We start from the raw sequence: 72,089 nt of genomic DNA on the forward strand, positions 1-72,089 counted from the left end.
TACCTGAATTTTTCCAGCATGCTGGGAATTACCACTGAAGGCCCAAGGATGTTGTTCATGAGCCTAAGGTATTTCTTCCAAGTAGCAGATAAACAGATGTCAATTTTTGTAAACACAAGGGCCATCTACTATGCCTTGCTTAAATATTTGAGTTTTCTTTATTCCTCAAAGATCTCTCCTGTTGGTATTGACAGTCTGGTTTTGTTGCTTTATTTAATATATAGTATCTCCTTTATTCCACTTGTCTCAATGCCCCATGCCTATTTTAGGCTGGGACCCGCTGCTAATTCCAGCTAGAAGCAGTAGTCACTAGGACATAAACTCTAGCTTCAAAGTGTAGAAATGTAACCACCCTTTCCCTAAGTGATTATAGAATTTACAAGTTACTCAGCAAGCTGTTCAAAGACTGTCCAAGAGGCACTTCAAGCATTACATCACCCAAGGGCTGACTTTCATGTGGACAGGTCCACACACCATGATTCTGAAAACTCCCACTGCTGCTAAAGTAGAAAAACGGCATGCCTTACTCCAACCAGAAACTGGAAGCTGGTTGGTCTACATATGGTGAATATATGAAGAAACTAAGAACTCTTTTCATCAGACTTTGGGAAAAGGGAAACTAGTAAAATAAAAGTCTACTTAATTGTCACTGAAGGTTAAAAATGTTTAAATCAAGAGTTCTAACTAGAAAGTAATTGTATGGTTTTGATAATAGAAGGTATAAGGTATGGAAATAGTTTTGAAAGAAAAAGCAAACTGTCATGAAAGCCAGTTATTTCTGAATAAGAAATTTTATGAAAGTTGAAAGTTTATATAAGTTGTTGAAGATTTGTGCAGATTGTAGGAGGTTTGTAACTAAAAAAAAAGAATTTGAACAGTCAGAAAACTGGTTTTCAAAGAATGTTTAATTAGTCACCCTAGTTAATAATCCTGTAATCTCCCCACTTATTGGGGTAGCTCTTTCCTCCATCCTGACCATCTGGAGCTCAGAAACAGAGAAACAAAACCGACCCCTTGTCCATCTATTCTCTATTTACCTCTCAGCCTGCCTCACACAATCAGGGACTTTCTACTTGAGTGTACCAACACTTATATATGTCTCCCCACTAGTTGGACAGAAACCTGTACTCTAATCTCTCTCCCTCCAATTATCAACCTAATCCCATTTGAAGAGCCTCTTCCAATTCCTAGTACACTACCCATCAATCTGAGGACCAAACGAGCTATACAGATGTTTCCTCCTCTTGTTGCTTTAACAATTTCTATAAAAATAGTTCCAGGGGCAGGGGGACTGGTCACTACCATGTCTTATTCCCACTTTCTGTCTCTCTCTCTCTTTCTGAAGCCCAGCAAATTCATAAAAGACAAACCAAGTCATGGAATCAGTGGTTTCACAAAAACTGGGTGTCTTGCCTGACCTGTGGTGGCGCAGTGGATAAAGCGTAGACCTGGAAATGCTGAGGTCGCTTGTTCAAAACCCTGGGCTTGCCTGGTCAAGGCACATATGGGAGTTGATGCTTCCAGCTCCTCCCCCCTTCTCTCTCTCTGTCTCTCTCTCCTCTCTCTCTCCCTCTCTCTCTCTTTCTCTCCCTCTCTCTCTCCTCTCTAAAAATGAATAAATAAAAAAAAAGAAAAAAAGAAAACAGTAATTTTCATAACTTAGTTGCGGTAAAAATTCGCACAAAAACTGGGTGTCTTGACTGTTGCCTTTTATTGGTCCATTCATTCTCCTTTTTATTTTTTTAACTTTTGGACCCTGCCTTTTATGTTTATTCACTACTTTCTTTTTTTTTCCTGTATTTTTCTGAAGCCGGAAACGGGGAGAGACAGTCAGACAGCCTCCCGCATGCGCCCGACCGGGATCCACCTGGGATGCCCACCAGGGGGCGATGCTCTGCCCACCAGGGGGCAATTCTCTGCCCCTCTGGGGTGTCGCTCTGTTGCGACCAGAGCCACTCTAGCACCTGGGGCAGAGGCCGAGGAGCCATCCCCAGTGCCCGGGCCATCTTTGCTACAGTGGAGCCTCAGCTGCAGGAGGGGAAGAAAGAGACAGAGAGGAAGGAGAGGGGGAGGGGTGGAGAAGCAGATGGGCGCTTCTCCTGTGTGCCCTGGCTGGGAATCATACCCGGGACTTCTGCATGCCAGGCCGACGCTCTACCACTGAGCCAACCGGCCAGGGCCTGTTCACTACTTTCTTATAGAACTGCATGCAGACCTTCTCCAATCAGAAAATTGAAAAAACTTACCTAACCCTACACACCAACCCTGAAACCTGCCTTCACGAAACAGAAATATATGAAACCCTGTATCAGCAAAACTACAAATAATCCCCTACTTTGAACAATGGTAGAAAAACACCTTGTTCTCAATGCTAGCACCAATTACAGGACCAATCCTAATTTTGTGCCTAATTTTACTGCTTTCCCCTTTCTAATAATTTTATTTTTTTAATGGGGCAACATAAAAAATCAGGATACATATATTCAAAGATAACAAGTCCAGGTTATCTTGTCTTTCAATTATGTTGCATACCCATCACCCAAAGTCAGATTGTCCTCTGTCATCTTCTATCTAGTTTTCTTTGTGCCCCTCCCCCTCCCCCTTTCCCTCTCCCTTTCCCCCCTCCCCCCCCATAACCACCACACTCTTATCAATGTCTCTTAGTTTCACTTTTATGTCCCACCTACGTATGGAATAATGCAGTTCCTGTTTTTTCTGATTTACTTATTTCACTTCGTATAATGTTATCAAGATCCCACCATTTTGCTGTAAATGATCCGATGTCATCATTTCCTATGGCTGAGTAGTATTCCATAGTGTATATGTGCCACATCTTCTTTATCCAGTCATCTATTGATGGGCTTTTTGGTTGTTTCCATGTCTTGGCCACTGTGAACAATGCTGCAATGAACATGGGGCTGCATGTGTCTTTACGTATTAATGTTTCTGAGTTTTTGGGGTATATACCCAGTAGAGGGATTGCTGGGTCATAAGGTAATTCTATTTTCAGTTTTTTGAGGAACCACCATACTTTCTTCCATAATGGTTGTACTACTTTACATTCCCACCAACAGTGTATGAGGGTTCCTTTTTCTCCACAGCCTCTCCAACATTTGCTATTACCTGTCTTGTTAATAATAGCTAATCTAACAGGTGTGAGGTGGTATCTCATTGCAGGTTTGATTTGCATTTATTTAATAACTAAAGAAGATGAGCTTCTTTTCATATATCTGTTGGCCATTTGTACTTCCTCCTGGGAGAAGTGTCTGTTCATGTCCTCTTCCCATTTTTTTATTGGATTGTTTGTTTGATTGTTGTTGAGTTTTATGAGTTCTTTGTATATTTTGGATATTAGGACCTTATCTGAGCTGTTGTTTGAAAATATCATTTCCCATTTAGTTGGCTTTCTGTTTATTTTGTTATCAGTTTCTCTTGCTGAGCAAAATCTTCTTAGTCTGATGTAGTCCCATTCATTAATTTTTGCCTTCACTTCTCTTGCCATTGGAGTCAAATTTATAAAATGCTCTTTAAAACCGAGGTCCATGAGTTTAGTATCTATGTCTTCTTCTATGTACTTTATAGTTTCAGGTCTTATGTTTAGATCTTTGATCCATTTTGAGTTAATTTTAGTACAGGGGGACAAACTGTAGTCCAGTTTCATTCTTTTGCATGTGGCTTTCCAGTTTTTCCAGCACCATTTATTGAAGAAGCTTTCTTTTCTCCATTGTGTGTTCTTGGCCCCTTTATCAAAAAGTATTTGACTATATATATGTGGTTTTATTTCTGGACTTTCTATTCTGTTCCATTGGTCTGAGTGTCTACTTTTCTGCCAATACCATGCTGTTTTGATTGTCATGGCCCTATAATATAGTTTGAAGTCAGGTATTGTAATGCCCCCAGCTTCATTCTTTTTCTTTAGGATTGCTTTGGCTATTCGAAGTTTTTTATAGTTCCATATAAATCTGATAATTTTTTGCTCTATTTCTTTAAAAAATGTCATTGGAATTTTGATGGGGTTTGAATTAAATTTGTATATTGCTTTGGGTAATATGGCCATCTTGATTATATTTATTTTTCCTAAACAAGAACAAGGAATATTCTTCCATTTCATTATATCTTTTTCAAATTCTCTTAACAATGGTTTATAATTTTTATTATATAAGTCCTTTACATTCTTTGTTATGTTTATTCCTAAGTATTTTATTTTTTTTGTTGCAGTTGTGAAGGGGAGTATTCTTTTGAGTTCATTCTCAGTTGTTTCATTGTTGGCATATAGAAAGGCTATTGACTTCTGTATGTTAATTTTGTATCCTGCGACCTTACTGTATTGGCTTATTGTTTCTAATAGTCTTTTTGTGGATTCTTTGGGATTTTCGATGTATAGGATCATATCATCTGCAAAAAGTGATACCTTTACTTCTTCTTTTCCGATATGGATGCTTTTATTTCTTTGTCTTGTCTGATTGCTCTGGCTAGAACCTCTAGTACCACATTATATAAGAGTGGAGAGAGTGGACAACCCTGTCTTATTCCTGATTTAAGGGGGAAAGCCTTCAATTTAGTACCATTTAATATGATGTTAGCTGATGGTTTATCATATATGGCCTTTATTAGGTTGAGATATTTTCCTTCTATACCCATTTTGTTGAGAGTCTTAAACATAAAATTGTGTTGTATTTTATCGAAAGCCTTTTCTGCGTCTATTGATAAGATCATGTGGTTTTTGTTCTTTGTTTTGTTGATATGGTGTATTACGTTAATTGTTTTACGTATGTTAAACCATCCTTGAGATTCTGGGATGAATCCCACTTGATCATGATGTATTATTTTTTTAATATGTTGTTGTATTCGATTTGCTAGTATTTTGTTTAGTATTTTAGCATCTGTATTCATTAGAGATATTGGTCTGTAGTTTTCTTTTTTTGTGCCATCCTTGCCTGGTTTTGGTATGAGGGTTATGTTGGCCTCATAAAATGTGTTTGGAAGTATTGCTTCTTCTTCAATTTTTTGGAAGACTTTGAGTAGAAGAGGAACCAAGTCTTCTTTGAATGTTTGATAAAATTCGCTGGTATAGCCGTCAGGGCCTGGACTTTTACTTTTGGGGAGGATTTTAATTTTTTTTTAATTTCTTCTCTACTAATAGGTCTGCTTAGGCTTTCTGCTTCTTCTTGACTCAGTCTAGGAAGGTTGTATTGTTCTAGGAATTTATCCATTTCTTCTAGATTGTTGAATTTAGTGGCATAAAGTTTTTCATAGTATTCTACAATAATTTTTTTGTATATCTACGGTGTCCGTGGTGATTTCTCCTCCTTCATTTTGGATTTTGTTTATATGAGTTCTTTCTCTTTTTCCTTGGTAAGTCTTGCCAAGGGTTTGTCAATTTTGTTGATCTTTTCAAAGAACCAGCTCTTTGTTCTATTAATTTTTTCTAAAGTTTTACTGTTCTCTATTTCATTTATTTCTGCTCTGATTTTTATTATCTCCTTTCTTCGGCTGGTTTTGGGTTGTCTTTGTTCTTCTTTTTCTAGTTCCTTAAGGTGTTAATTTAAGTGGTTCACTTGGGCTCTCTCTTGTTTGTTCATATATGCCTGAAGTGATATGAACTTCCCTCTTATCACTGCTTTTGTTGCATCCCATAGATTCTGCTATGTCGTATTGTCATTTTCATTAGTCTGTATATATCTTTTGATCTCTGCACTTATTTCTTCTTTGACCCATTCATTTTTTAAAAGTATGTTGTTTAGTTTCCACATTTTTGTGGGATTTTTTTCTCTTTTTTGCAGTTGAATTCTAGTTTCAAGGCTTTATGATCAGAAAATATGCTTGGTACAACTTCGATTTTTCTGAATTTGCTGATGTTGTTTTTGTGGCCCAACATATGGTCAATTCTTAAGAATGATCCATGTACACTGGAGAAAAATGTATACTCAGTCACTTTGGGATGAAATGTCCTGTAGATGTCTATCATATCCAGGTGCTCTAGTGTTTTGTTTAAGGCCACTATATCTTTGTTGATTCTCTGTTTGGATGACCGATCTAGAGCCGTCAGCGGTGTATTGAGGTCTCCAAGTATGATTGTGTTTTTGTCAGTTTTTGTTTTAAGGTCAATAAGTAGCTGTCTTATATATTTTGGTGCTCCTAGGTTTGGTGCATATATATTAAGAATTGTTATGTCTTCTTGATTCAGTGTCCCCTTAGCCATTATGAAATGGCCATTTTTGTCTCTGAGTACTTTTGTTGTCTTGTAGTCAGCATTATCAGATATGAGTATTGCTACGCCTGCATTTTTTTTGTAGTTATTTGCTTGGAGTATTGTTTTCCAGCCTTTCACTTTGAATTTATTTTTATCCTTGTTACTTAGATGAGTTTCCTGTAGGCAGCATACAGTTGGATTTTCTTTTTTAATCCATTCTGCTACTCTATGCCTTTTTATTGGTGAGTTTAATCCATTTACATTTAGTGTAATTATTGACACTTGTGAGTTCCCTATTGCCATTTTAAAGATTTCTTTCTGTTAGTTTTGTGTCTTGTTTGATCCTTCTCTTTCGTTTTTCTATCTTTTGTTTTTATTTGGTTGTATTCCATGCATCTTTCCTCTGTTGCTATCTTTTTTATTTCATGTGCTTTTGTGGTGGTTTTTTTAATGGTGGTTACCTTTAAGTAATGAAAAGGGTTCCTACCCTGTTCATTGTAGATCACTATTTTGTGAGTACTTTTTGCACTCCATCGTCCTTTGCTATTATTAATCTCCATCCTCTCCCCCCTTTCTTTTTGTTGTTGTCCAGTTTAAATTTGGTTTTATTGTGTTCTTCTTGAAGCTTTTACCTGTGGCTTTGGTTTTTTTGTTGTTGTTTTACTTTGTATCTGATTGGAGAACCCCCTTTAGTAATTCCTGGAGTGGGAGTTTTCTGATGATAAATTTCCTCATCTTTTCTGTATCTGTGAATGTTTTTATTTCTCCTTCATATTTGAAGGATAGCTTTGATGGGTATAGTATTCGTGGCTGAAATTTTCTCTTTTTCAGGACTTTAAATATTGGGGTCCACTCTCTTCTAGCTTGTAGAGTTTCTGCTGAGAAATCTGATGATAATCTAATGGGCCTTCCTTTATATGTTGTATTCTTCTTTTCCCTGGCTGCCTTGAGAACTTTTTCTTTGCCATTGGTTTGTGCCAATTTCATTTTGATATGCCTTGGAGTAGGTTTGTTGGGGTTAAGAAAACTTGGAGTTCTGTTTGCTTCTTGAATTTGAGGCTTTAGTTCTTTCCACAGGCTTGCGAAGTTCTCATCTATTATTTTTTTATGTTCTCCATTCCATTTTCTCTCTCTTCTCCCTCTGATATACCTATTATTGTTATGTTATTCTTTCTGATGGAGTCAGATAATTCTTGTAGGGCTATCTCATTTTTTTTTAAATTTTTGAGTCTCTTTCTTCTTCTCTCTGTTGTGCCTCAAGTTGCTTGTCTTCTATTTCACTAATCCTCTCTTCTATCTGGCCTGTTCTATTAGCCAAGCTTGTTACCTCATTTTTCAGCTCGTGAATTGAGTTTTTCATCTCTGTTTGATATGTTTTTATAGTTTCAATTTCCTTGGAAATATATTCTTTGTGTTCGTCGAGTTGTTTTCTGAGCTCCCTAAATTGCCTTTCTGTGTTTTCTTGTATATCTTGGAGGATTTTTAGGATTTCTATCTTAAATTCTCTGTCATTTAGCTCCAAGGTTTTTAATATATTAAATTTTTTCTCCATAGATTTTTTCTCATCTCTCTGTGTTACCTCTCTTTCTTTTTTATCCATGATATTCGATTTTCTCTTTCTTAATGGCATCTGAGGTTGGTTTTGTTGATAGTATTAATGAGATTTAATAAAGAAAAAAAAGTTAAAAAAATAAAAAATCGAAAAAAGTTGTTTTTTTAAAAAAAATTAATAATAAAATAAAGAAAAATAAAATAAAATAAAAATTAAAAATAAAGGAAATTATTCCCCCCCTACTTTTTTCCTCTCCTCTCCTCTCCCCTCTTTCTTGAGAAAATCTTGTTGTGAACCGTGAATTATATTGTATTTAATAGAACAAACAATGCCTGTAATGGAGGGCCTGAATTGAGGAAAAATAATAAAGGGGCAAGAAAAAAAATAAAATAATATAAAAAATAAAAGGGGGGGTATGGACCCACAAAAAGCAAATGATGAAAAAATTTGGATCAAGAATAAAATGATTTGCATTTAGGTGTTGGTTCACTACGAGTTATGATGAGAGGAATAAGAGGGAAACAGAAAAATGGGGGGACAAATTAAAAAATTACTATTGTATTTAGTGGAACAAGAGCTTGATAAAATGGAGAGCCAGGGATGGGAGCACTGCTAGTGAGTTAAAAAGGTGAAGTAAAAAACCCCCAAAATGCCACAAACATAAGTTTGAATTCCAGATAAGATAATTTGTTCATTATTGAGGTTTGAATGAGAGGAGACATAAAGGAGAAAGGAAGAAACTAATATAGAGAGAGAAAAGAAAGAGAGAGAGAGCAAAAAAAAGAGGGAACCACTAAAAAAAAAAAAAGAAAAAAGAGGAGAGAGAGAGAGAGAGTTAAACGTTTTGGAGTGCAACCCACATAGAGAGAAAGGAAGAGGAAAGAAAAGATAATGGGAGATGAAACACTTATGGGTAGTGTAGTTCAAGGAGAGGAGAGAGTAAGACCGGTAGAGAGTTAAACGACCAAATTGGAGGAGGAAAAAAAAAATCAAGGATGAAGATAAGAGAAACAAATGAACAAATATAATAAAATGGGATAGGTTATAAAGTCTGCGGATTATTCTTGATTTTGAGAGGTTATCTTCTTGCTTTTTCTTTTCTCTCCCTCTTCCTGGTTGGTCACTCTGTACCCCGAGTTCTGCCCCTTCGGCATGCTCAGGTAGAGGTTTGCAGTTGATAAGTCTCTATGGCGATGTCATGTATTGTGCTTCAGTCTCGTTGACAGTCGAGGCTCATTAGAACTTATAGGCTCCGACAGTGAGAGAGTCCGTGTTCCTGGAGCCTCTCTCCTAGTCTTTCCTTCCTCAATTAGTAGCCTGATAATCCAGCTATGGGTTTGCTGCTGCCTCTGCCTGGATAGTAAGAGGCTCAAAGAGCTGACAACTCCCCACTCTATTCCCACTCAGTGCAGGGCTCTGGGTAAGGCTCAGTCAGTCAGAGCTGCTAGCATAATCAGGCAGGGCTTCTGCCCACTCAAAGACATCTGGCTCTGCCACTCTCTCTGGTAACATGGGCGGGCACCCACTCCCGGGGCTCTTCGAGTAAACTCTTGCTCACTATCTGCGTGCGCAGACCAGGATGTCAGGCTGGAAGTGTCGCCCTCTGAGTGAAACTGCCCGTCCGCACTGAAAAGTTCCAGCATTGGAATTGGCTCTCGCTTCGTCCCCATGTGCGGCTTTTTCAAGGCGCTGGGGCGGCCTGAGATTCTGCTTTCGGCCCACACAAAGGCCCCTGACTCTGCCCCTCTGTGGGATAACATTGGCTCCCACTCCTGAGGTGCTGGGAGTAGTCTGTTGCCCACTCTCCGTGTGCATAGACCAGGATGTCAAGCCAGAAGTCTCGCCCTGTGTGTGAAATGCCCCGCCCACACTGAAAAGTTCCAGTGTTGAAATTGGCTCTCGCTCCTGTCCCATGCGCGGCTCCCTCAGAGCGCTGGGGCAGCCCGAGATTCCGCTTTTTGGCCCACATAAAGGCCCCTGACTCTGCCCCTCTGTGGGATAACATGGGCAGGCACTGCTGAGGCACTCAGAGGAATCTCTCGCTCACTATCTGTACGCGCAGACCAGGATATCAGACCAGCGGCCTCACCCTCTGAGTGAAACCCCCTTCTGCATGAAAGAGTTGCAGCGTTCGAATTAGTTCTCGCTCCCTCCCAGTGTTCAGCTCTCCCAGGGTGCTGTGGTGGCCCGAAGGCTTTCAGCCCACACAAAGGCCTCTGACTCTGCCTCTCTGTGGGACAGGGCGGGTGCACCCTCCCGGGGTTTTGGAAGGAATCTCTCACCCACTATCTGCGTGCATCGACCAGGAGATCAGGTATAATGGCTGCCCTGCTTGTCTTTCTTTGTCTGGGTTTGGCGCGAGTGTTAGCTGTATTGCCCGGGTTGTCACAGGAACAGTTTTTCCTCGGCTTGGATCTCCGTGCCACAGCCTGGTTTGACCATTTGTGCTGTGGCCTGGATCTATTCACCCCCTTTGCCCGCCTTAGTTTCTATATTCTCAGTTTCCAGTGAAAGCCGCCCTGTTTAGGTTAGTGAGGAAGGCAGAGCATTTCTTACTCCCTATTTCCTTCGGGGTTTGGTTATATATTTAGCCAATTTTTCACTTGATCATACCTTTGGGTGTATTGCGAAACATCTGGAGGCTCCAAGGATAGGTTTTTCTGTTTCTGGTTGAAGATCTTGTTGAGTTTTGGGGGAGATTTATTGGTATCACTTCCTACTCTGCCATTACTCTGACGTCATCTCGCTTTCCCCTTTTTTATCAAGTTTCTGCAGGCCTGAATGAAAGAAATCTCCAGGATTACCTACAATCAAATGCTTTTACAACCCCTACTCTAACTGCCCCAGGGAGAGGTCCATGAAGGAGGCCCCCTGACTGGAGCAAGAAGTAGTTTTAGAAGATAGCTGGTCTGCAACATACCTCTTTCTTGAACCAGATACCCTTTTCTTCCCCCCATTTCTTTTCCTTTTTTTATCATACCACAGAGTTGAGAAATGATAAATATATGAATTTACCAAAATTTGTAATTGCCCTTTGTTTGTTCTGCCTGGCTGCCTGAACTCACCCTTACTTACTGGACAATCGCCCCTGAGGCAGGAGTGTTCCCGGATGCTGGCCAACTGCCTAAAGGAGGAGCATTCCACAAATCCTAAACTGTAAAACTGCAGAAGGGATCATACCAGAACTTCTGACTCAGTACTTGCTCAAGGCTCTCCCAAACCCAATAAAATTTGCCTCATAGTCTGGTACCAGTGCCCTTATCCCCAGAAAAGTGCCTGGAAGGATTCCTTTTTTCCCTTCAATAAAGCCTGTTACTCTGGTCTTTTATGGATTCTTACATTTTGTACATCAGAATCAAAGTTGAAAATGGGGATTATATAAAATTGATTGGTGATAGATTAGGGAGGCTGAGAACAAGAACACAAAGATTGAAAATCTGTAGCACTAATTAAAAGTAAAAATGTATATACTGAAATTTTTTTATGTGGGCAGGAATAAGATAGCTAACAATGACCATGATAATAACAACAATGGGGGTGGTTGGCTTCTGCTCTGCTGATATGCTGGCTCTGAGGAGTGCAGAAAAAATTACCCTTATATTTCAAAGACATGCTATTGTTAGATAGGGTAGACAGGCATCAGTGCAGGAAAAGGGAGGGGAGAAACGAGGTTTTGTCTCACCCACTGAAGGAGGGGGGGGGTCAGCAATCACACTGTCTGCCAGAACAAAATTACCAATTGTCCAAAACAGCCTTGAAATACTGTATGTTAGTCAGAGTATCAGTGAAAGGCAACCTTGCAAGTTATAGTGAAAAAGTATATGATCTCTAACATCCCAACAGGAAGTGGTGCTCAGACAAGCTGAGTTGCCCACTTGTGTTTGGTGCAAAGTGCACAGCTTTGCTTAAAAAACTGCTTGCTTTGCTTGAACACTGCACCCTGTCTCCTGCCTGAATTATTTCTCACCTAAGAAGCCCTCTTAGACCTGAGTTTTCTCTGGTGCCATTATCAGGTACATTATTGTAGATGCAAAAGACAAGAGACAGGCTCACATAATATAAGCCTTTGACCTTTGTTAGAGAAAAAAACCTCTCTATACATGACTACCCACCACAAACTGCTTGCTTTTAGTTAGAAAGTTTTAATTTCAGACCATCCTGTGTGGTAATTTTAGGTCTATGAGTTTGTAAAGCTACTATGCAAGCCTCCCCTGAGCTTGTCAGGTTCAGCATGTGGCCCCTTTTTTGTTCACATCCTCCTTAGAGATGCTGGCTTCCTAGAAAAGTGCTCCCCTGTCACAGTAGATCCCAAGCTTTACATAGATTAGGGATCCCTGATTTGACTACCCCATGAAGTGTGACACTCCTGCTTAACAGCAAGGCTGGGATCCTCTTTGAGACTACTCTTGAGGGGGCTATGCAGATTCTACTTATTGGTACTGAGACCAATCACAACCAGAGGAAAGACATGACTGACACAAAAGTTAATTGTAAGAATTACACAGGCAGTTCATTACTCACAGATCATATGGTGTACCTGTGTACAGCTTACTGGGGCACCATCAGCGTGCTTATCTAGCTGTTCTTGTTAAGAGTGGCCAGCATGGAGACTCCACATTCAATGTTGGAGTCTGGTCGAGTAACTGCAGCTGGGGACCCATTGGCTTTAGTACCCTTTCTGGCATACACCTTCTAACTGGTGTTAATCTCTGGATTATCACATCAAGCCACTTTTTGGGATTTCCTTGCAGAGAACTTTTTTTTGTTAATCTACAGAATTGTCACCTCAAGCCACTTTTAGGGAGTTCCTTGCAGAGAGCTCTTTTTATCTATATATAATTTCACACACACATTAACTGGGACCTGAGCTAAGGGCATGGTCTAGCCTATCGTATCCCTATACACTAGATTAGCTCCCACCCAAAGGGTGTAGCTTATTCACTTAACTTAGTAGCTTTTAATATTCTAACATTTTAATATATCTTCTATAGTTTCTATGTATTTAATTACTATAACATTATATTACTGTAACATTCTTCCCCTTGATCCTGGTGAGCTAAAAGTTTTTCTGGATTCTTATGCTTATTCAGTAATGCTTGTTGTGTTCGTGTTGGCAGGAAGGTAGATATGAATGGAATAAGAGAGAGAAGAGAGTTGGACATTATATTTTATGAAACTTGCAATGAGTGCTCTAGGGAGAAGCCTCAAGGTTCCATTTAGTCTAATCTGATAGAAGGCTCCAGTATTCATAGAATTCATGGCACATTAAAGGAAACCATTGTGTCCTGAGAAGTTCATTGTCCCCTCAGCCCACTGGCTCACGTTTGGGAAGGGTTTCCCCAAGGCACTGCCACCAGGTGTTTTGGGGAAGCATGAGGGAAATGGTTGCATTGTAGGAGAGGCACCATGGGAGACAAAAGTGGGAAAAAAACTCTGGGAGGTACAGACCTGAGATGGTTTACAGCAAGAAAGAAAGTTTCTCCCAGCCCAAAAATACAAACATGGTCCTAACAGAGATCTGGGCTTTTTGTTTATTTGTTTGTTTGTTTGCCATTTCTTCTACCTTTCTCCTGAGTGAAAAGTGTGAGGCACATTGCAGATTTATTACTCAATTTTTCCTACGATTTTAATTATTTCATTGATTTGAGAAAGAGAGAGAGAGAGAGTGAGAGAGAGAGAAGCATGCTCATTGCTCCACTTAGTTGTTCCATTTAGTTAGGTGCTCATTGGTTGTTCCTTTTAAGTGCCAACAATGGGGATCACACCTGTCACATTGGTGTTTGGTACAATGCCGTATGCACTGAGCTACATGGCCAGTGCCCCACAGGCTTTTTTAATGTAGTATTTTAATCATTCATTTGAAGTTATTTTATATTTCCAACTGTGATGTCTTTGGGGGTTATTTAGAAAATGTCATTTATTTCTTAAAGAATAAGGAGTCCATGTGTCTTTTTTATTAATATTTTTAGCCAGACCAAGCAGTGAGGCAGTGGATAGAGCATCATACTGAAATGCATAGGATGCAGGTTTTAAACTCTGAGGTCCCCAGCATGAGTGCAGGCTCATCTGGCTTGTGCAGGAGCTTAGCAGCTTGAGTGCAGGGTCATTGTCTTTAGCTTGGAATCATTGACATGACCCCATGGTTGCTGGCTTGATTCCAATGGTCACTGGCTTGAAGCCCAAGGTCTCTGGCTTGAGGAAGTGGTCACTTGCTTTGATGTAGGCCACTACACAAGGCCCATATGAAAAAACGATCAATGAAAAACTAAGGTGCTGCAATGATGAATTGATGCTTCTTATCTCTCTCCCTTTCTGCCTGCCTGTCCCTCTCTGTCTCTCTTTCAACCTATATTTTAGGTTAATAGCCCTGAAAACCAAACACAAATTTTATATTTTTTCAAACCTGAAAGCTTGTTGGATATTGCCTTCTGTTGCTTTGTGGTCCCTTTTCAATATGTTTGAAGTGTACTACTCTGTTGTCACTCTGTGCCCATGGCAGTTTTAGAAAAGAACTTAAGTACAATCACCTTTGTGTTAACATGAAGACTCCAAGGACAGCTTATTGACACCTTACCTTATTTCTTGAGTTTAATAGGTTTTGTGTTTCCCAAAAAAAGTATTCTGTCAGATTTGTCACATGTTCTCAAATTAGCTGCATGTTATCCATGTCACTTTTTTTATATAAAGTGAGAGGCAGGGGGTGGAAGACAGATGGACTTCTGTATGTGCCCAACCAGGATCCAACTGGCATGCCCACTGGGGGCCAATGCTCTGCTCATCTGTGGTGTTGCTCGGCTGCAACCAGAGCCATTCTAGTGCCTTAAGTAGAGGCCATGGAGCTGTCCTCAGAAGCCCTGCCAACTCTGCTTGAATGGAGCCTAGACTGCAAGAGGGGAAGAGACAGATAGAGAGGAAGGAGAAGGGAAAGGGTGGAGAAGCAGATGGCACTTCCCCTGTGTGTCCTGACCAGGAATTAAATCCAGGACTTCTAAATGCCTGGTCAACACTCTACTTCTGAGCCAACTGGCCAGGGCCTGTCCATGTCACCTTTAAGAATCCAAGATTCTGGCCTGACCAGGTAGTGGCACAGTGGATAGAGTGTCGAACTGGGATGCTGAGGACACAGGTTTGAGACCCTGAGGTTGCCACCTGAGCACGGGCTCATCTTGTGTGAGCAAAGCTCACTAGCTTGGACCAAAGTTTGCCAGCTCAAGCAAGGGGTCACTTCCTCTGCTGAAGGCCTACAGTCAAGGCACATATGAGAAAGCAAACAATGAATAACTAAGGTGTCATAATGAAAAAACTGATGATTGATGATTCTCATCTCTCTCCATTCCTGTCTGACTATCCCTGTCTGTCCCTCTCTCTGATGCTGTCTATAAAAAAAAAGGTACAAAAAAAAAGAATTCAAGACTCTGGCCTGACCTGTGGTGGCACAGTGAATAGAGTATAGATTTGTAACATTGAGGTTGCTGGTTTAAAACTCTATCATTGCCGGGTAAAGGCACACATGGGAGGCAACTACTCTGAGGTAATGCTTTCTTCTTTCCTCCCTTTCTGTCTGTCTCCTCCCATTTCTCTATAATCAATCTATAACATTTTTTCCAAAAATCTAAAATTCTGTTAGTAAAGGTTTTTGAAATGTCCTATATATGCAATATAGCCTCATTATCTTATATACTTGGGAATGTGAATTTCCCTTGAGCATGTATTATATGTTTAATATCTCTTGTCCATCTCATTATTTCACTTGATTATTAGTCCAGCTGCTAGAACTTTCAAAGTATGAGGATATTTTTCAATTTTATTGCCCACAGTGTCAATGAGTTTTCTTGTGACATGAATGGCTGGGGAAATAACTCCTGGAGAGTCCTGCAGCTGAGATCGTGGACATGTGTCAGCAAAGGGAAAGCATTGTTTCTGTTTCCTCTGTCAGTTACTCAGTTTATTTTTGGGGGTTTGGTAGAATGTGGTAGTGCTGTGAGTTATGTTTCTCTCTTCTACATTTACATTGGTAGTGAAATATATATTTTAGCTTCCTGGTTGGACTTAGGGAGCTATGAGGTTTCCTTTATGAAGTCTTGGCTCTGTTTGCATTGTAAGAATCAGATTGAGCTCCTGCATCTGTCATGCAGCAAGTGGGGTCAGGCACTTGGTTCCATGTCTGAAGTTTGGTTATGGGGTCTTGGTTATACATCAGGAGTCTGTCTTCAGGGTCTGTGGCCAAATCTGTATTCTCTTGTGCATCCAGGGTCTGAGATCCCTTTCCTGTAGCCTTATATTGAGTTTTAGTGTGGGGCCCACAAGGAGCTACAGTTCTAGGGCATGACGTATAAACTCTGGTGTCTAAGGCACCATGACAGTTTCTGGCATTTGTGTTTCCTACTCTCAGTTGGTTCTGTAGACCAGTGTTTGGAGTTCAGTGCCAAGTCCTCTTTTTGGTTTGGAAGTCGGTCCAGTGCTCAGCTTCAGTTGTCTAGAGTCCTTGGGGTTTTGATTCTGTCTAAGGTCTTTCTGTTCATTAATGGTTGTTATGTTCACATTGGCAGGAAAGTACATACTGATGGGGAAAGAGAGCAAAGCAAATTGGAGATTGTATTCTATAAAACAGAATATGTGGGCTCTGGCCACTTGGCTCAGTGGTAGAGCATCGGCTCTATGTATGAAAGTCCTGCATTTGATTCCCAGCCAGGGTACACAGGAGAAGTGCCCATCTGCTTCTACACACTTTCCCTTTTCCATTCTCACTATCTCTTCCCCTACAACAGAAGTGCCTCCAATGAAGCAAAATTGGCCTGAGTGCTGAGGATGGCTCCTGTTGCAATGTTGCAATGCCCCTGATGAGCAGAGCATCACCCCTTACTGGCCTTGTTAGATAGATCCTGGGGGTTTGCATATGGGAGTCTGTTTCTCTGCCTCCCCGTTTTCACATCAGAAATATACAAACAAAAACATACAAACAAAAAATGGAAATGGTGTTTCAGGGAGAAGTCTCAGGGTTCCATTTAGTCTAATCTGAAAGAAGGCTCCAGTATTCATAGGCTTGATGGTACATTAGAGAAACCCATTGTGTCCTAAAAAGTCCATTGTCCCCTCAGCCATCTGTCTCAGGTTTGGGAGGAGTTTTCTTAAGGCACTGCCAGCCAGATGAGAGGGAAAAAAAGATAAAAAAGTTTCCATTGTAGGAGAGGCACCACGTAAAAAAAATGGGTGAGAAACACTGAGGTTCAGAATCCAGAGTGCTTATGGTCAAGAAATGTTGTTTCTCCCAGCTGAAGAATAGAAACATGGTCCTAATAGAAATTTGGGCCTTTTGTTTGTCATTTTATTCTGCCCTCCTGCTGAGAGAAACACAGTGGCAACAATGTGGATTCATCACTCTATTTTTTACTGGTTTTCCAAATTTATCCTTTCATTTGAGACACACAGAGAGAAGCATTCAATCATTGCTCCACTTAGTTGTTCCATTTAGTTATGTGCTGATTGGTTGCACCCTTTAGGTGATGACAGTGGGGCTCACACCATTAACTTTAGTATTTGGGAAAATGGCATCTGCACTGAACTACATGGGCAGTGCCCCATAGGGTTATTTTTAATGTAGTATTTTAATTATCATTCAATTGAAGATATTTTAAATTTTCAATTGTGATGCATTTGATGTGTTATTTAGAAAATGTTATTCATACCTTAAATTATAAGGAGCTCATAGCTCTGTCATTAATGTTTTTTAGGTTCATGGCCATGACAGCAAGACATACACTGTATGTTCTTTCAAACTATGAAGCTTGTTTTCTGTTGCTTCGTGGTCTCTTTAAATATGTGTGAAGTGTGCTTCTTTGTCATCTTGTGCACATGCCAGTTTCAGAAGAGAACTTAAGTACAAGTACCTTAGTGTGAGACATGAAGACTGCAAGAAGCAGCTTTTTGACCCCACTTGTGTCCAATAAGTTTTGGGGGTTTCCAACAAAAAGTAATCTGTGAGATGTGTCACATGTTCTCAAATTAGCTGCATGTTATCCATGTCACCTTTGTCAATATAAGATTCTGGCCTGACCTGTGGTGGTGTGGTGGATAGAGCATCAAATTGGAATGCTGTAGTTGCCAGTTTGAAACTCGAGGCTTGCTGGGTCAATGCACTTATGAGAGGCAACTTCTCTGAGGTGATGTTTCCACTTCTTTATGTTTTCTCTCTCTCTCTCTCTCTCTCCTCTGTCTTTCTCTAAGATCAATGAATACATTTTTTTCAAAAAATATTATTCTGTTATTCAGTTTTTGAAGTGTTCTTTTTTGTTGTTTTTTACAAAAATGGAGAGTCACAGAGAGGAATATATAGGAACAGACAGACAGAAACAGAGAGAGATGAGGAGCATCAGTCATCAGTTTTTTGTTGTGATACCTTGGTTGTTCATTGATTGCTTTCTCATATGTGCCTTGACCATGGGACTTCAGCAGACTGAGTAACATCTTGCTCAAGCCAGCAACCTTTGTACCAAGCTGGTGAGCTTTGCTCAAACCTGTGAGCTTGTGCTCAAGCTTACAACATTGGGTTCTCAAACCTGGGTCCTTTGCATCCCAGTCTGATGCTCTATCCACTGCACAACCATCTGGTCAGGTATTTTGCAGTTTTCTATACACCCAGTATAAGCTCATTGTCTTATATTCTTGGGAATGTGAATTTCCCTTGAGTATGTATTATATGTTTAATATCTCTTGTCCATCTCATTATTTCACCTGATGATTAGCCCAGCTGCTAGAACTTTCAAAGTATGAGGATATTTTTAAATTACATCGCACACAGTGTCAATGAGTTGGCCTGTGACATGAATGGCTGGGGCACAAAGTCCTGGGGAGTCCTGCAGATGAGATCATGGACATGTGTCAGCTAAGGGTAAGCATTATTACTGTTCCCTCCATCTGTTACTTGGTTTAATTTTTGGAAGTTTGGTAGAATGTGGTAGGGCTGCTAGTGATGTTTCTCTATTCTACATTTACATTGGTAATGAAATACATATTGAAGCTAACTGCTTGGACTTACGAAGTCATGAGATGTCTTTTATGGAGTCCTGCCTCTGTTTGCATTGTGAGTATCAGGTTCAGTTCCTGTATCTGTCATTTTGCAGGTGAGGTTTGTTGTTTGGCTCCTTGTCTGAAGTTTGGTTATAGGGTTGTGAACAGATCAGGAGACTTTCTCCAGTGTTTGTTGTTGAATCTGTATTCTGCTGTGCACCTGGGGACCCCTTGCATGTAGCCTCATAGTCGAGTTTCAGTGTGAGGCCACAAGCAACTCCAGTTCTAGGACATGATGTATGGACTCTGGTGTTTAAGGTGCCATGTCAGCTTCTGGCATTGTTGTGTCTTAGTCTCGGTTGGTTCTGTAGAGCAGTGTTTGGTGTTCGGTGCCAAGTCTTTTTGATTAGGTGGTTGGTCCATTGCTCAGTTTGAGTTACCTATGGTCCATGGGGCCCTGATTTGTCTAAGGACTCTGGTGTCTGTTCAGTAATGATGTTGTATGGGGAAACAGAACAAAACTAATGGGAGATTCTATTCTAGAAAACTCAGGATACTGCTCCAGGGAGAAGTCTCAAGGTTCCATTTAGTCATATTTGATAGAATGCTCCAACATTTGTATGCTTGATGACACATTAGAGTACTCCATTTTTTTCTAAGATGTCCTTCATCCCATCAGCCCTCTGCTTCAGGTTTTGGAGGAGTTTTTCCAAGGCACTGCTGGTCATGTTTTGGAAAAGTAATAGAAAAAATGGTTCCAGTGTAGGAGAGGCACTATGAAAGGCAGAAATGGGCAGGAAACACTGTGAGGTGCAGAATTAGATTTTTTTTTATTATTTGTTTTAATTTTTATTTATTTATTCATTTTTAGAGAGGAGAGAGACAGAGAAGGAGACAGAGGAGAGGGAGACAGAGAGAGAGAAGGGGGAGGAGCTGGAAGCATCAACTCCCATATGTGCCTTGACCAGGCAAGCCCAGGGTTTCGAACCGGTGACTTCAGCATTTCCAGGTCAACGGTTTATCCACTGAGCCACAACAGGTCAAGCCAGAATTAGATTGTTGATGGTAAAAAAAAAAGTAGTCTATTCTAGGTGAAAAATAGAAATATGGTTTGAAGAGATATCTGCGTTTTTTAGTTTTTTCTTTGTTTTCTGCCTTTCTGTTGAGAAACGCACTAGGCATATAGCAGGTGTATCATAGATTTTTGCATTCAATTTCTATATTTTATAATTAATTTGTAAAAGAGAGAGAAGCATAAAATTATTTCTTGGTCACTTTTCTTAGCTGCTGAGACCTGTGACAAAACCCAAAACCTTGGCACACAGGGGACACTCCATGCACTGAACCATCTGGTCAGGGCACCATAGTTTTTTTAAAATTATTCTCCTTCAGTAGATAAAATTATTTTAGAATTCTAATTACCATGTATGTTACAGGTTATTTAAAATTGTATTTTATAACTGAAGTAAAAGTACTTTCTGGTTTATCTGTTAATAAGGATGTCAAGTTCAGCTGTCATGAGAGGTGGAAACAGGTTATATAATTTCAAATCTTTAAAGTTTGTTGTCACTTGCTTTATAGTGCAATATGGTCCCTTTTAAATGTGTCCTCAGTCTGTGTCTTTGCTGTTAGGTCAGTGTGCATTTTTGGAACAACACCTTGGTGGCAGTAAGGAGAACCAGGGGTGGGTACAGTGCATTATCTGTCAGTGGTTGTATTGCAGGAATCAAGGCAAGACAAAAACGCTCTGAAAAAAGATGAAGGAAGTAGAATTTATTTAGCTGGTGGAGCAGCATGATCCCCAAAGAGGAATCAAACATGTGCTCCACAAAGTTAGATTCCTTACATCTAATATACCTTTTACAGAATACAAATATTCATGCAAGGGGCTCGTGATCCCTTTCTCTACAGGGACATGTCACTCTCATGACTCCAGGATGAGAGGGTGAATTTAGGTGGAATCAGAGGATAAGTGTTGGAATTTTTAATTAAGGTATGTAAACATGGTTTCTTAAAAGCTTTGGAGAAAAGATAAATGGGTTTTCAGGTAAGTTCTATCTTCCTTGCTCTGTGTAGCAAGTGGTTCCAGGCACCTTTTCAGAGAACTATAGAAAGTAGTTAATCTAGAACTGTCTGACTCAGTTACCCATGCAGGGTCTCTTCCTTGCATTCTTCTTGTTTTTTTCTCCTCAATGAAAAGGGGGCCTGCACCTCCTTCCTCAGTTGATCCACTTACCTGCTTATGTTAACTAAGTTTTCTCTCTACTGGTTTTCTTTTTTTGTGGTAATCTACTGGTTCTGAAAAAGGTATTTTCCATCTTTAAATGAGAGAGTTGGATGAAATCCATGGTTATGCCTTGGCCAGGAAGATTAGTTAGAGTGTCATTCTAATACACCAAAGTTATAGGCTGAATCCTTAGTCTGGGACATCTAAGAATTAATGAATACATGAGAACTTTCATACTGTCATAAATTTAAACTTTAGCAGCTCTAACAGATGTGAGTGCCATAATATAGTAGTCTGAATTTTCCATTTTCTAATCATATATCAGGCAGAGCTTATTTTTACAAGGTTAGGTACTTGGTCTTGTCAAATAAGAAACATGAAAACTTAAAGTTTTTAAGGAGTTTATGAGCCAAAATGACTTCAAACATTTGGAATGAAGATCTTCAATCCTGCAGACTGATTGAGTAGCAATTTTTATTTTATTTATTTTTAACATTTATTTTAGAGAGTGGAGATAGAGAAGGGGGAAGAGCAAAAAGCATCAACTTCCATATATGCCTTGATCTGGAGTGTATATTCATTTTACTTTATTTTTTTAAGATTTTATTCATTTTAGAGAGGAGAAAGAGAGAGAGATAAGGGGGAGGAGCAGGAAGCATCAACTCCCAACTGTGCCTTGACCAGGCAAGCCCAGGGTTTTGAACCAGCAATCGCAGTAATCCAGGTCGATGCTTTATCCACTACGCCACCACAGGTCAAGCCTAGTCATTTTATTTTATTCATGTTAGAGAGTGGAGACAAAACCAAAAATTATTTTAGAGAGACAGAGAAAGGGACAGATAGTGACAAACAGGAAAAGAATGAGATAAGAAGCACCTTAGTTGTTCATTGATTGCTCTCTCATATGTGCCTTGAGCAGGAGACTAAAGCACATGTAACTCCTTGCTCAAGCCAGCAACACTGAACTTCAAGACAGTGACCATAAGTTCATATCTATGATTCCACGCTCAAGCATGCAACCCTGCACTCAAGCTGGGGAACCTGTGCTCAAGCCAGCAACCTTGGCGTTTTGAACCTGGGTCATCTCCATCCCATTCCAATGCTCTATGCACTGCACCACTGCTTGCTCAGGCACTATTTCCATTTTATAGATTAAAAAACAGCTAAAGAGGAGTTGAGAATCCTGCCTTAGGTCACAAAGATGGTGAAGGCAGAGCTGAGATTGAAACCCACTATGGAATGATCTAGAGTCCATGTGGTGTACACCATAAGATTCTCATTCTGAAGAAACAATGAGGAGAGAGTGAGGAAGACAAGCTGCCCAGTCTGAGCCAGGGACACGGACATGCACGTATTCCTTCCTGGTTTTCACCAGGGACTACAGAGGTCAGAGGAATCCATGACAGGAGCCAAGAAAAGCCAAGGGGGGAGGGTGTTGATCCTACAAGGAGAGAAGCCTCTACTTCCCGGGAGTGAAGGAAATCCCTTTTCCTGGTGAGTCTGCCTCAAATCCCTCTCCCTGGGAAGTAACCTATGTAAATTGACTCCAGATTTCCATGTTTTTAGGGGTTGAGTTTCTGTGCTTGACAGTGTGAGTTCTCTGTGGCTCTTTGGGAACTCTCTGCTTTCAGTGATGGGGAGGGGAAGAATGAGGTATGTGGGCATCATAGTTTTATGAAGATTTATTAGAACAAAAGAATATTGCTGTTGACATTCCCATATCACTTGAGGAACGTTTTGTTGAGCTCATCTTTTTTTTGATAATGAAGAAGTTTAGTTTCTTCTATACAAATTAAAATCTTATAAGAATAAGGGGTTAGTAAACTTCCTATGAAGTCCTCTCAGAGCTGGGTTATGACTTGTGTAAGAGCTATGATTGTGGAGATGCAATTTAATGCTAATGATTCACTCACACTCCTTATAAACAAAGGGCTTCTCCCTTGAGTGTGTCCTCTGGAGTGTGAGGAGAGTTGACTTCTGTGAAAATCCTCGCTCACACTCCTTGCAAACAGGGTTTCTCCACTGAGTGTGTTCTCTGCTGTGTGAGAAGATGTGACATCAGTGAAAAGACTTGTTCACACTCCTTGCAAACATTGGGCTTCTTCCCTGAGTGTGTCCTCTGGTGTCTGAGGAGGTCTGACTTTTTTGTAAAGCCTCTCTCACACACCATGCAAACATAGGGCTTCTCCCCTGAGTGTGTCCTCATGTGTCTGAGGAGGTCTGACTTTTATATAAAGCCTTGCTCACACACCATGCAAACATATGGCTTCTCTCCTGAGTGTATTCTCTGGTGTGAGAGGAGAGTTGATTTCAGTGAAAAGCTTCACTCACACTCTCGGCAAACATACAGCTTCTCTCCTGAGTGCGTTCTCTGGTGTGAGAGGAGATTTGATTTCTGTGAAAAGCCTCGTTCACATTCCCTGCAAACATAGGGCTTTTCCCCTGAGTGTGTTCTTTGGTGTGTAGAAAGATGTGACCTTTGTGTAAAGCCTCGCAAACACTCCCTGCAGACATAGGGTTTCTCCCCTGAGTGTGTTCTTTGGCGTTTTAAGAGATCTGACTTTTGCATAAAGCCTCGTTCATACTCCCTGCAAACATAAGGATTCTGCTCTGAGTGTGTACTCTAGTGTTTGAAGAGAGTTGACTTCTGTGAAAATCCTCGCTCACACTCCTTGCAAACATAGGGTTTCTCCCCATAGTGTGTTCTCTGCTGTGTGATAAGATGTGACTTCAGTGAAAAGACTTGTTCATACTCCTTGCAAACATTGGGCTTCTTCCCTGAGTGTGTCTTCTGGTGTCTGAGGGGGTCTGACTTTTTTGTAAAGCCTCGCTCACACTGCCTGCAAACATAGTTCTTCTCCCCTGAGTGTATTCTCTGCTTTTTGAGGAGATGTGACCCATCATCAAAGCCTTGCAGACACTCTCCATACTTGATAGCTTCATTTGTTGACATTACTAATCTCATAGACAGTTTTTCTGTGTCCACTAAATTCAGTTTCTGGCCTCTGCTTGGTGCTTTCTGTATCATTCTCTCTTGTTCAGTAGAGCTTCCCATGTGTCTTTTTGGAGGGTTGAAAAAAACTCTTGAAATCCTCCTTGGCCTGTTTCTTTTAATCAAATGTTTGGACTGTATTTTGATCTTTTGACCTGCAGCTTTGTCATTCTTGTTGTGTGTATCAGTATAATGCTGCTGCTGATTTTCATCCTCTGGGTAGGGATCCTTTGATTGGAGGTGTTTTCTTGTAGATGTTCTGGGGAGAATATCAGAGGGGTGATTGCATCCCACATGTTGACTGAGAAATTCCTGACTGGAGAAGGCCAGAGAGAAGAAAGAACATGGGTGTATCTCTGGCTGTGGTTCTGCTGAAAGAGAAAATTTTGGTCAGAATAGATGTTGACAGAGCTGCATGGGTCATATGTTTTGTTAAGACCTGTCCCATGAGTCATTCTTATGGGGTTGACAATATATTCTCTCTCTCCCCCACAGTTTTTTTTACAGTCTCTTCTCTCTTTTGATTTTTATGTACTATACCTTCTTTAGAAATCCAGAAAGCCCGTGCCAAGAGCTTTTTATATGCATTTCCAGATGAGGGACTGTCAAGTAGCATCAGAGGCCCTTTCACCCCTTTCAAAATATTTCCCTAACCATACTTTTTACAAATTGATTCATTTTTAAGTAGAAAAAAATGAGGAGCAAGAAGAAGAAGAGGAAGAGGAGAAGGAGAAAAAAAAGAAGAAAAAAGAGAGAGAGAGGCATTTATTCATTGTTCTATTTAGACATGCAGTCATTGGTCATTTTTCGAATGTGCCCTGCCCCAGGCACAACCTTGGTATTACAGGTAGCAGCTCTAACCAACTGAGCTAACTAGCCAGGACCCACAATCATACTTCTTGCATGCCTGACTTCTATCCCTCTCCAGCTAATCCATAATCCTCTCTCTTTTGGAGATAAAGTAATCTCTGAGAGAATTCCCACTGAACTGTATTCTCCAAAAATTAACAAAGCAAATCTTAAAGAATAAGCCACCCTATAGACAAGAACAGCATCATCATCCCACCTCACTCAGGAAAGTTTCCAGCATCTTAGCTCAAATCACAGCACTGTATTCCAGGCATCTTGGCATCTATTGAACCTCTGCACTTACCCTATATGCTATACAGAGGTGGCCCTCAGAAAACCAGCCAATGCTTGTTTTCCCAGTGGATAGAGTGTTGGCCCGGAATGTGGATGTCTCAGGTTCGAACTCCAGTCAGTGCACACACTAAGAGTGACTATTGGCTCTGGCCAGTAGGCTCAGTGGTAGAGCATCAGCCTGGCGTGCAGGAGTCCCGGGTTCCATTTCTGGCCAGTGCACACAGAAGAGGTGCCCATCTGCTTCTCCACCCCTCCTGCTCTCCTTTCTCTATGTCTCTCCCTTCCCCTCTTACAGCCAAGGCTACATTAGAGCAAAGATTTTCCAGGTGCTGAGGATGGCTCTGTGGCCACTGCCTCAGGTGCTGGACTGGCTCTGGTCACAACAGAGCAATGCCCCAGATGGGCAGTACATCACCCCCTTGTGGGCGTGCCAGGTGGATCCCAGTCGGGCACATGGGGTAGTCTCTCTGACTGCCTCCCTGCTCCCTGTTTCTGGCTTCTGAAAAAAAAAAGCAACTATCTGCTTCTCTTCCCCTCCATCTCTTTTCTCTCTCTCTTACCCTCCCACAGTCAGTGGCTTAATTGGTTTGATCATCAGCTCGATAGTTCAGTTGGTTCAAGTGTTGACCCTAGGCATTGAAAATAACTTGGCTAGTCTGAGCATGGATCTCAGACTGAGGTTGCTGGGAGGATCCTGGTTGGGGCACATTAAGGAATCTATCTTCCTTCCTCTCACTTAAAAAATTAAATTTCTTAAACTTTTTCCATCTTCATAAAAAGTTATGGTTAGTGCTGTGTTAAATGGCTATCATATTCCTTGCTTATTGGTGAATGGCAGTTTCTTATTTCACCTGGTGCCTGGGGAATGGCAGGAGCAGTGAACAAACAGTATAAAAAGGGCTTAGAAAATTGTTGGCTTGTCAAGAAATATTTGTCCTAGAGAGACCTGAAGATGGCAGCAGAGTAGGCAGATGCAAAGACTCCCAGCTCACACCACCAAACTGGATTACAAATTAATTTATGTTATGAACAATCAGTGTGAAAAACCAAATCTGGACAAGACTCAACCAGCTCTACAAACAACACACTCAAACACACAGACATAATGAGAAGACAGAAAAGTGCAATCCAAATGAAACCACAACAGAAATCTCGAGAAAAAGAACTGAGTGATATGGAAATAACCAAATTGCCAGATACAGAGTTTAGAATAATGATTGTTAGGATGCTTAGGGATCTTAGAACAACAATGGATGGTCACCTAAATAAAAGGATAGCAAGTATAAAAAAAACATTGAAATATTAAAAAAGAATCAGTCGTAGGTGACAAATACAATATCAGAGAGGAAGACCACAATAGAAGAAAGTAAAAGCAGGATGGATGAAGCTGAGGATTGAACCAGTAAATTAGAAAACATGATAAATGAAGGCACAGAAACAGAGCAGAAAAAAAAAGAGACTCAAAAAGTCTGAGGTAACTCTAAGAGAGCTCTGTGATAACATGAAGAGAAATAACATTTGCATCAGAGGGGTTCCTAAAAAAGAAGAGAAAGAACGAGGGATAGAAACTTTATTTCCATCAAGTCATAGCTGATAACCTCCCTAAATTGATGCAAGCAAGAATTTCACAAGTTCAAGAAGCACAGAGAACTGCATTAAAGAGAAACCCAAAAAGACCTACACCAAGACACATCATAATTAAAATGCCAAAGATAAGCGATAAAGAGAAAATATTAAAAGCTGCTAGAGAAAAGAAGGCTATCACCTACAAAGGAGCTCCCAAAACAATGACATCTGAATTCTCAACAGAAACATTTGAGACCAAAAGGGCATGGCAAGAAATATTCAAAGTAATGCAGAAGAAGAGCCTACAACCAAGACTACTTTATCCAGCAAGGATATCATTTAAAATTGAAGGAGAAATAAAAAGCTTCCCAGACAAAAAAAATAAAATAAAATAAAATAAATAAATAAATAAATTAGGCCCTGGCTGGATGGCTCACTTGGCTGGAACATTGTCTTGCAAAACAGAGGTGGCTTATTTGGTCCTTCACTGGGGTACATACAGAAACAGATTGATGCTTCTGTCTCCCCCTTACCCCCCCTTCCTCTCTCTGAATTCAATAAAAATAAAAGATTAAAAAATAGAAAAAAATAAAGACAAAAAAAAGGCAACAGAGAATATATATTTTTTAAATTAGGAATTCATTACAAACAAACCAATACTGCAGGAAATGTTAAGGGGTTTGTTGTAAACAGAATACATTGGGAAAAGAATATAGCAAAGAAGAAATAAAGATTTAAAGAATAAATGGCAATAAACAACTACATATCAATAATAACCTTAAATGTAAATGGTTTAGATTGGTGTTTCCCAATGTGGGGCCCACGCCCCACAGGGGGGCAATTCAATAGTTAAGGGGGGCAATTTGAAAATGGACTTGACACGACTTTAACTCTTTCGCGCCGGGCCATTTAAATGCAATGCTAGATATCGGTGCCAAATTTAACAAAAAATGCAATTCTTAAATAATTGCGGTAAATAATTATTACGTATAATTTCGTTTGATGATACCAAAATATCAACTGGGTGATTGGCGTCGTCAAGTAAACTTCATCCTGGGTTCACCGCGGAGCGTGCTGTCTGGAGCGTGCTGTCTGCCGCGGGAAACCCCGGACGGTTTAAAAACTCGCTAAACAACGCAGTTATTCTCACCTAATTGGCCCATCGCAAGATCTGTAGTGTTTCACATCATTCAGTTGGTGTTAATTTGATATAAGTGTCAGTCAAAACTGTTGTAAAAGCTCATTGATTTAATAAATATACACATATATATTGTATAGATATAATTGGTAAGTATTTGATTTTATTTTTATCAATATTAAACTCTTTATTAAGTACTTCTTGCATCGGGGCTAGAAAGCACTAATATTTTATAAATATTATTGGAGCTATAATAGTGCATGCATGACAATTTTAATTTTAGAAGCATAACTTTCCAGAAAATTTTGTCAAGTGGAAAAAATATAGATACCTTTTGATTTGCGGTGGTAGTGTAGTAAATGTGTTATATACATTTAAATAAATATGAATTTTTAGTATATGTTTACTCTATGTCACATTGAATATATTTTAACACATATTTTAATATTAGTTTTTAATTGATCTTATTTTTATTTCTTATAGCCATAGTAAAATGAGTGGTGCAAGCAAGAAAAAAACTCGTCAATATTTGGAGGAATATTTAAAATTTGGGTTCATACCCACTGTTCATGATGAGTGGATTCCTTTTTGTCTTTTATGCCAGCAATGCTTGACCAACGAATCAATAAAATGAGGTTGTCTTGAGGCACATTTGAAGGCGAAACATAGTGCTCATATTAATTCAGATTTGAGTTACTTTAAAACTTTAAAGAAAATTTTTGAAAAAAGAACAACATTAAAGTCTCTATTTACTGCTCATACTTCAACTAATAATCGTGTTCTTGGGGCTAGTTATCAAATTTCTTTATTCATCACTAAAACTGGAGAAAATCACACTATAGGAGAGAATTTAATAAAACCATCAATATCAGGATTTCTTAAAACGGTTCTTGAAAAAGATGGCAAAGATGTAAAAGCTATGCCACTCAGTGACAATACTGTTAGCATAAGAATAGACGAAATGAGTGAGTATATTGAAAAACAACTTCTTGAAAAGCTGAAAACAAGAAAATTCTCCTTGCAAATGGATGAATCAACTTTGAGAGACAGTGAGGCAGTATTGATAACTTATGTAAGATATATTGATAAAGGATATTTTGCTGAAGAAATGTTGTTCTGTAAAAGATTAGAAAGCACCACTACCTCCAAAGATATATATAATAAGCTAAAACACTACTTAGATGTCAATGACATACCAATGAAAAATATAACATCTTGTGCTACATGTGGTGCTCCCAATATGATGGGCAAGAAAAATGGCTGCTTAAAATTGATGAAAGATGCGAATCCAGAAATGATTATTGTGCATTGTGTTATTTATAGGGAAAATTTGGTAGCTAAAAACATCTCGCCTATTCTGAATGAAGTATTACATACAGTAATAAAGTGTGTTAATGCTATTAAAGCTAGTGCCAAATGTGAGCGTCTTTTCAAGCTATTTTGTAAAGAACAAAATGAAGACCATGTGAGACTTTTACTTCATACTGAAGTCAGATGGCTATCTAAAGGAAACTGTTTGAAAAGATTTATGGAACTGTTTGATACTCTTAGTGATTTTTTAAGCGACAAACCTGAAATGAAGTATCTGTTAACAATAGATGGTAAAGCATTTGTGAGTTATTTAGCTGATATCTTTGAAAAACTAAATATATTAAATAAGCAACTTCAAGGAACAAATAAAACTCTTGTCGATGCAAAAGCAAAGATATTTGGTTTCATTACCAATATTGAGTTATGTCAGAAACATATTAACAACAAAAACTTTAAACAGTTTCATTGGCTCCAAAAATGTGAAGTAACTGATACCACTTTACTTGTTATTGTCAATCATTTGAATATTCTATCAACTGATTTAAAAGAAAAATTTTCTGATTTAAAACAAATTGATTTCCCAACATGGATGATGCAGCCAATGTTAGTGGATTTGTCTGATATATCAAATATGCAGTATCAAGAAGAACTCACAGAATTGCAAAATGATGAGTCAGTTAAAGCTTTATTTAATATCAAAGGAGCAATGGCATGGCTTTGTGAGGAAACAGAAATCAAATACCCAAATTCAACCAAATGTGCAAGAAAACTATTGCTACCGTTTCCATCTTCATTTTTAGCTGAATGTGGATTTAGTGCTGTAAATGATTTACTGGTAAAAAAAGAAATCGGCTGGATATAACACAACGTGGAGACTTGAGACTAAAGCTAACCAAATTGGAACCTAATATAAAATCTCTGTGCAGCAAGCATCAAGCACAAGGATCACACTAAATTAAAATAATAAATTAATATAGAGAAATCTGTATTAAAATTATTTGGAATTTAAATTTCTGTTTTTCATTATATGTTTTGAAATTTTACTTACTGTGTTTTGTTAACAATTTCATAGTGATTTCTTCCTAGAACCTATCATTTATGTTTATTAAGTGAACAAATCAATTTTTTAATGTTAAAAATTATGTATGTTACATAGGGGGGGACATAAAAATTTTAGAAAGGTAAAGGTGGGGCATGGCACAAAAAAGGTTGGGAAACACTGGTTTAGATGATCCAATCAAAAGACATAAGATAGCTGTATAGAAAAGAAAACAGGAACTGTACATATGCTGTCTACAAGAGACACACCTTAGCCCCCTGGTGGGAATGCCATGTGGATCCTGGTTGGGCCCATGCAGGAGTCTGTCTGACTGCCTCCCAGTTTCCAACTACAGAAAAATACAAGAAAAACATACAAACAAAAAACAACAAAGAGACACACCTTAAAACAAAAGATGCACATAGACTGAAGGTAAAACGATGGAAAAAATATTTCATGCAAAGGAAAATGAAAAAAAAAAAACTGGGGTAGCAATAGTAGTATCAGACAAAATGACCTTTAAAACAAAGACTATAGTAAGAGATAAAGAAAGTCACTACATAATAATAAAAGGAGCAATCAAACAGGAAGATATAACCATCATAAATATCTACGTACCTAATATAGGAGCACCTAAATATATCAAGCAGACTTTGATGAATATAAAGGGTGAGATTAACAGCAATGCTATAATATTAGAAGATTTCAATACTCCAATAACATCACTAGATAGATCCTCAAGAAAAAAATTAACAAAAAAACCACAGACTTAAAGGACACACTAGATCAACTTGATTTAATGTTTTTAGAGCCATTCACCCTATGGCAGCAGAATATACACTCTTTCAAGTGTTCATGGTACTTTCGCTAAGATAGACCACATGTTAATAAACAAAAGCAGTCTCAACAAATTTAAAAAGATTAAAATAATATCAAGCATTTTCTCTGATCACAATGGCATAAAACTAGAAATCAACCACAACAGAAAAACTGAAAAATACTCAAACACATGGAAACTAAATAGCATGTTATTAAATAATGAATAGGTTAACAATAAAATCAAAGAAGAAATTAAAAAATTCCTAGAAACAAATGATAATGAGCAAACAACAATTCAAAATTTATGGGACAGGCCCTGGCCGGTTGGCTCGGTGGTAAAGCGTCGGCCTGGCGTGCAGAAGTCCCAGGTTCGATTCCCAGCCAGGGCACACAGGAGAGGCACACTTCTGCTTCTCCACCCCTCCCCCTCTCCTTCCTCTCTCTCTCTCTTGCCCTCCCACAGACAAGGTTCCTTTGGAGCAAAGATGGCCCGGGCACTGAGGATGGCTCCTTGGCCTCTGCCCCAGGCACTAGATTGGCTCTGGTCCCAACAGATCAATGCCCCAGAGGGGCAGAGCATTGCCCCCTGGTGGGCAGAGTGTCGCCCCCGGTGGGCCTGCCGGGTGGATCCCGGTTGGACGCATGCAGGAGTCTGTCTGACTGTCTCGCCCCGTTTCAAGCTTCAGAAAAATACAAAAAAAAAATGTATGGGACACAGCAAAAGCAGTCCTGAGAGGGAAGTTCATAGCACTACTGGCATTCCTTAAGAAGCTTGCAAAAGCTTAAATAAACAACCTAACCCTTCATCTAAAAAAACTAAAAAAAGAACAGCATGTAAGGCCCAGAAGTAGAAGAAGGAAGAAAATAATAAAGATCAGAGCAGAAATAAATGACATAGAAGCTAAAGAAACAATATGGAGGATGAATGAAAGCAAGATCTGGTTCTCTGAAAGGGTAAACAAGATCGATGAGCCGTTAACAAGACTCAACAAAAAAAGAAGAGAGAAAACTCAAATAAATAAAATTAGAAATGAGAGCATAGAAATAACAACTGACACAACAGAAATACAAAATAATGTAAGAAAACACTATGAAGAACTGTATGCCAAAATATTAAACAATGTAGGTGAAATGGACAAATTCCTTGATACATAATTTTTCAAAAATCAATCTGGAAGAATCAGAAAACCTAAAAAGACCGATTACAACAAAAGAGATCAAAATACTTATCACAAAGCTCCCAAAAAACAACACTCCTGGGCCCGATGGCTTCACTAGTAAATTCTATCAAATATTCAAAGAAGAACTAACTCCTATCCTTCTCAAGCTATTTCAAAAAATTCAGGAGGAAGAAACACTTCCAAGTTTCTTTTATGAGGCGAGCATAATTCTGATTCCAAAACTAGACAAAGACAACACAAAGAAAGAAAATTATAGGCCAATAACCCTGATGAATTTAGATGTTAAAATCCTCAACAAAATATTAGCGAACCAGATCCAGCAATACTGAAAAAAATCATACATCATGATCAAGTGGGATTTATTCTGGGGAGGCAAGGACTGTACAACATTCTTAAATCAATTAATGTGATTCACCACAAAAAAAAAGAAGGAAAAAAACTACATGATAATTTCAATCAATGCAGAAATAGAATTTGATAAAATTCAGCACCCATTTATGATCAAAACACTTAGCAAAGTGGGAATACAGGAAACATACCTCAACATGATAAAGGCCATCTGTGACAAAACCACAGTAAACATTGTAATTAATGGACAAAAATTAAAAGCAATTCCCCTAAAATAAGAAACAAGGCAGGGGTGCCCCCTTTCACCACTCTTATTCAACATAGTACTGATATTCCTAGCTACAGCAATCAGACAAGAAGAAAAAATCAAAGGCATCAAAATTGGAAAAGAAGAAGTAACACTATCATTATTTGCAGATGATATGAAACTGTATATAGAAAACCCTATAGTCTCAGTCAAAAAACAACTGGACCTAATAAATTCAGCAAGGTGGCAGGATATAAAATTAATACACAAAAATCAGAGGTTTTTTTATACATGAAAAATAAATTGTCACAAAGAGAAATTAAGGAAACAATCTCCTTCACTATCATAACCAAAAAACTAAAAACCTAGGAGTAAATTTAACCAAGGAGGTTAAAGACTTGTACACAGAAAATTATAAAACATTGATAAAAGAAATCAAGAAAGACACAAACAAGTGGAAGCATATACTGCGCTCATGGTTCGGAAGAATAAACATAATTAAAATGTCTCTATTACCCTAAGCAATTTGTAAATTCAATGCAATACCAATTATAATATAAATAACATACTTCAAATATATAAAACACATATTCCAAAAATTTATATGGAACCAAAAAAGAACACGAATAGTTTCAGCAATCTTGAAAAAGAAGTATAAACTGGGAGGTATCACACTTCCTGATATCAAGTTATACTACAAGTCCATTGTATTCAAAACAGCTTGGTACTGGCAAAAGAACAGCCATATAGACCAATGGAAGAGAACAGAGAACCCAAAAATAAACCCACATTTTTATGGCCAATTAATATTTGAAAAAGGAGGTAAGAGCATACAGTGGAGTAAAGACAGTCTTTTTAACAAATGGTGTTGGGAAAACTGGACAGCTACCTGTAAAAAAAAAAATGAAACTAGACCACCAACTTACACAATACACAAATATAAACTCAAAATGGATAAAGGACTTAAATGTAAATCGTGAAACCATAAGTATCCTACAAGAAATCTTAGGCAGAAAGCTCACCGACATCTATCATTGCAGTATCTTAGTTGATTTATCTCCACAGGCAAATGAAATAAAAGACAGGATAAACAAATGGGACTATATCAAACTAAAAAGCTTTTACACAACTAAAGACAATATGAACCGAATAAAAAGACAAACCACACAATGGGAGAACATATTCGACAATACATCTGATAAGGGTTAATGATCAAAATTTATAAGAACTTGTAAAACTCAACACCAGAAAGACAAACATTATCCAATCAAAAATGGGCACAAGAAATGAACAGACACTTCTCCAAAGAGGACATACAGATGGCCAATAGACAAATTAAAAAAATGTTCAACATCACTAATCATTAGAGAAATGTAAATTAAAACCACAATGAGATACCACCTCACACCAGTCAGAATGGCACTCATAAATGAATCAACACATGATAGGTGCTGGCACAAATATGGAAAAAAGGGCACCCTCCTGCACTGCTGGTGGGAATGCAGACTGGTTCAACCACTGTGGAAAACAGTATGGAGATTCCTCAAAAAATTAGAAACAGAACTACCCTTTGACCCAGCCATCCCACTTATAGGAATATATTCCAAGGACACCATATCACCAACTGAAAAAAAAGAAATGCACCCCCATGTTTATGGCAGCATTGTTCACAATATCAAAGATCTGGAAACAGCCCAAGTGTCCATCAGAGTACGAGTGGATTAAAAAGCAGTGGTACATATACACAATGGAATACTATGGGGCTATGAAAAAGAAGGAATTATTACCTTTTGCAACAATATGGAGGGACCTAGAAACTATTTTGTTGAGTGAAATAAGCCAGGTAGAGAAAGAAAAATTTCATATGACCTCACTCATTTGAGGAATCCAAGGAATAATGTGAACTGAGGAACAGAATAGAGACAGAGGAGGAATCAAAGGGACCAGAAGAAAAGAGGACAGAGGGAAAGGGGGTGATGGGATGAGATAAATCTGAACAGAAGAGGGAGGGCACTTTAGGAAGAGGGCAAGGAAGAGGTTGAGGGGAATGGGAGGAGAGGAGATGCATTCAGGGTGACCCTAGAATCTATGTAAACACAAAATTGCCTTTTAGTTGTATAGCCAAAGACATTTAGTATCTTCTGGTTCCTTAAGATGTCGTACCATTTTATAAGAAGAATATTATTTTTTTTAATTGTTTGGCAAACATTTTGACAAAATACCTTCTAAAGCAGCTGCACCTTATAAAGATAATGTCAACACTACAGTGATCATTTTTTCCCCAGACATAATGAGGTGTAAATTTGTCATGTTAAATTGAAATGAGTAGCAAAATGTATCCACTTCCTGTTTACCTTTTTTGAGTTTTAGAGAATTGAAAGTTTTATTTTATTATATTTTTAAATAATTTCTACATGTAAGCTGTGAGACTGACTGTAATTCCACTGTTTAATTTTCTATGGACAGACTTGATAAACTGGACACCTTGCAGTAGGATTACCCCAATTATAGTGTCAGGATTTTAGCTGTACCAGAGGCCTTTATGTGATACACATAATTTGTATAAAGTTTTATATGTGCAAATTGGTACATAAACAGTTCTCCATTTTTCTAAGGGAATGCAATAAATGTAGCATCGTGAATAAATATAACTTTTATAATCCTTAAAAAAAACTCACAATTGGCCCTGGCCGGTTGGCTCAGTGGTAGAGCATTGGCCTGGTGTGCAGAAGTCCCGGGTTCGATTCCCAGCCAGGGCACACAGGAGAGGCGCCCATCTGCTTCTCCACCCCTCCCCCTCTACTTCCTCTCTGTCTCTCTCTTCCCCTCCCGCAGCTGAGGCTTTATTGGAGCAAAGATGGCCCAGGCACTGGGGATGGCTCCTTGGCCTCTGCCCTAGACGCTGGAGTGGCTCTGGTCGCGACAGAGCGACGCCCCGGAGGGGCAGAGCATCGCCCCCTGGTGGGCGTGCCTGGTGGATCCTGGTCGGGAGCATGTGGGAGTCTGTCTGACTGTCTCTCCTTGTTTCCAGCTTCAGAAAAATAAAAAAAATTAACAAAACAAAACAAAACAAAAAAAACCCTCACAATTAATTAAATTTTAAAAAATAAAGAAGAAAAAAAGTAAAAAATATAAAAATTTCTCCTAAGAATCAAAGACATAAGAAATGAATCCTTAATTTCTGAATCATCTGATTCGAAATCTTACTGACTTTAGAATGTACCATGAAAAATTCTAAGGTGAGTTCTTTTTTTTCTTTCCATTTTGAAGAATGGTTGTGCCCACCTCTAGCTGCTGAGAACTCTCTCTGCTTGCTTCCATAGTTGATGCCCAGCTTCTGGCCATACTCATCACCATACCAGACTAGCAGCTCACAGTCTGGCTTGATGATCTGGCAGGTTCGGTAAAAAATCTGCCTGCAATACTGAAAGGCCACAAGGTTCTGCTCTTCATCATCCCGGGCACAGTTCACATACCTGGGATTGAGGCAGGTGAAAGAAAAGAAACACACAGGTGATGAGTTTCTACTACTTCTCAGATCCATGTCCAGCTCTGAACCTGACACTCAGGCTCTGATGTCACCCACTCTCACAGTGCTCCTGGAGAAACTTCTGTTCAATGTCTGAGCCTGTTACAATGTCATACTACCTCCTATCTCCAGGTCCTGCTTACAGTGCTCATCCTGCCTAATACCATTTTCCAAAGCCAATTCCAGATGTAACCTCCACCCTGATTGGCCATAAAAACCAGTGATCTCTAGCTTCTCTAAACTAACTCAGGTCCTGTTTATAACGCAGAACTTGCTACTTGATGTTGAACTCTGTGTCTAGATTAGTTCACATCATTCAATACTCAACGCAAGTTCATCTTTTTTTGAGAGGCCTTTATTCATTCTCCTCACATTTTATTTAGGTAACATTTTATGCCTCACTCAGGTTCCCAAAAAAACTGGAGGTCTCTCTGCCTCACAGAAGTGAGAAATGGGGAGGCAGACAAACTCCTGCATGAGCCCAACCAGGATCCACCTGAAATGCCCACCAGGGGGCGATATTCAGCCCATCTCAGCATTGCACCAGTGCAACTGAAGCTATTCTAGCAACTGAGGCAGAAGCCATGGAGCCATCCTCAGTGCTCAGGCCAACATTGCTCCAATATAGCCTTTGCTATGGGAGGGGAAGAGAGAGATAATGATGGAGGAGTGGAAAAAGTGTAGAGAAGCAGATGAGCACTTCTGTGTGCCCTGGCTGGGAATCAAACCCTGGACTTCCATGATCGGGCTGAGCCAACATATTGGGACTTGGAGGTCTCTTTATCTTAGCAAAATCATTCAGAACAATAATAGCTTATTCACATTCTGTAGCCTCTGGTAAAAGAGCCCCTAGGAAAGTGGCAAATGATCATTGCTCTGCAGGCTTCAGAACTCAGTTCTAGTTAGAAGTGAGGCTGGGATAATTTGCTGCCCTCACAGCTCTAGGCTATCCTTGCTTTAGGTATCCTGGCACTGTGCACTTCTCAAAAAATAGAAAAATTATAGTTAAACATTTTTAAAATCAATTGTTTTACTCTGCAATTCGTCCTCCAAAAAAAGATGGGTTATATAATGTTTTAATAATACCTTCCTCTAAACTGAAATACAGTAAAAACTTGCTTAAATAATGTTCATTAGATCAATTAAAGTTTAGTCCAGGCTCTCAAAATTTTTTTCCAGTGCCTAAATTTTGTCTAGCATAGAGATTTATATTTTGAGGACATATGCTATATTTTTATCTCTCTTTTTTCATCTAAATACCTCTTGCTTTGAAAGAACAAGAGGAAAAAAAAGAGGAACAGAGAATTGAAGGAGACCACTGAGGTAGGCATTATGAGAAGAAAAGATGTATGGGCCTGAGAGGGATGAGTGTTCTCTGTGACTCCCTGAAACTTCTTGGCCTTACCTCATCCAGTTGGCCCAGGATTCATCCTTCCCATCCACATACTCATGGCAGTTTCTCCCTTTGTTGATCTGCATTTCAGGAAGAAAATATAAAGGTTTTTTTTAGATGTGGAGGTAATTTCTCTGTCAACAAAGCTCTTTCAGCTTGCATGCATTGCCACTCATGACCACATGATACTTTCTTTACTCATTACATCTGAGTTGACCTGTCCACTTAGGGCTGGAAGGAGGCATTCCTTTTTGTCTGTACCACATTGCTCCCACTTAACCTGTGATCCTCAACAGGAGCTCCATGGTCTGCAAAGTTCAGTCAGTACCCAGAGCTAACCATATTATCTCCATCCATGTCCTAGTATGTAGAAAGACAGGTCCCACCAAGCTATGGGAGGGATGTGGGAAGTCACAAGACAGGGGAAGAGGTAAATACTTCTCACCAGCCAGGAGTATCCGTTGTTGCTTGCCTCTTCATCTTCTGTGATCTGGCCCTTATAAGGGCCAAAGTGCAGACCCACTGGCAGAGCAGATGCCTCATTCCACACTCCAAGACCAGCTTCCAGAATGCCCAATGGTCTGATTCTCAACCCAGGGGGCAGAGTGAGCGCTGTGTGGTTCAGATACCCCTTATCCACTGCACTGTCTTTTACAAATGTAGGAGGCCCGTTCATGGCACAACTGTCAATGAAGAAGTTCTGACAGTTCTCACAACCTGGGCGTGAGAGCAACAGGGATTAGGGAAGGTTTAGTGCATGTTCCTGGACATATAGAGCTTCAGAGAGAGTGCAGGCACTCACATCATTGAGCCTCAATTCTGTAGTGTAGATCCATAGGGGAACAGAATTCTCTAATGACCAAATGACTAGATGAAATTATTGTATGAACAGATAACATGCTTTGTGAGGGTCACTTACAGAGGTAGTCATCGTCCTGGGGCTCGCTGACCTCTTGGTGCACTTGGCCTTTTCTTTCTTATAGGCTATACATCTTTACTTTAGTCTCCTTTCTCCTGAGTTCTAAGTTGGAGAGGAGTGAGTTTGGTGGAGTCTGGAGTGTTAGTCCCTACTTTGTCAAAAAACACATAATGTCCTCCCATCAAATTATCATTCATCCTTCTTTATACTCTAGTATTTTCTTTTGTCAACTATTGGCTCAGAAAGCCTCTATAATAGTAACCCTCTACACTGACTACAGATGGTCAATTCAAACTTTGTTTCTAGATCTTTCCATTATGAGGTTTAATTTTTCAACTTTTAGTTATTCATAAAATATATATTTAGGGCACAGTATATGTAAGGTATTGAGGAAAGGCCTAGTATACAACACCAACAGGGTATGGTCGCTAGTATCCGGGGTGTATTTATTGGACAACATGAAAGTGTCAGTTTTTTTATATTGAATTTAAGCCCTAGACTGTGGCTCAGTGGATAGAGTGTTTGCCCATTTTATGTCCTGGGTGTGATTCTGGTCAGGGTACATAAGAGAAGCAACCATCTCCTTCTCCACCCCTCCTTCTCCCAGTTCTCTCCTTCTTTCTTTTCTTCAGCCAGCAGCTCAATTTGTTCTAGCATTGGCCCTGGGCACTGAGAAAGTTTGGTTAGCTGGAGCACATCAATCTGAGTTGCTAAAAACCAGCTCATTATTCAGAAATTGGGGTTACCAGGTAGATCCTTGTAAGAGTCCATATGAGAGTCAGCCTCACTATCTTCCATCATCTTACCTAAAATATAAACAAATACATATGCAAATAAATAAATTGAATTCAACACTTTCAAAGAATATATGCACGTATCTTTACCTTACACATTAGTATTCAAGAGCTCAGAGAATTTGTAAGATTTGCCCAAATCTCCAGTGTTAAATTCACTCTGAATTTAGTAGAGCTTAAATCCAGGCCTATCCAAAGTTCACCCCACATACCTAGGCCATACTAATTAGCCTTTCTAGAGGACTCACAGGAACTGAAATCTACAAATGATTTTCTCTTACCCAATTTTTAACTAGAGTGTTTTCCAGACACATTAAAGAGATGGTTGACACAGGGCCTGATACAATGGTTCCTGGCTCACAACCCCAGCTGCCTTAATCACTATGTTTAATCCTTTCCCATGTGCAATGTGGCTGGCACTGCCAAGGCAACCCTGTCCTGGAGCACTGCTCACTGGCCAGACCTTCCTCCTCCTCTTGTGATGACAAGTGCTCTGAATGAGTTATTTCTTATGTGCTAATTTTATACTTCTCTACCATTCCTGCTCATTAACACATCTATAAATATGTGTAATTATTTACACATGGAAGCAGTGTAGCAAATCGCCCCTTACTGCACAATGCACTGTTTGCATCACGCTTGTTTGCTAAATGCAAGCTCTGTCCCTTGTTAGCTGTTGAGACACTGGGACCTGACCATTGTCAGTTTCAAAAGGGCAGCACCATGCCTGTGGCCCCTCACCTTGTTGCCTCCTAGTCCATTCTTCATGCGAGTCCTCAGTGTCCACCGCCAGGGTTTTGGTGGCCTGCAAGCGGTGAATCATAAAAGCGGTTAGAGGGGCTCTGAGGCCTGAGGAGAAACAAAATCCTGGTCCCCAAGGTGAATCGCTTGAAGGAGCAGCCCCCACTCAGGTGGGCCTGCCTCCCGCAGTTCCCACATCCTGGTTTCCGTGCCCCATCACCTGTGTGCAGCAGCGTGTCCTGGTTCCTCACCCCATTGGGGCAGCGTGCCTTTTCCCAGTCACCCAAGACGGCCACCCCTCCCAGGAGAAGTAGGCGCGAATGTCCCTGAAGGCTTCAGGGTCCTAGGGGGAGACACGGCAACGTGATTTTGCGCAGCACCCGGCAGAAACCGCCTCTCACCCTGCTTGGTCTGTTAAGCCTAATCCGGAGAGACTCAAAACATTGAAGACATGAACAAAATCCGTCGATTTCACACCAAAGCTTTATAGTCTAGCTTAGCCAAGCAGCGGCAACTTTGAAAGAAATCTGAGGCAGAGCGCTGGCCCTTTGTTTTACCTAGTTTTTATAGTTTTGCAAGCGGGAAGTACAGAAGCAAAAATTGCAATTAGGTGCCCTGCACCACTATTGGTTATAGTCATATGCCCTTTAACATGATAGGAGCATGTTCAATTTGCAAGCCATACATCATTTTGGAGAAAACAAAATTTATAAGTAGGCCTGCACTGTGGTGGCGCAGTGGATAAAGTGTCGACCTGAAATGCTGAGGTCGTTGTTTCGAAACCCTGGGCTTGCCTGGTCAAGGCACATATGGAAGTTGATGCTTGCAGCTCCTCCCCCCTTCTCTCTCTGTCTCTCTCTCCTCTCTAAAAATGAATAAATAATTAAAAATTTAAAAAAATTAAATTTATAAGTTAACACAATGATAGAAAGATGTCTCTTTACATATTAAAAGACATTACTATATTTTCTAATGTTTATCCGCCATCTCTTTGTCCAGAGTCACACATCTTAACTACATGCATTCACATGGGAGAGGTAGTTTTCCTGGGGTCAAATGCCCGTAAATGGCTCATTACTATAAGAAAAGGTTTATTTTGGCTTTTCTCTTCCTGCACCTGGCTAGCCATTCACCCCTTTCCCCACAGGTGTGGTGGAATGTCAGGGAATCCATGTTTTCCTTCCCTTTGCATTTACAATACAATGCCAATGGCCATCCTGGTTTTATGCCAATCACACAGTACAGAGATTATTCACAAAATTTCTCTGCACACCTTAACCCAAATTAATAAAATGTTCTTTAAGTCTATTAAAATATTAATATTGATTCTGTAGCTTTTGGTACTTTACAACACCTGTGGGTGAGGTGGCGCAGTGGATCCTCAGGTCCAGGCTTTCCCCAGCCCACTGCCCACCTCCCCCTCAGTGCCCCCCACCCCACACAAAATCCCATCTGCATCTGTGCTCCAGCCACCGACGTGCCTGAGCAGGAGACAGCGATGAGGCTGACTGCTTGGCCAAAGGGCACACATTCACGCATGCGTGTGCTTGCACTGGGGTGTCCCGAGAGGGAACAGGTGGGGCCAGCTTCAGGGAAGCAAGGACCGGCCAGGCCAGGACGCCATCCAAGTCAGTGACCTCCTTGCTCAAGCCAGCCACTTGGGCTTTAAGCCAGCGACATTTAAGCTCAACCGGAGACCATTGGGTCATGTCTATGATCCCACGCTCAAGCTGGTGAGTCCGTGCTCAAGCCTGATGAGCTTATTACATTTTCATGTTGTTCAAGCACACTCTTGAGTTTCTCTATTCTACTCTCAAGTTTATCGAACATCGTTATGACTGTTTGCTTTGAATTCTTTATCTGTCCAATTACCCATCTCCATTTAATTAGGACATTTCTCCTGAGTTTTTTCTTCTTCCTTCATTGGGGGTATATATTCTTGTGTCTCCCATTTTGTTTGACTTTCTGGTTTTGTTCCTTTGAGTAGAATGAAATAGTCATCTCGCCCAGTCTTGAAAAAGTTATCTTTGTTACATTGTGTGTTGAATAGTTTCAGCCTGCCGGTTGTAGTTGGGGGGTGGGGGTGCATGCAGTGCCTGTCCTGTCACTGGGCTTGGGTGGGTTCTGAATGGGCCACCTGGGTGTTGTAACAGTGGATTCCGTCTGATCTTTTCCGTCTGATCTTTGCTTAACTCATCTTGGCTTGTAAAACAATAACTGGCCCACCTGACCCCTAGATGTTTGCCCAGGCTCCTTGAAGAAGCCGCAGGCATCTGGTGTTTGATTAGGGGCTTATCGGAAAGGCAAGGCCACAAGCATCTGAGGCAATCAATCACCCTGAGAACTGTTACAACTCCCCTCCCTGAAATTAAGTATAAAACTTGCTTGCTGAAGTTGCTCTTGGCTCTTGGCCATCTCCTTGCCTTGGGCCCGCTCGCGAGTGTAATAAACTTTTCTTTGTTTTACCCTGAGTCTAGAATTCTGTCGGTGCGTCCTCGGTCAATATTTGGAGGTTCCACCGAGATTCAGTATCTTCATAGACCACGGGACGCCTGACGTCTGGTGAGTGAAACTGGCGGTGGCTGTCAGGACGGGACATGAGTCCCTCCTGGCTGCGACCGACAGACGTGTCAGGGGGTCACAGGCCACGACTCTGGGGGACGCCCTGGAGTGTGAGGGCAACCAAGGACGCTTGGAAGTCCATCTGCTGTCTCAGACAGAATCTGTAAATTTGTTGCCAGTTTCCAATCGAGCTCATAGGTCCGGACTGCTAGATTTATTTTTAGTTTTATTTTGCCGTTCGCAGCGCAGCTGGCTTTGTCTGTTTGTTTTTGTCAGTGTCTTATTTGTTGCCTTCTTTCTGTCTTTTTATCTCTTTGAAATTAAAATGGGACAAGGAGCTTCCACCCCACTGTCCCTGACTCTGTCTCATTGGTCTGAGGTTAATGCCCGAGCTCATAATCTGTCTCTTCTTGTTAAGAAGCGCAAGTGGCCCTGGCCGGTTGGCTCAGTGGTAGAGCGTTGGCCTAGCGTGCGGAGGACCCGGGTTCGATTCCTGGCCAGGGCACACAGGAGAAGCGCCCATTTGCTTCTCCACCCCTCCGCCACACCTTCTTCTCTGTCTCTCTCTTCCCCTCCCACAGCCAAGGCTCCATTGGAGCAAAGATGTCCCGGGCACTGGGGATGGCTCCTTGGCCTCTGCCCCAGGCGCTAGAGTGGCTCTGGTCGCAACATGGTGACGCCCAGGATGGGCAGAGCATCGCCCCCTGGTGGGCAGAGCATCGCCCCATGGTGGGCGTGCCGGGTAGATCCCGGTCGGGCGCATGCAGGAGTCTGTGTGACTGTCTCTCTCTGTTTCCAGCTTCAGAAAAATGAAAAAAAAAAAAAGCACAAGTGGCAAACTTTGTGTACCTCCTAGTGGCCCACCTTCGGAGTAGGTTGGCCAACCACTGGAACCTTCCACAAAGACACCATAAAGGCGGTTAAAGCAGTTGTCTTCAGTCCAGGACCTCATGGCCGTCCGGATCAACAGCCTTATATTTGGGTTTGGGAAGACCTGACCGACGACCCTCCTCCTTGAATCCAACCTTTCCTTCCTCCCCCTGAACCCTCCCTCCCAACAACCCTCTCCACCACTCTGGGCACTCCCAGACCTGCTCCAACTCATCCAGACCTCTGCTCTATGCTTCCACTTAAACTTTTGGAGCCAACGACGCCTACTTCATCCCTGTATCCTCCCCTTCCCTCCTCTGTTCTCCCTGAATCTCAAACTGACCTTATTCTTTTTGATTCGGGACTCCCGCCTCCCTATCCCAGGGATGTCCCTGCTGGTGCTGCTGGTTCCCAGCTTGGGGCCCCACATCAGAACAAACGGGGACCATCAGGAGAGGGTCCAGCCCAAGGTACCCGGAGCCGGAAAGCACAAACCCCGGATGACGTGGCCGTCACCCTGCCCCTTCGGCCTTTCAGACCCCCTGTCCCTGACGGTCAAGGGGGAAACATGCCGGCACTTCAGTATTGGCCCTTCTCCTCCTCAGACCTATATAATTGGAAAAACAATAATCCACCTTTTTCAGAGGACCCTGTCAAACTTACTGACCTTCTCGAGTCTCTTATGTTTTCCCATCAGCCCACTTGGGATGACTGCCAGCAGCTCTCAGGTATCCTCTTCACCTCCAAAGAAAGAGACTGAATTCTCCTCGAGGCCAGGAAATTAGTTCCTGGACCTGATGGTCGTCCTACTCAACTCCCCAACCTTATAGATGAGGTTTTTCCCCTGAGGTGGCCTAACTGGGACCCTAATACACCTGAAGGTAGGCGGCAACTCTTACTCTATCGCCAGACTCTGATGATGGGTCTCTGAGCGGCGGCGAGATGCCCCACTAATTTGGCTAAGGTAAGAGAAGTAATTCAAGGGTCAGAGGAATCACCATCCAGATTCCTAGAGAGACTAATAGAAGCCTATAGGAGGTATACCCCTTTCGACCCTGAGTCTGAAGAACAGAGAGGGGCACTGGCTATGGCTTTTATAGGACAGTCGGCTACTGATATTCGGAGGAAACTCCAGAGGATGGATGGGTTACAGGACATGGCTCTGAGAGATTTAGTCAAGGAAGCTGATAAGGTATATTATAAAAGAGAGACAGCAGAGGAAAAGGAGCAAAGATTAGAAAAAGAACGTGAGGAGCAGGAAAATAAGCGAGATAAATAGAGAAATAAAGAGTTAACAAAAATTTTGGCTACCGTAGTAGGGAAACAAGATAGAAGAGGAAAGCATAGTACCTCGGGCCCAAACCAAAAACCAAAATTAGGACCTAACCAGTGTGCCTACTGTAAAGAAGAAGGACACTGGGTCAGGGATTGCCCTGAGAAGAAGAAAAAGAAGACTGAGAAAATCCTTGCCCTAGGAGATTAGGGGCATCGGAGTTCGGACCCCCTCCCCGAACTCAGGGTAACATTCAATGTGGAGGGGACACCAATCGACTTTGAGGTGGATACAGAAGCAGTTTACTCCACCTTGCAGAACCCGCTGGGCCCCCTCTCAAATAAAAAATCCTTGGTTCAGGGGGCAAATGGATGCCAGCATAGGTCATGGACAACTAAAAGGACAATGGACCTGGGGAGGGAAAAAGTACAGCACTCCTTTCTGGTCATACCAGAATGCCCTGCCCCGCTGCTGGGGAGGGATTTGCTTACCAAGTTAGGGGCAAGTATTGACTTCAAGCCCCAGGGACTAGAAGTAAGATTCAGTAACCCTCTTGTCAGTCAGCCTATTGTGACCATGCTGACCTTGTCTGCTGAAGATGAGTATAAACTGTATGAGACCCCTGCCCCCAGACCCCATTCAACAGAAGACAGGTGGCTTCAGAGCTTCCCAGAGGCCTGGGCAGAAATGGCAGGGCCAGGATTAGCAGTACAAAGGCCTCCGGTGGTAGTATACCTAAAGCCCTCTGCCACCCCCGTAAGGGTCAAACAATACTACATGAGTAAAGAGGCCCGAGAAGGCATTAGGCCTCACATCCAGAGGCTACTAGGACAGGAGATCCTGAGGCCTTGTCAATCAGAATGGAACACCCCCCTGCTACCAGTAAAGAAACCAGGGACAGGGGACTATAGACCAGTCCAGGATTTGAGAGAGGTTAACAGTCGAGTAATGGACATACATCCAACAGTCCCAAACCCTTACAACCTCCTCAGTACCCTCAGTCCTGACAGGAAGTGGTATACAGTACTGGACTTGAAATATGCCTTCTTCTGCTTGCACCTGCATGAGGACAGCCAACCCCTGTTTGCTTTCGAATGGACGGACCCTGAGAATGGACTCAGTGGACAGCTCACCTGGACGCGGCTACCCCAGGGCTTCAAGAACTCTCCCACAATCTTTGACGAAGCACTGCACCAGGACTTGAGTGCCTACCGAGCCTCCACCCCTGAGGTTACAGGCCCTGACTAGAGTACAACATTGCCTATGGAAGCAGTTGTCTGACCTTTACCAGCCGGCAGGAGACGGGACCCCACATCACTACCAAGTCGGGGACTTTGTCTATGTCTGGAGACACCAACACCGGACCCTAGAACCCTGCTGGAAAGGACCCTACCAAGTCCTCCTCATCACACCCACTGCTGTAAAGGTCGATGGCATCGCTGCTTGAATCCATATTTCACACCTCAAGCCTGCTCCTGCTCCTGATGACCAGTGGACAGTGGAGAAAACAGATAATCCCCTCAAGCTGCATGTCCGCCGCTGCAACAAATCCCCACCAACCAACCCAGAAGACATGGCAGGTGATATCGGGGACCAGTAATATAGTATAGGAAGTGACTTCCAATGACCATCCCCCCTGGACTTGGTGGCCGTCCCTGTATCCAGACCTTTGTCAGCTCGCGGCGGGGCTAGAAACTTGGGATATCCCAACCACAGACCCGGGTAACCCTCCTCCTTGTGAGTCCGGGAAATGTGAATGTTTGGGTGCTCTCACCCAGAATTTTGCTCGACTCTCAGGACGACTGACATTTATGTCTGTCCCCGGGACGGTCGTGATAGGGACACAGCTTGGAGATGCGGAGGACTGGAAGTCTTCTACTGTAAGGCTTGGGGTTGTGAGACTACCGGGATGACTCACTGGAAGCCCACATCCTCCTGGGACTGGATCAGGGTTGCACGAGTAACTCAAAAAGAAGCAGGGACTAAAAACTCCCGGTGTCTAGGAAGAGGAATTCCTAGTCAAAGACCGGTAATAGGCCATAGGTGATTGGGAGTTTGGATTGGTGAAGGACTATGTACCAATTTCACCTGTAACACACTGAATATTACATTTACCCACTATGGAAAAAGGCAAGATAATACATGGCTAAAGGGCAGGCAGTGGGGCTTAAGAATGTATGCATCAGGATCTGATGCTGGATTAACGTTTAAAATTAAACTCCAGATAGGCACCGCTGGAGGCAGCCCATTAGGACCTAACAAAGTACTGGCTGACCAAGGGGCCCCAAGGCCTAGCAAGCCCCTTTCAGCCCCGGTGCAAGCTACTCCATCCCCGAGAGATACAGCTAGCAGCCCAGCCAGTGCCAGTAGTACACCCCTGTTACAAACCCCGTCAGGTCCAACCACTGGGCAGCGATTATTAGATCTAATAAAAGGAGGTTTTAAAGCTTTAAATAGCACCCATCCCAACCTTACTGACTCCTGCTGAATATGCTTGCAGGCAGGGCCTCCCTATTACAAAGGGGTCGCAGTCAATGGGAGCTACTATGAGAACAAAAGCCCTTCCCATTGTAATTGGGGCAGGCATCACATGCTTACCCTCCCAGAAGTGACTGGACAGGGGATATGCCTGGGGACCCCGTCTGCCTCAGACAAGGCCCGATGCCTGCAGACTATTTCAATTTCCCCTAACAGTTCCTATTTGATCCCTGAGAAAGGAACTCAGTGGGCATGCAGAACGGGCCTGACTCCCTGTGTGTCCACTCAGGCCTTTAAAAACTCTCAAGATTTTTGGGTAATGGTTAGGATTTTCCCCCGCCTTATATATCATGAAAATGAGGACTTTGAAGAGGCGGTTGAAGGGCAGACCAGGTATAGAAGAGAGCCTGTCACACTCACCCTAGCAGTACTGCTGGGAGCCGGGGTATTGGCAGGAGTGGGAACAGGAGCTGCTGCCCTAGTTGAAGGACCCAGACAAATGGCCTCGCTAGAGTCTGCTATTACCCAGGATTTAAGGGCCATAGAGCAGTCAATAAAAGCTTTAAAAAAGTCACTGACCTCCGTCTCTGAGGTCGTGTTGCAAAACCGACGAGGCTTAGACTTGTTATTTTTAAGAGAGGGTGGTTTATGTGCTGCTTTAAAAGAAGAATGCTGTTTTTATGCCGACCACACTAAAATAGTTAGGGACTCCATGAATAAGCTGAAGGAAAGGCTAAAGGCTAGGGAAAAGAGACTACAAAATCAGCAGGGATGGTTTGAAGGGTGGTATGCCAAATCACCCTGGTTGACTACCCTCATCTCCACCTTAGCAGGACCCCTTATAGTGCTATTGCTAATTATCACCATTGGACCGTGTGTCCTGAATAGACTCACCACCTTCCTGCAGGGGCAAATAGGAGCAGTAAAACTCATGATTATGAGACAACATTATGAGAAATTAGAACAGAACTCAGATCTCTAGGATTAGAGATATGCAACAAAGAAAGGGGGGAATGTAACAGTGGATTCCGTCTGATCTTTTCTGTCTGATCTTTGCTTAACTCATCTTGGCTTGTAAAACAATAACTGGCCCACCTGACCCCTAGATGTTTGCCCAGTCTCCTTGAAGAAGCCGCAGGCATCCGGTGTTTGATTAGGGGCTTATCAGAAAGGCAAGGCCGTAAGCATCTGAGGCAATCAATCACCCTGAGAACCGTTACAACTCCCCTCCCTGAAATTAAGTATAAAACTTGCTTGCTGAAGTTGCTCTTGGCTCTTGGCCATCTCCTTGCCTTGGGCCCGCTCACGAGTGTAATAAACTTTTCTTTGTTTTACCCTGAGTCTAGAATTCTGTCGGTGCGTCCTCGGTCAACAGTGTGTGAGCCTCATTGCCCATTTAATATGGGCAGGGCTCCTGGTATAAAAGGGGCTGCGTGGTGTGTGCTTTGTGTGTCCTGTTTTAATTATCTGTTGTCAGAGCATGGTCTGCACTGGGTTTCCTGATTGCTTTCTTGTGTCTCACCCCCATTAGATCCACCCTTTGTCTTGGTGGGGTATCCTGGGAGCACACACAGCCTTAATTTGTTCATTCTTCATCTCTTCAGTGTGTGGCAGCCCTGTGCACATGCACAGCATTGCCCCCCTCACTCCACACTGGGCCACAAGGTTTTGCTAGCTTTGTGCTTTCTTTGGGTAGAGTAGCCTGACCAGTGACAGCAGCAGCGCCACCAATATCTGCACTTTCTCTGATCAGGCAGTCCAGTGTGCAGACCATAGTCCATTTGCTGGCTCCCCATTTTCCAGGAGGGGTAATGCCAGTAGTGACCACTATTTCTGCACTTTCTCTGGGTCATATAGTCCTGTGGCTGGTACCAGAGTGTTTTGCTAGCTCTGCACTCTCTCTAGGTGGGGCAGCCCCATATGCACATGCAGCTCAGTTGGCAAAGTGTCACCCTGCCATACCTGCCTGCTGGGTTGATACTCGGAAAGAAAAGCTGTCTTTATACAAGCTATGCTGCCCTCCTGATTCTGTTGTATTTAGCTCCAGGAGAGGTGGCTGGGCATGTGCTGTAGTGCCCTGCAGGTGGCCATAGAGCATGAATGGAGCTACTGTCTTCTCTCCACATGTCTGGGAGATGTGAACAGTGGTGCTTTCTGATCTCTTTGGTCCTTGATCTGATTCTTCACCTCCTGCAGAGCTCTCCTGGTTCCTCAGCCTTCTCTATGCATTCTCTCTCTCTCTTTCTCTCTATCTTGTGCAGAAGCTGTTTAATTGTTTCTCAGTGTCTTTCTGGAGGAATTGTTCTAAGTAAGGGGGTACATTGGATGGGTTTTTGTGAGTGTGCAAGGTCAGCGTCCACATGTGCCACCATCTTGGACCCACTGGAGAGTTCTTAAATAAAGTCTGATATTGGCTGCAGCAACAGGCTTCTGCTCTGATATGCTTTTATTCCTCATAGTCAAATGTCTATACAATTATTGAGACATTGGTTTTCCCTCTGACTTCAATTACTTGTTGCATCCAGGAGCATTTTATTTTCACCTTGTTTAGCTTTTTTCTGTGAGGATGGGCATGATAACTTCCAAGCTTCTTACTTGTAAAACTAGAAACAGAAAGTCTTGTGTTAATCACTTTTTATCTCTTGGCTTCCTGTTACCTATTTGTAAAATAAAGGGATCAGATCACTCCTTGGTGCCTAAACTCTCCTCTAGCTTCAGCATTCTGTTCATTCCATAAGCACTAACTTGCATGAATGACAGTGCCAATTTGTGACATTTGCTACCATTCTACAGGTAAACCTGCAAGTGGAAAAAAGAGGCACATTATTTTCAAGTTGTCCCTTAATTATGTTTATCAAATCCAGGAAGTTCAGGAGTTCAAGAAATTCAACATTGTGAAGCCTGTAAGTTCCATATATTCTTTAATGCTGTAAAAATATTTTCTGAATGCTTGGTTAATAGGGAGAACTTTTATCATAAACTTAGGATCTCAAAGAATATGAATGTGTATAATTGCGATGAATCTCTCTCTTTCCTCCCTCATTTTTTCTCTCTAGCTATGATTTGTTTTTCTCTTTATTTCTTTCTCTCTTCCTCTTTCCCTCCCTGGAATTCTGTATCACTGTTCTTTTCATCTCGTTTACCACCTTTCCTTCCTGCCATGCTCATAAAGCCTTTGGAAGTGCCCATCATATACCAGGCACTGTGCTAGGAACTCATATCCGCACTCAATGACTTCCTGTTCTACAATTTTTATTTCTGTCATTTTAACTTTTTAAATTTAAATCTCCTCAATTTATTATAAAATATGATGTTCTTTGATTTGACAAATATATTTTACCAACTTTTTAGTATAAAAAATATAATCTTATTGCAAAAATGCTAAAAAATGATAAGAAAAACAAAACAACAAATTTCCCATAATGAGATATTTACTGTTAATATTATGACATTTTCTTCCCATATTCTCTGTGTACCTATTATATTTCTTTATCTATATGTACCCAGGTAGATTGGGTGTGTGTACATCTGTGTGCATAGATGTGCATTGCACATGAGCATATCTCTCTGTGTCCATGTGTGTCTGTTATTTGTGTATATCTGTATATGTATACAAATGAGTATTTATTCACTCTTCCAATAAACACTGTATTTCTATTATGTGCCAGACACTGTACTTGACATTGGTTGCCCATAGTGAATGAGACAGACTCACTTTCTGTCTTTATGAATACTATGCTGTCATGAGGTAGACAGAGGGAATGAAAAATATACATAAATAAAATAATTATAAATTGTGACAAGCACTGGATTTGGCAGTGAAATTCCTTTGGTCCCAGTTTTGATTGATCATGGCAAGGTCCAATATCTCAGCTTCTTTGAAGACAGAGCTGAGACCTAAATCTTGGTCCTTCAGCAATGCATGTTCTCAGCTATAAAACTGAGAAAATTTACAAGTGAAGAAACAAATACCCTGGGAGGTGTTTTGTGACCAAAATAACCTAGCTTGTAAGTGGTGACTCAGGCTCAGATAAATTCTGGATGCCCAGAGCTTAGCAGGTCTCACAGTCTGGACTGTGGCCATGGCACAAGAAAATGTGCATGTTAGGAAAGGGGTCACTTTGTGCTAAACAATTAGAAACAATGTTTACATCACTGATTCTCAAGAGCAAAGAAAAGACTTCTAGTGTTGTTACTACAGCAGATAGATTATTATTTTATTTTTTTAATTAACTCAGGTTTTCTCTAGTACTTTTTTTCCCAAAAGACAATGGCTTGCTTTTACCAGAGAGCTCAGTAGGTTAGAGCAGGGGTAGTCAACCTTTTTATACCTACCGCCCACTTTTGTATCTCTGTTAGTAGTAAAATTTTCTAACTGCCCACCGGTTCCACGGTAATGGTGATTTATAAAGTAGAAAAGTAACTTTACATTATAAAATTTATAAAGCAGAGTTTCAGCAAGTTAAAGGATATAATAACAATTACTTACCAAGTACTTTATGTCAGATTTTTGCAGTTTGGCAAAATAAATCTTTATTAAAAAACTTACTATAGTTAAATCTATATATTTATACTTTGCATACATAGAAATTACATTAGTTAATTGAATTATTAGTGAGATTCTTGAGGCTGATGCTGGGAAATAAATAAATAATAAATAATAAATATTGAATATCCAGTTCAATTTGTGTGAGGAACAAACAAAGGTCTCCCCTTTCGGAAATTTAGGCAGATTCTTTTGTCATAATATGATTAACAGCACTAAATCCTAATTCCACAAGATATGAGGTAGGGAAAGGTATCAATAAACTGAATACCATTTTCCACATATTTGGATATAAGACCGGCATTTTTTTATTTTGCCATGGGTTTTCATATCTACCACTGTCGAATTTATGTTTACTTTCTTCATCATATCTAGTTTCTAACAGTTCTTCTTGGCAAGTTGTATCAGCCTCTTCAATATGCAGTAAAAGGATTTTTCATCCACTCATATACCTTCAATTTCAAAATATCTTTAAATTGTTTTTCCATATCCAATTTAAGTTTGTGGAGGTGGTTACTCAATCTGTCAATATCATCTGGAGTTACATCATCTTTATAGATGATAATTGAGGAAACTGATAAAATTCTCTCTTCAATAGGTTATGATGAAGTAGTTCAAGTTTGTCAATAAATAATAGCACAATATTTTGGCAACCTATAAGAGTTTTATTAGCTCCTTGAAGCTGCAAATTGACATCATTAAATCTCTTGAAAATATCTGCCAAGTAAAAGGCATCAGTTTTTACTGTTTTTAACTGTTGACACAGATTGGTCTCACTATTACTTTAAAAAAAATTGTATGACACTATTATATAATCCTACAAATCTAGCCAAAGATGTACCCTTTGACAGCCAATGAACATCTGTGTGCAAAAGTAACTTAATAAAATCTTCATTATTGTCCTGGCAAAGCTTCTGAAACATTCTATCATTCCTTGCTTTGGATTTGATGAATTTAATGATGAATGGAGACTTGTACTTAGATTTTTTTTTACAAGATGTTGTCTGTGTACCACACAATGAATACATAAAACATTTGGCACTTTCTGCTTCAAATAAGCAACAAATTCATGATAGTGACCTACCATTGATGGTGCTCCATGAGTAGCATATGCAACAATATTATTCAAAGGAATATTCTTTTTTGTAAAGTATGTTCTCACAGTATTAAAAAGAGATAATCCTTTTGTATCTGTGATATTTATTGAGAATAGCATTTCTTCTCATAATATATTGTTTTTATCAAAATAGCATACATATGCCATCAATAAAGCATCATTATCTGCAATGGTAGATTCGTCCAATTGCATGGAAAATATGTTCATTTTCAACATTAACTGCCATTTTATCAATTCATTGCTTGTACTGTTATTTCTTAGGGGCAACTTTTTAAAATTTGAGGTATATTCTGATGCATTACTGTTGAGATAATTTTTTTATAGAAGGTATTATTACATTTTCTCTAATATTATAGCTTTTACCACTTTTTGCAATTATTTGTGAAATGAGATAAGTGGCAATTAATCCATCTTTATTCATTGTATGTTGTTTCTTCAATGATGCAACAATAGTTGAACAATTTTGAAATTTTTTATATATTTCCAGAAAATAATATGCAATGTGCTTGTCCTTGTCATTTGGATGCTTTGTAAAAGATGTTCTCACAATTGACTTGACTTCATTGCCTCATTAGATAATGTTTTATGGCACAATAAACACATTGAATGTTGTTTATTTGCCAGAGATTTTATGAAACGCATCTTCAGATACTCTGGCAAATAGCTGCATGCATATTTTTTTTGAGACATGAGCTTATAATATTTCACAATATTTTGTTTGAAACTGTGCTTGCTCTCAGAAATCTAACTACATACTGACTTTAGTTTTGATTACATAACAATTTAGCTTCACTTACAAAATGTGAACAAAACTTATGCGCTTGAAGTCTGTTGTGTGGTCGCAATGTTACAAGTGTCATGGTTGAGTGAGTTTGTTGAGATGAGACTACGTTAGTGAGTATCCGTGGTTGTGCATTTTATAAAATTTTATGTAGTGAGTGTTGGCCAATGTCATCACTTCTTTGTGATTGGGGCGAAGTAGCAAGACATCAGCTAGTTTTGGCAGTCCAAGGGGGGTTTTTTAGAATGTCACCCTATTACTCTAAAATCCGGGAATTGAGATGAAAATATGAGTTAATTGGTGTCTCCATTTTCTGGCAGTTTCTGTCATAGAAAGAAGTGTTGAACCATGGAGTTCTTTGTCTCTGCTATGGGGTAATGAAATGACAAACTGCTAGTTTTTCAGCGACAATAGTGGTCATAAACTGCCCAGGAGGTGGGTGTGAACCCAGGATTAGGTACCTGGTCACTTGCAGATGTGGGGCAGGTGGCTGTGAAAGAGGTGGATGCGGTCCCAATACAAATGCCCTGTAACAGAGTCTAACCGCTGATCTTGACTGGTCAATAGTTAATAAATTAGTATGTATTTGTGGTGCCATTTGGTTGCTCTGCAACCACACACCATGGAAGCTGGAACACCTACTAGTGGGCAGTAGGGGCCAGGTTGACTACCACTGGGTTAAAGCATCACACCCATACACTAATGTCATAGGTTTGATCCTGGGTCATGGCACATACAGAAAGAGATTGGTGTTTCTGACTATCTGTCTGTCTCATCTACTTCCTCTCTCTAATATTAATAACTAAAATTAAAAAAAATAAAAAGTGACAATGGCTTTTTTTGGTTGTTGTTGCAGCTTAAATTGTATAGATCAGGGGTCGGGGACCTAAGGCTTGTGAGCCATATGTGGCTCTTTTGATGGCTGCATTTGGCTCACAGACAAATCTTTAATTAAAAAAAAATTAAAAATATAAAACATTCTCATGTATTACAATCCATTCATTTCCTACCACTCATGTTCATGGTTGTGGGTGGCTGAAGCCAATCACAGCTGTCCTCCAGAAAAACACCAAATTTTTATTGGATAATGCATAGCTTACACAGGTCATTGTATGGCTCTCATGGAATTACATTTTAAAATATGTGGCATTCATGTCTCTTTCAGCCAAAAAGGTTCCCTCCCCTGCCTTAAGCTATAAGGACCATGCCTGCTTACAGCCTGTGCCCCACACCGAATGCAAAGTATAAGCTGCAAACATATACATCATATTTACACTTATTTGACCCACAACAACAAACTTTAAAGATTTAAAATTACATAACCCATGTTTCCTACTCTCATAACAGTCAACCTTGAAATCAGTATCAACAGATAAAACAGGAAGTCTTTACTTAGTTATTAAATACCATTTTAAATAACCTGAAACATACATTGCAATTGGAATTCTAAATTTTTTTCAACTTAAAGATAATAATAAAATAAAAAACAAGTAAACCTATGGTGCCCTGATCTGATGTTTCAGTGCATGGAGTGTCCTTCCTGTGTGTCAAGGTTCTAGGTTCCATCCCAGGTCTCAACATTTAAGAGAAGCAAACAGGAAGTTCACAACTAAATGGAACAACTAATTGGAGAAATAAGCTCATAGTTCTCTGTTGGGTAGATAAAATATACTATGCTCACTTTGTTAAAGATGGTGCTGCCCACGTGGAAGCCGTTGCCCAGGTGATATTAATGTGTGTTGGGGGCGGGCTGTGGGCAGGCAGGATCCTTGTAGCCTGGGGCTTGGTTTTAGGACTAAGCTTTTCCCACCCTTTTTGATGTGTGGTGGTACAATCCTGTCATGACTCAGATAGGTGACTTTGTATTAGAAACTTCCCTATTTTGTATATTGGATTAAAAGTTATGAATCTACACTGTAAAATGGGGGCAGAACAGGAGCTTGCTCTCTGGGTTCCTGAGATTAGCACTGGAAAGCAGAGAGAGCAGAGCAGAGAGCAGAGAGAGGCCACATGGAGGAGGCCAGGTGAAGCAGCCAAGATGGCAGAGTGTTGAGTAAGAAGCCAGTTTGTACAGAGTTTGTGCAGGGAGAAGGAAGGAGATGGGAAACAGAGGTGAATAAGGCTGGTGAGCTAGAAACCTTTGATTCTAGGAAACTCAGATAAGTCAGTAGCTTTGTGAGCACTGATTGTGAGTGGGTTTTGGAGCCCAGTGTGTGTTTTTACTTGCCTGCCAGGTGCAAGCTAAGATTAAAGATGATGGCCAACAAGTTTTTGGCTCCATTGTTTTTTTACTGACTGTCCGAATCCAATGCAAACCTGCATGGGCCAAGCTGCTGTGATAGTGGCCCTGACTACTGGCTTTACATTCTCTCTCTCTTTCTCTTTCTCAAATCAATGTAAAAACATTAAAATCCAATTAGAAATGGTGTGATATATCTGCAACATGCCTAGTAAATTTCTCTAAACAAAAATGCAGAAAAAGGGACAGAAAAATAAAGAAAAAGACCCAGATATTTCTACAGATCATGTTTCTATTTTCCACAATGAGAAAGGAACACTTTTTTTTTAAACCATAATCTATCTCAACTCTGAAACTCAGAGTTTTTCCCACCCACTTCTGACTCCCATGGTGCCTCTTATGCAATGGAACCATTTCTCTCTTGCTTCCCCAAAACACCTGACTGGCAGTGCCTTGGGGAATCTTTTCCCAAACCTGAGGCTAGAGGGTTGATGAGGCCAATGGACTTCTAAGGACACAATGGATTCCTTTAATGTGCCATTAACCCTATGAATACTGGAGCCTTCTATCAGATTAGACTAAATGGAACCCTGAGGCTTCTCCCTGGATTTTCATAAAATACAGTGTGAAACTCTCTTCCTTCTCTTTCCCCATCAATATCTACCTTCCTGCCAACATGAACACAACAAGCATGACTGGACAGGCACCAGAAGCCAGAAAGTTTGTAGCTCATCAGGATCAAGGGGTAGAATGTTACAGTAATATAATGTTATAGTAATTAAATATATAGAAATATAGAAACTATAGAAAATATATTAAAATGTTAGGGTATAATATTAAAAGCTACTAAGGTAAGTGAATAAGCTACACCCTCTGGGTGGGAGCTAATCTAGTGTATAGGGATATGATAGGTAAGACCATGTCCTTTGCACAGGGCCCAGTTAGTATGTGTGAAATTATATAGAGGTAAAAAGAGCTCTATGGGTCAAATAAGTTTGCAAATATGATATATATGTTTTCTCGCTTATAGTTTGTATTGGATGTGGGGGACAGGCTGTAAGCAGGCAGTGTCCTTATAGCCTAATGCTTAGTTTTAAGCCTAAACTTTTCCTCACACCCTTGACTGTTGCATGATAGGGGGTGGTGCACTCTTATGAGGAATCACATTTATGCCTCAGATAAGTGGCTTTGTATCAGAGACTTTCTTGTTTGTATATTGCATTACAGGTTTTGATCTCTACACTATAAGATGGGACAGAGGAGCCCATGCTAAAGGAGAGCAGAGAAAGGCTACGTGGAGGAGAATAGAAGCAGCCAAGATGGTGGTAGTACTTTACAACATTTTTATTTCTATATATTTAATTAGTATTGTAAAGTAGCATACCCCAGATGCTGAAAAGTACTGTAACTTACTTCTGTGGGTTTATGTAGAGACAACAAGTCCAGATGAGTTTTGAAGGGTTTTATTTAAGGATATTTATTTAATATTCCAGCCACATATGCTGACACAGGACATTTTCAGTCCGAAATTGTGTGCAACAAATACATCTCAGGAGCTGGTTATATACCTGTGTGTCACACATGGGCTGAGGAGAGCATGACATCATGGCATAAGCTTACAACATTTGTTTAGGGGACACACAGAAACATTAAGACTTTCAAGGCAACACAATCAAATATATTTATAATCTTTCAGGGTGTATATTTCCTCCTTTGCCTAGAGGTATTTTACCTTCAATATTCCAGGAAGGGGGAGGAAATATAGTCAATGCAAGGTGGTATGTAAATTCTTTCTCCCATTGAAAAAGAAGTTTCTCAATTAACCTTTATTTTAGTTTTAAAACTAAATGACCCAATGTCCTTGCAAGCAAGAAACTTCTACATTTTTCTCCCTCCCCTCCCTAAAGGAAGGATGGGACAGGAAATTCTGATGTTTCCTCCTAGAATATCAATATTAATTTTGCAGCTTTTTGATACCTTACTACACTATAACCTTATATTACTACAACAACACTCAACTACCTCAGTAACATGAACTTATATGCTAGTATTCAGAAGTGTCTCTGACACAAATCCAGATGAGACAGACCTACCTGGCCTTTAGCTGGACTTCCAGACCACAGACTGAAGAATGAACATCACATGGATCACACAAGCCACTTGGAACTCCCCTGGGCTTCCTTCTAAAGATAAAGACTCTGGGACACCTTAGGACACTGAATCCTGCTGTGAACCACAAGATGCACTGAAGCATCCTTGCTTGCTCATGACTCACGACGTGGTCTTTAGTTCTGCTTCAATACTGTAACTTATCATCGATCATCCTAGTCTCTTACTTTCCTGCCTCCACCACATACAGGTTTCTTTTTCAAATTTTGCACATTTGCCAGTCGACCTAAATGGAGCTCTGCTTTGCTTGCAAAATGCTTCCTGTTTCTAGAGCACCTTCCACCTACACCCTTCATTTATAATTCTCAGGATTCTCATCATATTTTTTTTATTAATCAACTTAAACAATTTTACATACATTGCCTTCCCAAAGATATCTATACATAAACATAATGTCACACATGAAAATATCAACCACACTTTTATTAACACTATTGCCTTAGTTTCACTTCACCTATTAAAATACAAAATATAGTGAAGGTAAATGTTAAGCCAGTAGCTTCGGTCAACATCACAGCCACCTGGCTCATGCAGGTTCACACTTGATTCGGACAGTAATGAAACAATGAAGCCAAGAACTGGTGGGCCATTAGCTTTAATCCTAGCTTGCACCTGGTGGGCACAAAATACACACAGTGAAAAAACACTTCCCTTTTCATTCAGGGCTCCCCAAACCACTGACTTATCTGAGTTTCCTAAAATCAAAGGTTTTCAGCTCACCAGCCTTATTCACCTCTGTTTTTCATCTCCTTCTCTTTGCACAAACTCTGTACAAACTGGCTTATCTTTCAGCACTCTGCCTTCTTGGCTGCTTCTCCTCTCCTCCACATGGCCTTCCTCTGCTCTCTGCTCTCTAATGCTAATCTTAGAAACAGAGAAAGTAAGCTCTCAGTCTGCCCCATTTTATAGTGTAGAAATCCAAACCTTTAATCAAATATACAAAGAAGTCTCTGATATATAGTCACTTATCTGAGGCATAATGGGATTCCGCAAAAGGGTGGGAAAGGCTTAGTTTTAAAACTTAGCCTTCAGCTATAACAACCCTGCCTGCTTACAGCCTGTCCTTTACACCCAATGTAAACTATAAGTGAGCAAACCTATATATCTGTTGGAATCCATGGTAGTCTGAAAAGACCAGTGCAGTAGGCTTTATTGAAAGGAAGAAAGGAACACTGTTGGGCACTTCTCCAGGGAGAGGGGCATAAGTACAGACTAGGGGGCAAATTTTTATAGTGTTTGGGAGAGCCTGAGGTGGTACTGAGCCAGAAGTTCTGGTATGTCCCCTCCTGTGGATTTACGGTTTCAGCTTTCTGGAACACTCCTCGTAAGGGTGCTTGACCAGCTTCTAGGAACTCTTCTGCCTCAGGGACAATTATCCAGTAAATAAGGTTGAGGTCCAACAGTCAGGCAGAGCAACCAAAGGGCATTTGGTATTTCTGATAAATTCATATATCTATCAGTATCATATTTACAAACTTATTTGACTGACAGTATACAAAAAGCAATGAATAGAAAAAACCACAACTACATTGAATAATTTCTTTGTGGCATATGGCTATTAAAATGAACTGCTGGGTAACTCCTTATCAATAAACATAAATAGCCTAATTATTGGCACAAAGTAATGGATTCAAATTCAGACACATAATATATATGACAAAGGTTTCTTTTTACATGAAAGAAAAAATCATGATATTGTTGTAAGGTACCAAAAAGCAGCAAAATTAATATTGATATTCTAAAGGTCAGGCTTTCCTGTCCTTTCTTTGGAAAATGGAGTAAAAAAAACCAAATATGTCTCCTGACTTATAAGGATGACTAGGGTTGTAAAGCCAGGAGGCAGGGCCAGGGCCACCATCACAGCCGCCCGGCCCATGCAGGTTCGCATTGGATTCGGACAGTCGGTAAAGAAACAGCGGAGCCAAAAACTGATGGGCCATAGCCTTTAATCCTACCTTGCACCCGGCGGGCAAGTAAAAACACACACTGGGCTCCAAAACCCAGTCACATTCAGTGCTCATAAAGCCACTGACTTATCCGAGTTTCCTAGAATCAAAGGTTTCTAGCTCACCAGCCTTCTTCTCCTCAGTTCCCCATCTGCTTCCTTATCCCAGATACAAACTCTACACAAACTGGCATCTCACTCAGCACTCCACCATCTTGGCTGCTTTTCCTGGCCTCCTCCACGTGGCCGCCTTCCGCTGCTGGCTCTACTTTCTCTGCTCTCTCATGCTAATCTCAGGAACCAAGAGCCCAAACTCTCATTCCGTCCCCATTTTATAGTGTAGAAATCCAAACCCTTAATCCAATATACAAAACAGGGAAGTCTCTAATACAAAGTCACCCTCTGAGGCATGATAGGATTGTACCGCCCCACAGCAAAAAGGGTGGGAAAGGCTTAATCCCAAAACCAAGCCTCAGGCTACAATGATTCTCAACACACATTAATATCACCTGGGCAATGGCATCTTTAACAAAGTGAGCATAATACATTTTATCCGCCCAACAAGGGTCATTTGTTTTTAAGTTCTCTAAAAGCATTAAGGTTATCTGAAGAACTCCCTTGTCCTTTCAATAAGAGGCAAAATTAACATACCACCCTACACTGATCTTAGCTCTCCCTCCCTTCCTGGAATCCTGAAATTAAAGTGTACTTCTAGGCAAAGAAGAGGAGATAGATACTGAAAGGATTTGTAAATGTCTTTGTATTACCTTGAAAGTTTTAACATTTTCTGTAAATCCCCTAGATAAATGTTATAATCTTGTCAATGACTGTGTCTTGCTGTCATGCCCCCTCCCCAACCTGTATGTGGTCATAGGGTATATAACCAGCCTCTGAAATGTACTCAGGGCTAGAGATTTGAAAATGCTATGCCCCATGTCAGCCATATGTGGCCGGCATATTTAGCAAATCTCCTCCTTCAATAAAATTCTTCAAAATTCATCTGAACGTGGTGTCTCTACATAAACCCAATGGAGTGAGGTACAGTGCCTTTCAGAATCTGGGGTAAGGTACTTTGTAACATATCATAACTGGTATCAAAACAACCATATGAGAAAATAAAAGGCACCACTACATCCTGACATCCACTGAAAGCACTTCCTTCTGGAAGTTAATAGCTACCACACCTAATAGAAAACCCTGGAGCTGCCTACAACATAAGGCAGCAAAACATTAAGAGAACTGAAAATAACTACTAAAAATATTTGGGTAACTTAGAGTACATTTTAAGGCAAAACCTGGTCCCATAAATACACAAAATCTTTTTAGTAGGTTCAGTAGACCAGGAATATCTACATTCACATGCAATTGGTAACAAACTCAAATAATACACCACAGCTAAAAGATAAAACAGAAACACACATAACTATAAAGGTAATTGAACAAACCCATCTCAATCGGCAATGGAGCACAGCTTTCAAAACTGATGCATGCAACTAAAAAATGTGTAAAAACATTTTTTAAAATAACCTAAGTGGCAAATAACATTCCATAAACATAACTACTCCACTGTGAGGCCAGTATCCAAGGCCACCATCACAGCCACCTGGCCCATGCAGGTTCGCATTGGATTCAGATAGTAGATAAAGAAACAATGGAGCCAAAAACTGGTGGGCCATTATCTTTAATCCTAGCTTGTACCCAGCGGGCAAGTAAAAACACACACTGGGCTTCAAAACCCACTCACATTCAGTGCTCACAAAGCTACAGACTTATCCGAGTTTCCTAGAATCAAAGGTTTCTAGCTCAACAGACTTATTCACCTCTGTTCCCCAACTCCTTCCTTCTCCCTGCACAAACTCTGCCATTTTGGCTGCTTCTCCTGGCCTCCTCCATGTGGCTTCTCTCTGCTCTCTAATGTTAATCTCAGGAATCAAGAGCACAAGCTCTTGTTTTGCCCCCATTTTATAGTGTAGAAATCAAAACCTTTAATCCAATATACAAAATAGGTAAGTCTCTAATACAAAGTCACTTACTGAGACATGATGGGATTGTACCACCCCACATCAAAAAGGGTGGAAAAGGCTTAGTCCTAAAACCAAGCCCCAGGCTACAAGAATTTTGTTTGCCCACAGCCCACCCATAACATACATTAATATCATCTGGGTGACAGGCTTCCATGTGGGCAGCACCATCTTTAACAAAGTGAGCATTATATATTTTATCTGCCCAACATCCACAATACTCCAAATATTCAAATCTACCATGCTTACAAGAATGCTTGCCACTTTTTAAAAACTGACCCTACTGGATGATAAACCACCTTCCTACACATTTCAATGAACAAAAAAAGGTGCCATGAACTGTAAAAAAGTACCAGAGAACTTTAAAACTTAGTGTTGACAATGCCATTATAAAGGGAAAAGTCAGGCTTTCTGACCAGTTCTTTCTTTGGAAAATGGAAGAAAAAGAATATAGAAGTCTCCTGACATACCAGGATGACTAGGGTCATTTGGTTTTAAGTTCTGTGAAATGATTAATGTTATCTGAGGAACTCCCTTTTGCTTTCAATAAGAGACAAAATTTACATACCATCCTACACTACACTGATCTTAGCTCTTCCTCCCTTCCTGGAATCCTGAAACTAACATTTACTTCTAGGCAAAGGAGGAGAGATAGACACTAAAAGGATTTGTGAATGTCTTTGATTGTATTACCTTGAAAGTTTTAATGTTAATCTTGTTAATGTAATGTAAAAATTGTTAATGATTGTGTCTTGCTGTCTTGTATAACCAGGCTCTGAGATTTAATTGAGGGATGTGATTTGGGACTGTTATGCCCTGTAAGGCCAGGAGCCGCCATCGTGGCCATTCACATGCAGGTTCCCATTGGATTCGGGCAGACGATAAAGAAATGGCGGAGTCAGAGGACGGGGGGCCATCCTATTTATTGGTGTCTCACCAAGACAGGCAAACCACAAAAGAAGACAAGGGAAAAGCAGAAAACCAGCTCTTCCCATGAAGGGCAAGGGATCAGGGAAGCCCCTGCAATTGTGATAGCAGGAACTGTGTGTCCAAGCTCCTGGTCTGTCCCACTTTATAGTGTAGAAAACCAAAATCCCTTAATCCAATATACAAACAAGGAAGTCTCCAATACAAAGTCACCCATCCAAGGCATAATTGGATTCCTCATGAGAGTGCACCACCCAGATAATACAATCATTCAAGGGTGTGGGGAAAAGCTTAGTCCCAAAACCAAACCCCAGGCTACAACGACCTGGCCTGCTTATAGCCTGTCCCCCACACCCAATATAAGTCACAAGCGAGCAAACATATATATCACATTTACAAACTTATTTGACCAACATGCCCCAAGTGAACCATATGTGACCAGCATATTTAACAAATCTCCTCCTTCAATAAAATTCTTCAAAATTTATCTGGACCGGGTGTCTCTAAGTAAACCCGATGGAGTAAGGTACAGTGCCTTTCAGAATCTGGGGTATGGTGCTTTATAACATTACTTTCTTTACAGCTCTTCTAACCCTCCATCTAGAGAACCCTGTAAGAAAGTTATCTGTATGGCCAGTAGGCACGGCCATCATCACAGCCACCTGGCCCATGCAGGTTCACATTTGATTTGGACAGACAGTAATGAAACAATGGAGCCAAGAACTGGTGGGTCATCAACTTTAATCCTAGCTTGCACCTGATGGGCAAGTAAAAACACACACTGGGCTCCAAAATCCCACTCATTCAGTGCTCACAAAGCTACTGTCTTATTCAAGTTTTCTAAAATCAAAGGTTTCTAGCTCACCAGACTTACTCACCTCTGTTCCCCATCTCCTTTTCTCTGCACAAACTCTGCACAAACTGGCTTCTCACTCAGCACTCCACCATCTTGACTGCTTCTTTTGGCCTCCTCCACATGGCCTCTCTCTGCTCTCCTCTCTGCTTTCTCCTCTAATACTAATCTCAGGAACCGAGAGAGAACAAGCGCATGGTCTGCCCCAGTTTATAGTGTATAAATCCAAAACATTTAATCCAATATACAAACAAGAAAGTCTCTAATACAAAGTCACTTATCTGAGACATAATGGGATTCCTCATAAGAGTGCACCACCCCACATCATGCAATCAGTCAAAGGTGTGTGGAAAAGCTTAGTCTTAAAACTAAACTTAGAGCTGTAACAACCCGACCTGCTTACAGCCTGTCCCCCACACCCAATACAAACTATAAGTGAGCAAACATGTAAACATTATATTTACAAACTTATTTGACCAACATTATCATTACATTGACATGTTATCAAATGAATAAACATTAAATTAAAAAATACCAAATTTAATCAATGATAGCCTTATAAAATAATTTCAAAGGAACAATGATGAAAATACTACTTCCAAGGCCAGATTGCTCAAAGCTTCCAGGGCTGTGTTTTTGACAAAGGTGAATATGCCCTGGGGCCATATTCAGCCAACATGGTGCCATTTAATATTAACAAGAGCATGGGGATCTGGCTGGATGTTAATTCTGGGCTCTGAATAGAAGGAACACCTCCTCACAAGCACCTACAATGCAGAGGACCTTCCCCAGGAGACACAGTGATCCTGCCCCAAAGCTCAACAGTACTCAGAAGACAAACCCTACCTCACAAGAAACAGGATGATGAGTGACATACAATACAAACAGCAGGTCATTCTGCTGATCTTACACAGGGAGCAGAAGCGTATTCCCTACAAACAGTCCGGGAGCTCTTCTCTTCTGGCGGCCAGCTGCACCTCCTCCCTGAACCTCTAGCTCGCTAGAATCCCCTCTGTCCCATCCCCCACCCCATTATCACCGGGCCCCGGGAATACACTCACGTTTATCCGAGCTCTGCACCGCCCGACTAAGTGAACTGCGGCCCCTGCCCGGAAGCCTCACACCTCACGTCCACGGCCTTGCTGACTATTCCACTGCGCCTCATCTCGAACCTGCCTGAGGCCCAATTTCCCTCGGCCCAGCCTCGCCCCGCATCTACGCCGGGCCTCACCTCTCACCTCCTTGCTGATTCTGCCTTAGGCCTCGCGACAGGCCCAGCAGCTCACACACAACTTCAGTTTTCAATGGTTCATTTACATGAAAACAGCCATGAACCTGGTACACTTGTTCACGTTTACTTTAGCAAAATAAATTCATTGTCATTTTATAAAACTAAAAACTGCCATTGAAAACACCTTCTTTAGAGAATATAAACAGGAATCACAGCATAGGAGACATTCTGAAATGCAATAACCCTAAAGGGACACGATGATTGCATGGGAAATGGTAGAAAAACTGCGCGGTGGGGTGAATAAAGGTTGATGGTCATTCCAAGGAAAATACTACAAGAATTAATAAATATAAATGCAAAAATTAATTCCTTCTCACAGTCACAGCAAAAACTTATAGTGAAACCCTCCTGTATTAGGAAAACCTTATACAAATAGATATTATACAACTGTTGTTAAGATTTAGGGCAAAAATCATCACTGCAAACAGTAGCGCTTCCTATCGATAAGCTTTAGTCACTCGGTGATTCCAACTTTTCCTGTACTTAATATAAACTCCATAACACAAACTCCCACTTACATCACAGTTACAAAAAGAAAAAAGAAAAACTATCATTGAAATATATTCAACACATCTCTCATTCAGAGACGGATCATCACTCCTTCAAAAGTGATAGCCTGCTTCAAAAAAATCAGTAAGGCCTGACCTGTGGTGGCGCAATGGATCAAGCACGGATCTAGAACACTGAGTTTGGTGGTTCAAAATCTTGGGCTTGCCTGACCTGTGGTGGCGCAGTGGATAAAGCATCAACCTGGAAATGCTGAGGTCGCTGGTTCGAAACCCTGGGCTTGCCTGGTCAAGGCACATATGGGAGTTGATGCTTCCAGCTTCTCCTCCCATTCTCTCTCTCTGTCTCTCCTCTCTTTCTCTCTCTCTCTCTCTCTCTCTCTTCTCTAAAATGAATAAATAAAATTGAAAAAAAAGTTAAAAAAAAAAGCCTTGGGCTTGCCCCGTCAAGGCTCTTAATATTCCCCCCTTCTCTCTCTATTTCTCTCTCTCTCTCTCTCTCTCTCTCTCGCTCCTCTAAAATAAATAAATAAATAAATAAATAAAAATTTAAAAAAAATCAGTAAAGACAGAACAAACCTTATGTCAGTGCTGGTCCACCTGGTGTCTTCTGCCCACTAGTGGGCATTCCAGCTTTCATGGTGGGTGGTAGTAAGTTGTTTTATAAAGATTTATTCTGCCAAACTTAGTGAAAATCTGACATAAAGTATTTGGTAAATAATTATTATTATATGCTTTAACTTGCTGTAACTCTGCTTTATAAATTTTATAAAATAAAGTTACTTCCCTATTTTATAAATCACCATTACTGTGGAACCGGTGGGCAGTTAGAAAATTTTACTGCCAACAGAGATACAAAAGTGGGTAGTAGGTATGAAAAGGTTGACTACCTCTGCCTTATGTGCATTCCGCCTTAGTAGAGGATCCGCTCTACTGCGCACCTGCCCTATGTTGTCATTCCTGAGATGCCCACACGAGGGCGCCAGGCTATTGCGCTGACGGCATATTTGAGAAGAACCGCATTAGACTAGACACAGAGGTATCACCATAGAAACGGTGTATCTTCCCCTCCTGGCCTTCCTCTAGAAATCCTCAACAAAAAAGTAACTACAGAGCTCTTCTCGCTACAAGTTACCAAATGAAGTTCTCAATAACACACAAAATGAATTAAACTGGCAGTCACAATGCCACTGGAACTGAAACGTAATAAAAAACACTGCGCACGATACACAGTCTTCACTGCACAGATGAGCAAGAAAAAAACCCTGACCGGCCCCCACTTTCTCACTTTTCTTCAGAACCTATGTTATCACATCGAATGCACCTCATCTTCACGTTGCCTCGGCGACTGCCTCCCTCAGAGCCCAGGTGGCTTTCCCCTCACCTCTTCCCATCGCGGGTCCGGACTGCGCGGTTATGAGCCTGCCCCGCACCTCTCTTCTCCCCACTGCCGCCTTCCGCCTCCTTCCTGCGTGCTTCAGACCTTGGGGGCCCGCCACACCCCTCTTAGTTCTTCTAGGTTTCAGGGACCCATCAAAATAGAAAAAAACCAAGGACTTTATAAAATTAAAATCAACTATTTAAAAAAAAAAACTATTCACACAATAAAAACACAAGCCAGAAATGGAAAGAACATCTTTACTCACCATGTACCTGATGAAACATTTCTGTTCCATAAACCGACAAAACCACAATGCATTTCTGATCAATGCTCACATAGCACTCTGAAACAAATAGCCCCACTGAAAATGAATTCTTATTTAAACAGACTCCAGGCAGCGGAACACAGTGTGGACAAGAAAGGGTTCAGTGGAATGAGACCTCCTCCTGATCCGATAGAAATTCATGAATTGAACAGGTCGAAGTGGGAACTCACACCCTTGGCACATCACTTCTTTACCAAAAGGCTTCTCTTTGCCATCACTGAGCTGTGTCTGGCCACTCTGTGCATCAATAGGATCATACCTTTGACCTGCCCCTGACAGTCTCCTCCTGCAAAACGGTGACAGCACAAACTCTTTTCTACTTGCTCATCCTGTCTGGCTCTGGCTCTCAGGCCCTCGTGGAATCTTCCCTCCTTTCTTTTATTTCACATGCATTAAAGAAATTACCTCTCTCTCTACCCTCTAAAATAAATAAAACAAAAGAACAAACAAAAAATAATTAAAATAAAAAGACTGGGCTTGCCTGGTCAAAACACAAATGGGAGTTGATGCTTTCTGCTCTTCCCCCCTTCTCTTTCTTCTCTCTCTCTCCACTCTCCAAAATGTTTTTTTTAAATAAAGAAACAAATTTAAAAAATTGTTACGAGAGCCTCTGCAAGATTGGAGATCTGTTGCAGTAATATAATGTTATAGTAATTAAATATATAGAAATATAAAAAATATAGAAGATATATGAAAGTAATTAAGATATAATATTAAAAATAAGAAAATTAAATAAAGTTATGCCATCTGGATAGGAATTAATATAGTGTGTGTAGATGTGATAAACAGACTCTGACTTTCAAGCAAGGCCCAGTTAGTGTGTGTATGAAGTTATACATAGATAAGAAGTGGCTTGATGTCATAACTTTGTAAGTTAACTGTTGTAGTAATATAATGTTATAGTAATTAAATATATAGAAATATTAAAAAATATGGAAGATATATAAAAGTAATTAAAAATAATATTTAAAATAATTAAGAAAATTAAATAATTTTATTTAATTAATATAGTGGGTGCAAATGTAATAAACAGACTGACTTTCCAGCAGGGCCCAGTTAGTGTGTGTGTGAAGTCATACTTATATAAGTGGCCTGGTGTCATACCTCTGTAATGTGATAAACAGACTCTGACTTTCCAACAGGGCCCAGTTAGTGTGTGTGTGAACTTATACATAGATAAGAAGTGGCTTAGTATCACAATTTTGTAAGTTAATGTAAATAACATCTTAAAAAGTGGTTTGATGTAAACTTTTCAGTAGATTAACATAAAAAGAGTTCCCTGCAAGGAACTCCCAAAATGGTGGTATGAGCTAATAATCCTGTAGATTGACACCTGTTAGAAGGCATTGGCCAGAAAAGGTACTAAAGCTGAAGGGCCCCCTGCTGCAGTAGTTGGCCAGACTCCAAGGTTGATGTGGACTGTCTTCATGCCACTCTGAGCTCTCACCAAAGCCAGCCAAGAGGAGCACTCCGATGGGGCCCCCTTAAGCTGTACCCAGGCACGCCAAAAGGATTTGTGAGTAATAAATTGCCTGTGTGATTATTGCAACTAACTCGGTACAGAGCTGTTTTCAGATCCTGAGGTGAAAGCGCTGGGGCCACACTACACTGCCTGAGGGGGCAAAGGGAAGAGGGAGAGGAGAGGAAAGAGGAGAGAGGTGAGGGGAGAAGCAGATGGTCCTTTCTCCCTGTGCCCTGACCCAGAATGGAACCTGGGTTGTCCATACTCCGGGCAGACAGTTTATCCATTGCGTGAACTGTCCAGGGCTATCTATGATTTTTGTTCATTAAACTTTAGGTCTGCAATTCTGGTTGGTCCTGGCACTTTGCAACTGGCTGCATCCCTGAAAGATAATGAATGAACGAAAGCCGTGAAGGGTGTGGAGGTCAGAGGTGCACCTGAAGGACCCGAGGGGCGGGAAGAGGCGAGGTGCGAGCAGGCGGACTCAGGTGCAGTGCAGTCCGGACGCGCGGTGAGAAAGAGGCCCGGGGACCACGGCTCGGGCTCCAGGTGTTGCCATTGTTCAGGCCACATGAAGGTGAGGTTCCATGGAGTTACTCATGTAGGTGGTGAAGAAACGTGAAAAAGTGATAAAGCGTCAGGTTTTCTTCTTTGCTCTTGGGTTCAGGTAAGACTTAGAATTTCCTGTACGTTTTGGTGCATGGTGTTAATTACGTTTCAGTTGCAATTATATTGTAAGTGCCCTTGTTATTCGTCTTGGTGTTTATTTAAAAGTATTTGACAACTTGCAAGTAGACGGACTGTGCAGTTACTTTTTGTTGCGGATTTCTAAAGGAACTGTAAGGAGAGGAAGATACATAGTTTCTATGTGTCACCGCAGGTGTGGAGCAGAACGCAGTCGCCTTTACAGCCGTCGTCCGCGCGATGCCCTCGCGCCCTCGTGTGGGCATCTCGGGGAATGACACCTTAGTGCAGGTTCGCAGAGAAGGTTCAGCAGAGCGGGTCCCCTACGAAGGAGGAATCCACTTTGCTGTTCACGTTAAGTGTTTTCTCTCCTTACAGATAATTTTGAAGGAGATGGGGGGGCCCTCTTGTCTCTGAAGGAGAGAGGTGTGATTCATCTATTTCGATGATAAATTTTTCTGTTTTTTCTTGCAGTTCTGCTGGGTGACATTGGGAGCTTCTGTTTCCGAGTTTGTGTGCAGTGCCTGGAAAGCAGAAACTCCCGCGTCTATCCACCTCAGCGGTAGGAAGCGCTGGTCTTTGCAGTCATGGGTTTTGCCCTCTGCCGTACAAAGTGTTGTATAATGTCCATTTGTATGACATTTGCATAACACAGGTGGGTTCCAGAGTAGGTTTACACGAAGTGGCAATTGTCCTATTCCTATTTATTAATTACTGTAATATTTTTCATAGAAAGCCCGTCAACCTTTATTCACCCCCCCATAGAAATTTTCCCACTGTTTCCCTTGAATTTGCGTGTTCCCTGAGGGTTTTTGCATTTCAGAATGTCTTCCTTGTGGTGGTACCAGTTATGATTTTGAAAAGGTGTCTTTTCTATTGTAGTTTTAAATTTTATGAAGTGTAAATGAATTAATTTTGCTAAGGTAAACGTGGATGAGTGTCCCTGGTTCCTGAGTGTTTTCATGTGAATGAGCCAGAAAAAACTAAAGTCAGGTGTGGGCAGGGGGCCCGTCCCCCAGAGGCTGACCAGCCAGAGATGAGAAGCGGGGTCAAGAGAAAGGTACCCGGTTGGACCGGAGGGAAATGGGGCCCAGACCCGAGGTTGATACTTTAAACGGGAAGAGGGAGGATGTCGGTGGATGTGAGGCCAGGTGCTGCCAGGCAGGGGCCATTCTCTCGGGGTCAGAAGTGTACAGGTGAGAGGACCCATGACCCCGGGGATATCAGGAGGGAAGGAGGGGACACGAGGGAGGGATTGGGGGAGGAGATGTAACTGGGCGGAAGGAGCATAGAAGAATCTCCGGACGGCTTGTGGGGCACACGTTCCACTCCGTGTAAGTGAGCACTTCCAGTGGGAGCACTTTTCTATTTTAATGTAGACAGTGTTGATAAAACAATGGAATTCTTTTTCTAAAAAGATTTTAATTACTGATTTTATAGAGAGGAGAGAGAGGAGCGGGGAAACATTCATCTGCTGTAGTCGCCCAGGATGTGCTTTGATCAGGCAAGTCTGCTGTTTCCAAGGCGACGCCAGCATTCCAGGTCCACGCTTCATCCACTGTGCCACCCAAGGTAAGGCTAATTATTGTTATTAATATTAATATTATTATTACTATCATGTAGCTGTTATTAAAGAGCATGAAAATACTGTGTGTCTTTGGGTAGCATTTTATAATTTCATTAGTATAGATCATCGCTGTTCTTGTGAAGCAGATTCCCAGGCATTTTACCTGTTTTACAATTAATCGTGTCTGAAGAAATATATTATTCACTCAAGAGAGTTTTTGTATAAGTGGAGTATTTATGTTTGACTGTTATTTCTCCTCCAGTGTAGTAAAATTTTTTGTTTGTAATAAATGTTAGGTGAGTGTCCTGAGTCATGCAGGTACATAAGCTAGTATGGAGTCATCCTGATCAGTAGATTAAAAGTTGTCATGTGAAAGTTGTCAGAGTTTGAAAGGTAAGAGTTGAAGTGAGATCATGCCAGGAGTTGGCAAAAAATAGTTTTCTGAGTTAAAATACTGATCAGTCAGTAAAATAGTACCATCCATCATAGCATTTGAAATGAGTGTAGGTCTGGGATACACACTGTGGTAGTAACCCTAAGTATGGTTAGTTATTAATCGTGCTCCATGGAGGGTGTTCAGGGAATATCCACTATGGTCAAAGTCTTCATTTTTGAGGAGGAATTTTTTAGAGGGTAAATTCTGGAATCTAATGAAGGAAGATGAAGGATTGGAAGTGATCATACACAGGTATGAAAGTGATTTCTGTGTAATGAAGAGAAGCAGCAATGGTAAGATGTATAGTCTGGTTCTGTCCCTGAGTGATTCAGTTTCATAACACGTGAGATGTTCCTCGACTCCTGAGTGTTTTGGCTTCTTGTCACCGCAGAGCAGTCGATTGCAATTATGGCAAGATGGGAGGTTTTGTGTTTGTTGTTGTTCAGGTTTGGTTTTGAGTATCTATGGAGATATTTAAAGAGAGAAATTGTATTTCAGAATTAGGATTTGAAGTGAC

At 40.9% G+C, this 72,089-nt stretch overlaps 1 protein-coding gene and 1 pseudogene across 1 annotated transcript; one reads left to right on the plus strand and one right to left on the minus strand.

The window, feature by feature from the left end:
• Positions 1-23,602: 23,602 nt before the first annotated feature.
• Positions 23,603-38,677, minus strand: LOC136386938 (histone-lysine N-methyltransferase PRDM9-like; annotated as a pseudogene).
• Positions 38,678-43,821: 5,144 nt separating this feature from the next.
• Positions 43,822-46,092, plus strand: LOC136386939 (uncharacterized). The gene is given in 1 exon segment (XM_066358047.1): positions 43,822-46,092. A coding segment is annotated over 1 exon segment (2,271 nt).
• The last annotated feature ends 25,997 nt before the right edge of the window (positions 46,093-72,089 follow it).

The sequence above is a fragment of the Saccopteryx leptura genome, unplaced genomic scaffold (assembly GCF_036850995.1).
Source record: "Saccopteryx leptura isolate mSacLep1 unplaced genomic scaffold, mSacLep1_pri_phased_curated manual_scaffold_22, whole genome shotgun sequence".
NCBI classification, from domain to species: Eukaryota; Metazoa; Chordata; class Mammalia; order Chiroptera; family Emballonuridae; genus Saccopteryx; species Saccopteryx leptura.